General features: G+C 43.5%; 2 long non-coding RNA genes and 3 pseudogenes across 5 annotated transcripts; 3 read left to right on the top strand and 2 right to left on the bottom strand.

The window, feature by feature from the left end:
- The first annotated feature begins 8,631 nt into the window (after positions 1-8,631).
- On the top strand, positions 8,632-14,061 carry LOC136452658 (auxin response factor 2-like; annotated as a pseudogene).
- Positions 14,062-20,865: 6,804 nt separating this feature from the next.
- Positions 20,866-22,467, bottom strand: LOC136452657 (uncharacterized). Of its 4 annotated transcripts, none has more exons than XR_010758877.1 (5): positions 21,971-22,467; positions 21,794-21,907; positions 21,468-21,705; positions 21,117-21,200; positions 20,880-21,010 (listed from the first exon to the last, which is right to left on the bottom strand). It is a non-coding gene; the product is annotated as an uncharacterized lncRNA (long non-coding RNA). The 4 variants fall into 4 exon arrangements; XR_010758876.1 differs by having other exon boundaries at positions 20,884-21,010; positions 21,524-21,705; XR_010758875.1 differs by having other exon boundaries at positions 20,866-21,200.
- Positions 22,468-29,988: 7,521 nt separating this feature from the next.
- Positions 29,989-32,632, top strand: LOC136452656 (putative receptor protein kinase ZmPK1; annotated as a pseudogene).
- A 23,045-nt stretch (positions 32,633-55,677) lies between these two features.
- LOC136452654 (uncharacterized) lies at positions 55,678-62,741 on the top strand. The gene is made up of 3 exons (XR_010758873.1): positions 55,678-55,740; positions 59,983-60,038; positions 62,551-62,741. It is a non-coding gene; the product is annotated as an uncharacterized lncRNA (long non-coding RNA).
- On the bottom strand, positions 60,615-62,140 carry LOC136451191 (phosphoinositide phospholipase C 2-like; annotated as a pseudogene).
- Positions 62,742-65,722: the final 2,981 nt, after the last annotated feature.

Genomic DNA, 65,722 nt, shown 5'->3' with positions numbered 1-65,722 from the left:
CAATACATTAGGTGTTCTTGGACCGACGTTAGGAGTTATCTATTGTAGTTATTGCAACCTTCGAGCTGTATAACCCTTGTAATAAGTTACATTCTTGTACAAAAGAAAATAAAACTAAATGATATCTGTTTAGAAGTCTTATTATTGAAAACATTGTTGCAGGGCAATACACTAAGAAGCTCAGTTGAAGAGATCGAGCGCGTTCGGCCTAGAGTCAATGATGACTACATACTTGGCTTCCTAGATGTAAGATTAAAAATATTCTTTCAAACAAATCATTAATATGTTATATTCTTTTAGTTAACATAGTTTTGTATAACAGAGGCTGTCACGTCGTCTACGCCGTGCGGCTGGTCATTGTGGTTGCAGGACAAACACGACGCATGACGTGTACGATCCTTCTGTAGGAAGAGGAGCCTTGGGTTCCTCTAGTCAAGCAGCTACAGGGGACGAGGAGGAGGACGAGGAGGCCGACGACGACGATGACATGGACAAGAGGCACGATGAGCTTGGGCCCTCTCAGCTCCATGACACTCCATCGACTCATCCTACACCGCCTCTAGGCACTAGGCGATGCCGTCCGCATGACCCTTACACTCCAGGCACCAGCGCTCTGGGTCACAAGGGTAGGGGCAAGAGTAGGAGACAGTGAGGGACGTGGTAGATGTTACTATGAACTATTGTGAATTTTGTATTTACTTTTCTTTAACTATTCGGGACTGTATGGACATTGTGGACTATTTGGACTTTGCATGACATATTATGTTGGTTGTGATATTCGTTGTGGTTGCATTATGCTTGTTGGATGATTAAATGTTTAGAATATATATTGATGTCTCTGTTTGTAACTGTGGATGCTTCTAATACAAGACCGTATCTTGTGAATATTTTGCGTGAACCTTTAATCATACTATACTTGTACAAAGGCACAAATGTAGTACACAGATTTACTACAAATTTATTACGTTTATAATCCAGGAATATTTGTACATACGCTGTGTACAAGAATCTAGGATTACCAAGCAACAGTGAACGAATCTATGCTTTTCAGACAATAAACATAGACTTTTCAGATACATGGACAGCATCGAATTATCGCATCACTGATATAGACCTTTCAGATGCAAGGACAACATGCAAGGAAGCATAACTAAACTCTATCTCCACCATCCATCTTATGACTGTTTGATCCAAGGGCTGAGGTGAAGAGGCACATGGATCGCTGACATGGCACATTGACAGGCCTCCATTCCTCCTCTCAACCTATAAATAACCACTCACTCCCTCTCATTCACACAAACAATAAGGAAGAAGAACACTCCTCAGCATTTGCTTTTGTTGTAGTACCAATGTTTGAAGGGTCGTCCAGAGAGAGAGAAAAGGGGAAGAAAACTACCTGGGGGTGGGAGGGTCCTCTTGGTCCCGATTTTTTTGAGGAAGCTCTTTATGAGAGGTTCCCAGTTGAGAGCAAAAGTGATTTCACCAAAGAGGCACCACTGACAGGATACGATGAAAGGAAAGAAGAGTGGCCAAAATGCATGCATGGTGAGGACTACCTAGTGCAGATGTTCACCGAGGGAATAGATGGAGGTTGTCGTTTCTTCAAATGCCCGCGAGCATAGGTAATTGCTATTACTATTTATTTCTTCAATATGTTTGTCTTGTATATCACTTACACGACATACTTTTTGTAGTCTTCCTTGGCCAAAGAAAACTATGGGTTCAGTAGGTGGGTCGATCCTCGACCTATTTATCCGCATGTAGAGTACATCTACTACCTACAAGACCGGATCTTTGATCTAGAAAGAGAAGTTAGCAGCGGTTACAAGGACGACGAATAGGATGACAACAATAATGGTGCCGATTCATAGGAGGCACTCTGCAATGATCCATATTGCACCTGCCCTAATCACAAGAAAAAGGGGTCTCCCCCATCACCCCCGCCGCCACCACCACCACCAACAACGGGAGGCTACTATGGAGAAGGTGCAACACAATTTGCTATGTGGCCACACTACTAGGATGACTTTATGTTTTTCTTGTGGAGAACCCCAGGTTGAATTACCTAAGGCATGTTAGGTTTAATTACCGAAGGCATGGTTTAATTACCTAAGGCATGTTAGGTTTAGTCAAAGAAAACTATGTACCCAGGTTCAGTACCTGTAGTCACATGCCATTTAATGTGTTTCGTGTGTTGATTTCTATAATGTCGTATGTCGTTAATTGTTTTTTGCAGCACATATTCAAATGGAAATAAGTCTGTATCATTAAGCAGAATATTAAGACCATTGATAATAAAAACAACCGCATAACGAATAAGTTCGATACTATGTCACATTACACAACATATTAATAGTATAACTAAGTGCCGATAGTAGACAAAGGGGCAAATGCACTTCCAAATCCTCAATCTAAAACGTACTGAGTAAGCAACTCATCATCTGAGTACCAGTCTTCTACTACAACCCTGTTGCTGCGGCTAGGCTCAACTGCGTTGATCTGACCTGCCTATCGCTTGTAGTAAGCGGCCTCCACTTTGTCTACGGCCGCTGTGGCCTGAGTGAATAACGCGTCGTCATCCTCCTCTGCCTGTAAGCCCGCCTCTGCTAGGGTGATGAGCTCGCTCAGTCTGCCAGTGTCGTCATCAGCCTCCTACGCCTGAATGCCCGCCTCTACTAGAGAGATGAGCTTGCTCAGTCTGCCTGTGTCGTCCTCAGCCTCCTGCGCTTGTATGCCCGCCTCTGCTAGAGCAATGAGCTCACTCAGTCTGCCAGTGTCGTCGTCATCCTCATCTTCATCATCACACAACACAATCGGTGAATGAACGGTGCGACCAGCTCGTGATCTATGGGCATCTAACTTCTTCTCCTCATACCTTGCACGAGCCACCTCTGCAGCATGTTCCCCGCTGCAACCAATCCCTTGATGTATAAAATGCAATCAGTTAGCAACTTGATAATATTACATTTAAAACCAGGCAACAAAAAAAGGTTTTCAAGCACTCACTGGCACATAATGTAGCAACATGCTCGTTCAAGACCTGCATCTATACTCTTGTCTCCTCCCTTGCCTCATTCCTTGCCCTCTCCTCCTCTAACGTCGTCCGCCTCTCCAATCCCCATTTGTTAAGCCCAACATCGATCGGGTTACAAATACCGCGCTGTCTAGCAAACTCACACATCTTTTCTTTGTGATGTTTAACGAATAGGTTGACGTAGTCAGGTCCATATCCCCTCTTTCGTGCAATTACTTGCCTCTTCTTCAATTCATTCAAGAACTTAGCTTGACCATCATAACATTCCCAACTGCATTTCCTAGTGCTCTATTCAAAATAAATATTATATCATATATGTATTAGGAAAACAAACAAAATACGATTTTATGTTTACCAGAAATATAACGAACCTCATCATACTCAATCATATGGCCGCAATAATGACCTATTCCAAGCTCCGAAGGGACTAGGCCATAGTTGGATTTTACACCACATTCGCACATGACAGGAGGTGCTTTGTAGATTACCTGTTCTTTCTTCTTTTCCTTAACCCTCCGTGGTTCTTCCAGCCATTGGTTCTTAGGACCATACAACCACTCCTTGAAACGACACTTCGCCATTGAATACACCTAAATAATGAGACATTAGTACATAAACACATATAGCTCAAGATTTTAACACATACACTTTGCACTTACTTCATGCTTGTTTGGACACATAAACTCTAACGTATTCTTAGGGTTTATCACAGCTCGATCTCCGCAATCGCACAGAGGAGGTTCCTTGAGTCGTCTAACTGCGGCTAGGTGCTTCTCCTTAGCCGTCATTGCCGGAGGGTTAGGGGGGGTGGAACCCACTACTTGAAGTGCTCACGTGGATGTCTCCCTCTAAACCAATCGTCGAAAAAGAGGTACCTAGGATTAAACTTTTCTACACCATCGATCCACTGAAAGAAAAAGCACCTCTCATGATCCTACACAACGAGATTCCAATAATATATTAGTACCATACTTAAACAAATAAAGAAAAAGGATAGTACAAATAATTTCTTACATTAAACCGACTACATGTGTAGAAGCAACGCGCGGCTGTGTCTGGATGTTTCGATTGAAAAACATGGGCCGGGAAACCACAATCACAGTTAGGGACAGGAAGGTCAGGGGGAATGGGGGCATCTTTGCTAGACGCGTCGGGGTATAATTCTCGAGAACGACCCTGTTTTTGCCAAAACTCCTCCCGAAACATTTCTTGCATCTAACAAATAGGATGTAATTTAACAAACATAAATAAAAACATCACAACAAAATATCAATGAGAACCATAACTACAATCCAATCAATTTCGTTATAAGAACCAAAAGCAGTTAACATTATACCCTAAACCTAGGGTTTCTCATTTCATCCACAACAATAAACCCATAACATAACTACATGCGGCTTGGTTTGCTAGCATTTTTCATGCCTTGAAATAAACCTACGGTTGTATAATACATATATTGAGGGATACAATGAAACCCTAAGTGATGACGATTCTTAGGTTCAAAAATCCGACTAATATGTACCGAATCTATGCGAGAAAAACAAGGAGGTGAGCGAGTATACCTTGCTCTCGAAGATCTACGGATCAAATCAAGGTTTTCAAGGTCTAATATGTCGATTCGTGAGGTAGGATGAAGTGGCGAGAAAAAAAAAACCCGAGGAGAAAGAAGAGGAAGAACGCTCGGGGAAGAAGGTTGGGCTGGGGTTAAATGCAGGTAGCTCGGCGCCATTCACTCTGGCGCCGAGCTCGACGCCAAGATCTACGGCGCCGAGCTCGGCGCCGAGCCCCTGACAGGCCGTTTGCCCGTGCTCAGGACCTCGGCGCCAGTCATTGTGACGCCGAGCTCGGCGCCACTCACTCTGACGCCGAGTCAAGGGTCCATTTCTAGAATTGTTTCCGTCAGGGGTCTATTTGAGAGAAACTTAAAAAAAAAGGATTAAATAGTAAAAAATTCGCTCCAGTCGAGGGAACGGGAACAGGGGTGGCGGGCAGCCGGGGGCCAAAGGCCAAAGCGCCTAGGGCCAACGGCTTCTTACCCCAAACAGCATCTCTGAGCCACGCCCGATAAAAGCGAGGGGAAAAGTGAGGTGGACGTAACATTGCTCCTGCGGCCTGCGGGCGCCGAGCCTGCCGCTGCCGGCCTGGGACGTTATAGTAGCTGCAGTGCCGTCGGAGGGGTGGGGGAGGGGGGCCCCTTTCCCTTTTCCTCCTAACTCTCCATGTATAACGACGGCACGACGCCGCCCGCTCGTGTGGTCTCGTGCATTTTGATCGCTCTCGCCCCCTGTCCCACGGTCATGTCCCGGACCATCACGGTCGCGACCGTGCGAGGCCCAGCAGCCTGGCGTACTGCATGCGTACGTACGTACGCGTGCACAGTGGCGGTGGCGCGGCATGGCGTGGCCGGTGGCCTTGCCTGCGCGGCTGTGTGCCTGCCTGCGTTTGCTGCCTTGGTCGACCGGCCTCACCACGCCGGCCTCTAGTACGAGTACGTTCGAAGCCTCGGGCCGCGGCAGCGAGCCAGCGACGGACGACAGGGCCATCAAATTTGGCAGCGGCAGCGTGCGGATGCATGCAGCAGCTGCTGCGTCGACAGTCTTATACTACGAGGCGTGCCGAGCCATCAATGTCCACTCGACCTTACACTCGTCTTGTTTAGTTGGACCCCAAAGTCTAAAAAGTTGCTACAGTAGGAAGTCTAAAAAGTTGCTACAGTACCTGTCACATCGAATGTTTACGGCTTGTGTATGGAGCATTAAATGTAGACGAAAAGAAAAACTAATTGCACAGTTTGGTGGAAAATTGCGAGACGAACGTTTTAAGCCTAATTAGTCAATGTTTGAACACTATTTGCCAAATAAAAACGAAAGTGCTACAGTAGCCCCAAATTCCAAATTTCGTAAACTAAACCAGGGCTTACACTTGCGAGCAGTACTGTGCTGGACAAAGAGCCTGGCTCGCATTGCCAGCCCAGCCTTCTTGTTTGGTCGTTCTCCGAAGTGTGCGTCCTTGGGGAATCTTGAGCTCATGGTACCTAATCATGGTGTCATGATGAGATGAATGCCCATTCTGGAAGACGCTGGCACAATGATAACCCATCGAGTGTACGAACAGTTGGAGATCGATGTGGCCTGTGGGCCTGGTCGATCAACAGCGATCGTGCACAGGAGCGTTAGTACTTCGAGCTGTTGATTTCATGATTTCCCCCAAGAAATCCAAATAGTAAATTCTAGCTTTAAGTTGTGACAAGGCCTTCATGGCCTCATCATGGCCAGGGACAAGCACAAGGAGCCATCTTCAGGAGTGCACCCTGCACTGCATGCGCAATGCCCGGGTCAACTCACACAGTCAGCCTGTTCGGCCAGGACTTACTAGTCAGTTAACTATATTTTTCTCTGACCACGAATTAACACCAATTAAATTTATCGACTTAAAAACCAACCAACAAATAGATCGGCATTTGCCTCACATCATTATAGCGTACACCACACCTGCAATGGATCATGGACCGGGCCAACTAATGGATCGGATCGGATCGGCGTGGCTAGGCTAGGGTAACATGGCGCCGAGCCGAGGGCCGTTAACCGGAGCAGGGTCCCTTTCGGAACAGCTCAACCAACTGCAAGTGTCCTGCAACAGAAAAGCGGCCCCTCGCCCTAGCGCACACATCTAGCCATCTAGGGTGGGGGAGCCGAGGGCACCCAGCAGGCAGCAGCGTACTCAGATGGCTACAGGCAGTTCCATGGCGGCTCAAGTCAGCTTATTGTGGTGCAATATTTTATAACAGAGCCACTAGCATTCGGCGTGTTCGCTGGTTGGTTTCTGAGCTGGTTTGAACTGACTGGTGCTGGTTTGTTGTGAGAGAAAAATACTGTTGGCTGGTTGAATAAGCCTGACTGAAACCAACAAACGAACAGAATGAATATCAATGTGGGCGCATATTTTTTTCTCTCAACCGTATAAATGAGCGCAAACAGCTGGTAACAGAGCCGCCGTGCTGGTACCGCAGCATCGGCCCCGTTCGGCGATCCAGGGCGTACTGTGCCGGTGCCCGGTGTGCCCCCATCGAGTTTGTCACCATCGGTGAGGGCCAAGCGAGAATTATGCTGCTTGGCAACGCTGAACGGCGGTGGGCGTCAACTGTATTCATCGGTATCGGTATCAAAACGTACAAACGCATCTGTGCCCCCCTTACTCTACATGGCCCTTGTTTAGATCCCATCAAAATTTCAAGTTTTTTTACTCTCTCTTCATAACATTATTTTTTGGACACATGCATAGAGCATTAAATGTAGGTAAAAAAAATAACTAATTGCATAGTTTGGTTGTAAATCACGAGACGAATCTTTTGAGCCTAGTTAGTCCATGATCGGATAAAATTTGTCAAATACAAACGAAACGTGCTACAGTGTCCGGATTACAAAAATTTGCAATCTAAACAAGGCCATGATCCGCCGTATGATATTTTTATTTACCATGTGAAAAAACTGAAATACCATGAACTTTTGTAATTAGTACTGTAGCTCACTGCTGAGTGAAAACTAGCGACCTCTTCGGTTGGCTGGTTCATATCGTTGCTAGTTCGTGAAGAAGTACGACTGACTGGTTTGTGTGAGAGAAAAATACTATTTTGACTAAAAATTTACGATCAGCCAAACGAACAGGCCGTAGATATGTAATCCTAACCATCCAAAATCAGAGTGACAGAAAAGTTTCCCCATTGAACTGTACCACGCTAGTACGCTCTTATAGTTGAATACTACTGGTACCTTTGGCCTTGTTTAGATTCCAAATTTTTTCACTTTCTTTTCATCACATCAAATCTTTGGACACATATATAGAGTATTAAATGTAGATAAAAAAAATAACTAATTACACAGTTTGATTGTAAATTACGAGACGAATCTTTTAAACCTACTTAGGTCATGATTAGATAATAATTATCAAATACAAATAAAAATACTACAATACCAAATACTGATTCCTAACTGCTATCTAATCAAGGCCTTTGAATCCAAAAACAAGAGGCAGTGAGTGACGGACTGAAAGTGATGAGTAAGGAGCAATGGTGGCAGCCAGAGCCAGGCACAGGAGCGTCGGCCCGTCCTTGGCTCTCCTCGTCACTCCCCCACCTCTGCGGCTCTGCCGCTGCACTGCACAGCGGCTCCCGGCACTCGCGCCTGCCTGTCCACCACCACTGCCTTGTGCCTTCCCCCCGCCTCGCCGGCCACTTCCCTTCGCTACAGTATTTACGGCCTGATTGGCACAGCTCCCAACAGCTTCATAACGTGAACTGTTTTTTTTTTTTCAAACACTCATTTGTAAAATAACTTCATGGTTGAATCTATTTTTCTCCTTCTCGCACAAAGATATAAGTTGAGATAAAATAAAAAAAATAATTTATTCTAACTTTATCTCTTATATTATAATCATTCTATTTACGGTTTCATCGTGAGAAGCTGTTTTATCAACACTTGCTCTAAAATAACTCAGCCTCGGAAAAAAAAAAGTTACTCATAAAGCTATTTAAAAAAAAAACAGTTTATATGGTGAGGTGAAGCTGAGCTGTGACAGATGGGGCCTTATGCCTCTCGTCTGCGTCCTACTCGGCTACTCCCCACCACACCACTTCCCCTTCCCCGCCTACAAGCAAGCCACCCCAGCCATTCATGGCCATCGCCACCATGTCTCGCCCGCCCTCCACCTCCCACCCACTCCTCTCCCCGCGCCATTAAACCCCCTCGCTCCTCACTCGCTTCCTCAGTTCCATCCCTCGCCGCACTGGCGCTTTGCTGCCGTCGTCTGCTCCTTCCGTGGAGCCAGCTGCTGCGGCCGACCGGGGCCATGGCGGGCATTGACCTCAACACCGTGGAGGAGGAGGACGAGGCGGAGGCGGAGGCGGAGGCGCCGCCTGTGGCCGCCAGGGCCGGTGGCGCCGTGTGCCTGGAGCTGTGGCACGCGTGCGTGGGCCCCGTCGCGCCGCTGCCGCGCAAGGGCAGCGCCGTCGTGTACCTGCCGCAGGGCTACCTCGAGCACATCGGCAGCGACGCGGGCGCGGCGGTAGCAGCCGCTGCGGCGGCGGTGCCGCCACACGTGCTCTGCCACGTCGTCGACGTCAGCCCTCCACGTGAGTTCGTGCGCGCGCGGGGTCTGGGCGCTTGTACCGTGCCTGCGAGGGCAATGTGCTCGAGCTATTGACTGACAGTGACAGGATAACTGGTCTTGTTCCGTGCAGGCGGACGGCGCGACAGACGAGGTGTACGCGCGGGTGTCGCTGCTGCCCGAGGACGAGGACGCGGAGAGGCGGGCGCGGGCGCGGGTTCGGGAGGACGAGGACGCGGGTCGCGACGGCGAGGACGGGGCCGCCATGAAGCCGCTCGCACGGACGCCGCACATGTTCTGCAAGACGCTCACGGCCTCCGACACCAGCACGCACGGCGGCTTCTCCGTGCCGCGCCGCGCTGCCGAGGACTGCTTCCCGCCGCTGGTACGGCCAGTAGCCCTGAAAGAGGTCCCCCTTCTCATGGTGGTTTCGAGGTTGCTTGGGTTACTGACTCTGTTTGGGACCCCTCTGTTTGGTGTGGCGTGCAGGACTACAGCCAGCTGAGGCCATCTCAGGAGCTCGTGGCCAAGGATCTACATGACACGGAGTGGAAGTTCCGACATATCTACCGAGGTACACCAATAGAGTTTATTGACTGGGTTAGCTTGGCTTGGGGATTCACTGTGGGCTATACGGTTCTGTACAATATGCTTCGTTATTAGGATTCTCTTTGCAAACATGGATTCCGTTTTCTTAGCATGTTATTCAGGCTTAAGTACCGAATGAGACTCAGTTTAGAATGAGGGCTTTAGTTGTGTTCATTTGAGAGTCTGCATTTTCAGTAATAATAATTGACCAAATGTTGGCTTTAGTTTCCAAGTAATAGAGGTTATCGTATTTGCATTTAGTCTGTAAATTTGAGCAAATTTCTGAAAATGAATCTCGAAGCTAATCTAAGCGGTCAGGAAAATCAACTGATACTTCAACAGTTGTGTTCATTTGAGAGTCTGCATTTTCAGTAATAATAATTGACCAAATGTTGGCTTTAGTTTCCAAGTAATAGAGGTTATCATATTTGCATTCAGTCTGTAAATTTGAGCAAATTTCTGAAAATGAATGTCTCGAAGCTAATCTAAGTGGTCAGGAAAATCAACTGATACTTCAATAAAAAATCAGGCAGCTTGCGAACAGCGAAACAGATGTTAGTGATTGTATGAAACATAAAATAGGATGGATGCTATTGGATTTTGAATAACTATAGTTTCTGATAGGCCTGCTTGTTACAGGCCAGCCACGAAGGCATCTCTTAACCACTGGATGGAGTGCATTTGTTAACAAGAAGAAGCTTGTTTCTGGAGATGCAGTTCTGTTCCTTCGGTAGGCGTTTAACTCATTTTGTCATTATAAAATTGAACATATTGTGCCTTCTCTTCTGTATAGACTTTCATCCTTTTCCAGAGGTGAAGATGGAGTGCTTCGACTGGGAGTGCGCCGAGCAGCGCAGCTAAAAATTGTAACTCCTATTCCTGCGCTGCGTAACCAGTTCTCAAGTCATAGCACTCTGGGAAACGTTGCACAAGCTGTGGCCACGAAGACTGTTTTCCACATTTACTACAATCCCAGGTAATAAAAGTACTTTTCTGGTTGTTTTGTCAATTATCTAGATGTCTGTACTGGTATATATTTGACAAGCTCAGATTCACATGATGCAACTATAGCTGTGATAGAGCATCTGCTATGCATGCAATCTGTGGATCCTTAAATAGTAGGAAAGTACTAAATCCTACTGTTGTTCCTTAGTGGCTTGCTCAAAAGCCATTTACTAGAGACCAAAATATTGTCTTACTTATACTCGGTTCAATACTTACTGACGAGCAAATCCAGTGCTGCCTCTTTTCGAGTACAACAATCCAATTTTATGGTGTCACAATAGTGGCTGCTGTTGTGCTATGGTTGATTAACAAAATAAAAAAAAACTGATCCCTTTTGTTTCACCTCCTTGGCCTGTCGCATTATCTTGTGTCTGCATACATGCAAATTATGCTATCGCATGTGATCTTTGGGAATGATGACACGGTGCACATTTAAGGTTGCCATTTAGATTTCAAGTTTTTTTTTTTGAATTTAACGTTTCAAACCTATTGATGCCAAATTATATTTACAAGTATCTATCCCGTTCTTCTGTGCTACTTCTTTTTTAGTACCATGATTAAATTTGTGACTAGTTAGAAGTGCAAACAGAATTTTAGATATGCATTTTCCTTCTAATGTCTCCCCTTGTTGGAGTCTGATGCCTTCCTGTGTATAACAAATTACTTGAATTCACAGGTTAAGTCAATCTGAATTCATTGTACCCTATTGGAAGTTCACGAGAAGCTTCAATCAACCAATTTCTGTTGGAATGAGATGCAGAATGCGATATGAAAGTGACGATGCTTCTGAAAGGTTACAGTGGTGCAATGATCATATATGTTTTTTGCTGATGGATTTCCCATGCACTTCTATTTCACTCATTCTGGTGTGTTCATTTTTTTTTTCAGGTGTACTGGGATAATAATTGGAAGCAGAGAAGCTGAGCCTATTTGGTATGGTTCAAAATGGAAATGCTTGGTGGTATGTTCTCTTCTCCTGATTTGTACATATGACGGATGCCAATATTAGTATCGATTGTACATGTATTTTTAAGAACATGATTGCCAGAAGAATCAATGTCTGTATCTAGTAGTTCGTTATTGGCATCCTTCCTGGCCTGACCTTTCTTAAGAACATGATCCCAAGTAGACCGAATTTATGTGTGTATACTACTCCCTCCGTTCCAAAAAATAAGTCACTTTAGTTTTGTAATAAGTCAAATTTCTCTATCTTTGACCAACTATAAAGAAAAAAGTACCAAAAAACATCAAATCAGTTTTGTTAAATTCTTCATGGAATGTCTTGATAGTGCATTTATTTGAACTATGTTAATATATTTTCCTAAAAGCTTGATCAAAGTTAGAGAAGTTTGACTTAAAAAGCTGAAGTGGTTTTCGAGAAAAAAAGCTAAAGTGACCTATAATTTGAAATGGAGGGAGTAGTAATTTTGAAGAAACAAATCTATTGTTGTACCCTAGGAGGCTACTACTAATGCTTGACATGATCAATGCAATTTCTGTTTTTTTGTTTGGTTATTGTGCTACTAATCAAGTTATATTCATTTAGTGCATCTGAAACTAAACTTCAATTATTTCTTTGCGCTTGCGGAACTTCATGCCTGCTTGTAGTCGCAATTCATGATTCTAATAGTTCGAGTCAGTTAGTGATTAGTCACTATAAGTATAGAGTGGGAGTTATAGCATCTAAAAGCTAAGCTAATGTCCTTAGCCAAAGTTTTAGTATGTGATTTTTTAATACTGCAGTCTTACTTTCATACTTTGTTACTTACTTTTTTTTTTTTTTTTTTGAGGAAGCTACTTTGTTACTTACCTTCCAGGATATTTGTCTGATGTAAATTTAAAGCTGCATTTTACATGCCATTGTGGGTCAGACTTCGGTTTGAGCCTTGATAGGAAATTCTTATCCTTCTGTTCCCTTCCTGAAATCTTGTTCCAGGCTGCCATATGTTATTGACTGATGGTCATCTTGACAGGTTAGATGGGATGATGGTATAGAGTGCCATTGGCCCAATAGGGTATCTCCTTGGGAGATTGAGGTCACAGGATCAGTTTCAGGATCTCATATGTGCGCTCCCAATTCAAAACGTCTGAAACCATGCCTCCCTCAAGTTAATCCGGAGATTGTGCTTCCAAGTAGGTAGTTTTACAAGTGAAAGGAGAACCATTAGTCAAGGTTTATATGTACCCTGCTGAATTTGTCCTCTTTTGCTATTTTGGCAGATGGAAGCATTTCTTCAGATTTTGCTGGGATCTGCAGATTCCACAAGGTCTTGCAAGGTCAAGAATTGTTGGGTTTGAAAACCCATGACGGTACTGCTATTTCTGCTTTTCAGGCAACTGAAGCGAGAAATTTGCAGTACAGTGATGAACGTAGTAACACTGAGTAACAATATCTTAGGGATCCCAAGACTTGGTGTTAGATCTCCAAATGGAATCCCTGGTTTTCCCTACCTATTGCTCAGGCTTTGGGGAATCTCAAAGATTCCAAAAGGTCTTGCAAGGTCAAGAAGTGTTTCGTCCTTTCCGAGGAGGATGTTTGGCTGATGGCCATATAAGAACTGCTGGCATGTATCAACCTGATGGTAGCCATGTATCTGGTGCAGCGTATAAATGGCCTGCACCACGAGGGTGTGATTTTCCACAGCCAGCAAAACCGGTTCTTCTGTTGCAAGCATCCTCCCCAGTCATCTGTGCTTATGTTTCCACAAACTAGTTCTAAGATAACTCAGCTTGGAATATGAGTACAGCTGCCTGGATAAGGATGAGGATGGTAGATTTGATAGGACTGTTCCTACTCAAGATATGGGAAGAAGCAATCAAGCATTATCTCTTTGGCCTCATCTTGTTTCCGGCGAAGCAATAGAAGAATGTACTGGAACTGAGAATATGCACTCCCCTGTCAGTGGTGCATGAGCATGAATCAAACAATGAGAGTACAGTTGAAAATGGCTGCAAAATCTTTGGTATCTCATTGGCTGAAAAGATCCGATCATGCGATGAAGCAGACTCTTGTAGTGCAAAATTTAATTCTCGGCTCCAGCCTTCAAAGTCACAAATGCCAAAATCGCTAGGCAGCTGTTGGGCCACTGTAAGTGCTTTCGTAGTTTCTTCTTTTGACATTGTCTTGGTGTGTTTGCTCATTAACTGATGAAAGTTTTGCAGGTTCATGAGCAAAGACCTGTTGTTGGCAGGGTGGTTGATGTCTCGGCGACAGATATGATGATCTGATCCACATGCCATATCCTTGTAGAAGATGCAGAAAGGACTACCGAGTGCAACTTTCATGTTAGTGACACTCATGGACGTTAGAAGTTTGTAAAACCTGCTTTCTGCAATTTTCCACCGACCTTACGCTCTGAGGCTTCTTAACCATAACTTTTCGCAGGGCCTGAACCACATCCTGGATTGCTAAAAGGTGACCTTATGATTCTTGGAACAAGGATGTTTGGCAAATTTGTAATGTACTTTTGGGCTTTGAATATCTTATTATCTTAAGCTACCTAGTAATCAGCACTTGTATCTTAAGGTGTGCGTTATGGCAAGTTCTTTTAGAGAGCTTGTTTGGACTAGCACCATTTCCCAAGTACTTGTCGCATTATTTCTTTGCCCCCGGGAAACAAGTCCGTTTTTTTTTTCCTGTGATGTTTCATTGGCAGATTGGCTCCAGTCTTTTTGGTACCATTTGTTGCATCGTGTGTGCTTGAACAATTGCACATCTCGAGCGGTAAATTGAGGTTTCAGGAGCATGATTTGACCAGCTAGTTGCTGCCTTCATTGGGACGTTCAGTCAAGGAATAAAGGCGTTGCAGTATTCCTTGGCGGAACTGCCAGCAGTAGCCAGTAGCTAACTGCTAGTGTTGACAAGCTGGCGTGGAGAACGTACGTCCATGAGAAAGACTTTCGCCATTTCGTCCAAGTTAAAACTCATTAATGAACGAAATAAGAATAAGCGAGGATGAATACAATCGACAAAGAGTTTTGCCGTCTCTCACTCAGTTCCCTGTCTTTGATGCCAAAAATCTTACTATTACTAATTAGAGGCTTCAATGGAGACACCACGTTAACTCTTACCAGACGTGCTAAGAAAAAAGATAAATCCTATAAATTCTTATAATAATCAGAACATCTGACCTTTAATTTGGTAGATTCTAATCATCATCTCCGATAATAGCCATTGGATTTATTGTAATTTATAAAAAAAATTACCCACCTCTGCCATTATGAAAAATACTTAAAGTAACCCCTACTTATGCATATAAATTACCCACCTCTGCCATTACGAAAGATAATTCAAAATAGCCCTCTAAATTTGTATATAAATTACCCACACTTATCATTATAAAAAATAATTCAAAATAACACCCTAAATTTGTATCTAAATTACTCATTTTATCATTATGAAACATAATTCATAATAACCCTCTCACATTACATCTAAATTACCCACCTCTCTCAAATCTATATGTAAATACGAATATATGCTATTACAAAAAATCTATATTCATAAAGTATGAGACATATATATTTCTAAATTACAAACTTCTAGAAATATGAAATTAAGTAATCACAATGCTATGTTTGACCATGCATATACGGGACATATATATATTTCTAAATTACAAACTTCTATAACTGTGAAATTAAATAACCATAATGCTATGTGTGACCATGTATACCAAGTAGACATATATACATTAGTATAAATATTTATATTAATAGCTTATAAGCATGGAAAATGTTTAATTAACAAACTATTGCAATAACATAAAACCGGCAATTCCCTTTGAATTATATTAATACTCCCTAATCATGAATTTCATAAGTTGTTTTAAATAACTTTATACATTTTAACTAAAACATTATTATGTCATATCAATATTGATAATTTAATTTTTACAACTCTGTGATATATAAAATAATACGACACACATATAATTCTTTGATATAACAATTCAATAAGTTCGGTGCTAGGGTGCAATCTGAGTTTCAACTTAATTAACATGCGGAAAACAATATTACTAAGACCTAAACTCTTTTTAATAAAAATAAATTTCGAATAAAAAAATAAAAAACACTAGAGTTTCTACTTACATGTGGAAAAAATTGTACAACTTGGTTAAAAGTCGAAAGCTAAACTATAATTCATGAAATGGAAGCAATAAGAGTTTATATATCTTATGATTAGGTTTAAACTAAATGCATGTCATGCTGTAAAAAAGATAAATACTAGAAACGCTAACTAGAGGTTCTTAATGGAGCCTCAACTTTAATCCCCACGAGACACAATAGGAAAATAAAAGATAGATCCTAGAAATTTCTCACAAAAATCTAAAACATATAACCATCAATTTGGTATAACCTAATCACCATTGATAATAATAGCTATTAGATCTATTCTATTTTCTAAATAATTACCCACATCTGCTATTACATAAAACAACAAAAAAATAACTTATGGCTCTATATTTAAATTACCCACATACTCCCTCCGTCCCATATTATCTGTCGTTTTCGGTTTTCGTGCCACAAGTTTGACTCGATTTGTAGAAAATACATACAATATTTGTATCTCCAAATAAATTTATTAAAAAACTAGATTCAAAGATCTTTCCAATGATACTAATTATGTACCATAAATATTAATATTTTTTAATATATATTTTATCAAAGTTGTTTCTCGGGAAGCGAAAGCGACAAATATTTTGGGACAGAGGGAGTATGCCATTAAGAAACATGATCTAAAGAAGACCTAAATTTGCATCTAATTACCCACGTATGCTCCTATTACAATAAATAATTTATGTAACCCAATTCTCATCTCATTACTAAAAAAATTAAATATGCTATCAAATTTACATCTAAAAATAATCAATATCTTCAATGAAAAATTGTGTAAATAACCATAGAGCATGTAGATGTTTTTACATTGTCCACTTCTATCAATATTAATATATTAAGATTTGATTAATATAAGCATACAAATTGTGTTAGCATACATGAGTGATAAATATACATGTTATGTTTCATCAACAACATATTTCCTTAACAACTCATATACTAATGATGCTATTTTTTTTCTAAAACCATATTTAGTAGCCATGACATAATTTATATAGGTTGTTACTTTATCTATATTTATATATTTTAACTAAATGTTTGACACGCCTATATTGATAGTATAACCATAATTGCACGTATAATTCCTTGATAGGAAAATTCATTCATCCTAAGAATCGTGGGAGACTACTGATGGCTATATTTTTGTGGCCCTTTAAGATTACTATAGAGTAATTTGATCATTATAAGGCTTAATAAGACTTAAAGTTCTCTTGAGGTTAGCACTGCTACCCCTCATTTCAAGCTCTATCACTTATCTTAGGTGACATGGTGCATGTTTCAAATGATTGCATATACTATTGTAGTATTTAGGAATGTACTATATGACCTAAAATGTTGATTTTAAAGCCGTCCAAAATGAGAGTTAGTAAAATATACAATAAGCACAAGAGTTTTAACTTAAGGAAAAAAATCTGTAGCAGTCAATAAAAATAAAGTTAAAAAAAATTAAAATTAAAATTCATGGCTTAATATATTTGATGCAACAAGGGTCACCATAGTTAATCGCAAGGAAACAAACTAATTGCATATTAAAATATACAAGGTGCCATGCAAAGTAAAAGAATTAATATGGATGAAAAATATACAAGTTAGTCCCTTGCAAAAAAAAGCAATTAATAAGTTTATGATCATTAGATATAGACTACAAAGTATCTATTATGTCAATTTTATAGAAAATAAACAAAGAAAAGCATACAATTTAATATAAGTATTTTTTTATTAATCAAATCAAATATATTAATAGTACATCTTTTAAAATTCTAGCCCATGCGAGAGCACAGGTTGATGGACTAGTGGTTTATAATTGGCCGGATAGTTAATTCCTCGATCAAACCAATTAATGTGATTTTTTTGATACATTGTTTGGTTATTTGGAGTTGTTGTATATCCAGACATGTTCAGCCTTTTGTTTGTCTTCTCAGCAAAGATGTATTCACATTATTCCAACAACTATCAGGATCTTTGCTAGAGGTTTTTCGAGTTTCATCTACCATTTCTAGAGACTAAGCGGATTTTTGTCTGTCCGGTGCAGAGACTACGCTCTTGTTTGCCCTTTCCAAAGAAGCTGCAGAGTTTTGACTGCAGGAATTCTGTTTGCCCTCATCACTGCATATGAAGAAGCGTTCAATATAGAGTCCAAATTGGTTTGGACTTTGTCTACCATACGAAAGACCATTCATTCTATAAATATGTACCAGGTACGTTTGATTGACATCAAATAATTGAACAAATCAATCTACTATATCATTTCATATTACTATTTCATCTCTGCACTAGTTTGTTTCTTGTTCTTTATTGACATCTACTTTGTTACAACAACGAACACAAGGTTCTAAGGATGGTTAGGCCGCCCTAGGGCAGCCCATCACCACAGCTTGCCTTGACTAGGTTCCCCTCGGGCATATGGGGTGTTAGGTTTCAAAAGCTTCAGTTGCTGTGTCCCTTATGACGTGTATTGTGCAGTGCCGGCCCTAGGGGTAGGCCAGGAGGTGCGACGGCCGAGGGCCTCAGCAGAGAAGGGGCCTAAGCCCAGGTATACAAACCCACAGGTCATATAGTCCATTAGGCATTAGCAAACTAATGAGAAGAGTGACATAGAACTGGTCAGGCGGTCCAAAAAGACAACATCAACATTTATTTTCTAGTTTTCTTTCCCCACGACCCTCAGGTAGAGGAGGCGAGGAGTCACGCTGCACACAGCACACTTTGATCGTGAGTTCACGACATGCGCCTTACACACGTGGTGCTGGCGAGCCGCGCCGCCGCGAAGAGCTGTACTACCAGAGACACGGACATGGCGCACGAGGACGGCGACCGTGCAGGGCTCCACGACGACGACATCTTGATTCTTGGCTTCTTACAAATTACGATCACCGATCAATTGTTTAGGCCCAAGGTATTTTTTTTTCTTTTTAATCCAAATTAATTATTTGTATAGTATTTCAGACTTCTAGTACTTTATACCCATATAGTCATATTTTTCTTCTAATTTAGGTGTTAGAATTTTAGAATGTTACCTAAGAAACATTTGTCATGGGTGAGAAAAGAAAATAAATATATTGTTTTTTAATCTACATTGTTCCTCGATAATTATCATACATCTACAAATATAGTGCTTAATCTACATTGTTCCTCGATAATTATCAGACATGTTAAATTAAAAATATGTTATTGAATTTGCTTTCGTTTTGTAAATAAAATTAGTGCCTATATATTATAAGATTTTATATATGGTCAAGAAGGGCCGTTGCGACAAGATTGCCAGAGGGCCCTTAAAATCCTAGTACCGGCACCGGTATTGTGCATCGTTTTCATTGTCGGGGGCACATGTGATACATATAGTCGACAAAGTACTCAAACAAGATCAGAGTTCAGTTGATAGAAACCATCGGATTCAAGGAATAGTAAATGTGGCTTTAAACTTTTCATTTGTGAAGCAAATTACATGCACTCAGCCTCAGTATCTTCTCTTTTTCAGTTGTATCAACAATCAATTAGGTAAACATGGCATTGAAGCAAGTTAACTCGAAACATTTGTTAAATATAAATAGCAGGTGCTTGCTTTTTGTTCAAATCCAAACATACGAAGTTTCCGTTTGCCAGAACTTGAAACAGAACCTGTAAAATAATCACTCTTCAAGGTCACGGTCATTCGTTGGAGGCTTGGCTTGAAGTCATTGACAGACGTTTAGCTGTCATTTCTCATTTTCTCCACCCTCAGCTGCAGGGCATCCTATGAACAGTCCAAAGACCTTGACTTCAGTCTTCACCCTTGAGAGAGAGAGAGAGAGAAGTTGCAATATTTGACACCTAATACGTGTGCATTACTTCAATTAACACTCGTCGGAGCCTGACAGATGTCACCATCGTGCAAGGGCCTTGGCCCTGATCACAAACACCGCCACCTTGCCGGCTTACAAGTTCATCCAAACAAGATTTGTTTGGATACCTCCTATCCACTCAATCCACACATGTTGCAGTGAATTAGGATAAAAAATAGTTTAATTTCTATCTCAATTCATGCCAACAAATGTATATTGAGGTTGATAAGAGAGGAGCCAAACAATCCCCAGGTAGTTTTGCGTCTTCTTGTATGCTTTCAGCCAAAATTGGATGTATTTCCATTTAAAAAAGATCTTCCACTCCCATAGTCCCATGGCCCAAGTAAAAACACCAAGAAAAGGACGAATGAGGTCGATCTTCAGGACTTGGGCACATCTTTTTTGTCACGAGACCAGTTTTAGCGGAGGTTTTATAAAAATTTTATAGACATTAAATAATTTGATAGGACATAATATAAATGAAAAGAGACAACAAAATAATTCTATGGGATGAAATGAGTCTTATAAAGATGAAATTTGTTCACACTACTTTCATCATTACATTGAAGTCTCAGAAACTGAGATGTGAAATCTCCATTAAGATTGGCATTATACACAGTTCAAACGAAGTGCATGGACCTATCAATGAATCAAGTGGGCTATGAAATCACGGGTAGGGTGCCCTTTTCGATCGGAGTATCGGACCAGACAATTAATAAATGGCCCGGTATAGCTATTTTTTGACTAGAAATAATGCATTGTACTGCAACGCATTTTCTGAAAGCATATAAGATCGATTCAATAATCTGGAATGGTTGTTCGAAACTTCGAATCCCATGTGCATACCGTACACGCATTCGCCTCGCAACCAGTGGCGGATTTGATAAGCGCACGTATAAAGTAGTATTAGTTTTTTTTTGCGAGACCCAGTAACAGACGGGGACACTTACGTACATGAGCGTACATTTATCCCTATGAACGTACGCACGTACACCCTACACATACTAGTATAGTGCCCGTGCTAACGCCACGGCGTTTTTTTTAGGGATGCACATATAAACAACCAAATACGATGCAGGCAGAGGTACTATCAATGTTGAACAAAGCCCGCTTAATCATGCATGCGATCGACCATGACCATGGCCTGCTGCCCCCCCCCCCCCACCCACCCACACACACACACACATTGTTCTTTGTTTCTAACAAACAATGTCCAGCGGCGACCATGGTAGCTGAAAGCCTGTAGTACCACAATCATCATGGTACACACAGAATCTAGTTTCCCAGGATACAATACTGATGTTGTGGCCCATATCATGGAAATACTCAGCAACTGTAATTCCTGATGGAAAAAGATACAATATGACTGTTAATAGAAACCCTGTGCTGAACAGCAACAATTTTCTAGAATATGCGGTCACCGAAATCTTGTGTTAATTAAGTAGTACATGTTTGTGCTGTTTGTCATTGCCTCGAGAGCTCGCCTGTTACTGAGAGTCCAGCCTACAAGTTATTATTATTGCTGATGCAAGCTTCAGAAGACAAGAGAAAGATGTAGTAAATCTTCACGTATAACTGATAGAGAAGCCATAAACCGTAAAAGTATTTAAAATGTTGTGGTGATCTATGGCTTTGACGTGTTCTATATTTGGACAGAGGAGATTTGCACAGAGTGTTCTATATTTGGACAGAGGAGATTTGCAGAATGTTCTATACGTTAGCATGTTGTGGTGATCTATGGCTTTGACGTGAAGCACACCTCCCTGATTATGACAAGGACAAGGAACTTTTGCATTTACCTGCGTTGCAATGGGAGCCAAAAATTTGAGGGGAAGGAAGGAACTTTTGCATTTACCAGCAAGGCAAAATGTCATTGATATCCTGGATTCAGAGATCCATGGGCCAGGCAGGAGGTCTCGGATGTGACTTCCACTGGTGACCTCCTCTTGTCACCACTGACTTCCGCTGGTGGCCTCCTCTTGTCACCACTGCTGCATCAGACTGGAACCTCCATTTACCAATATGCAATTCACAAAGCTACAAACATGAGAAACAAAAAATTCATAACCAACCACAAATTTTTGAATTGACTGATGGATTGAAGTAACAAATTTTTGAATCATACATTTCCTGAACTCCTTCCAGCAAAATCACCACATGAATCGATCATTTCATCCATGTTACTACAAGTGCCTACGACGATCATTAGTTAGCCACAACGAAACAGGGCTCGTTAATCCTAGACAGATTCAGAAGAAAATACATCATCAATCCCAGACCAGACTGGGAAGAAAATAGATACCTAAACAATAGGACTCAACATTGAACTCTTGTACTGTAGTGCCATTAGGATTGCATGAGAAGCTGAAAAAAACATGTGGCGAGTTCACACAAGCCGGTAGTTCCTCGATGTGGCAATGGCAACAAGCACGCGGAGTGGACGACGAAGGAGGCCGCCACCGTCACGGCCTCATCCTCCCGAGCCACCACCGTCCATGAAGTATCACCAAGAATTGGGAATGTTGAACAGGCATTGATCTGGAAAATTCAATGTCTACTACATGGTTGTTGAACCCAATTTTATTTATTCAGACATGATTATTTAACCTTGAATTGTGATGCCTCCTGCATACATTTTTAATCTGGGATCAATCCTTCAGTCAGAAGTGGATCACAAAGACAAGCAATATTGTACTAAGCAACAAAATTCGAGACATAAGAAATCGGCAGTGCCCCAAATAGCTAGATAGTTTGGACCTCACGACGACATGCGCTGCAATACGAGGCATGCGCTGCGTAGGCTTGGATCATTGGGCGTCGTTTAAACCTTTCCAAAATTTATTTAATATGGCACTTTAATCAATTCACCTCGAAGCATTTTTTGTATGATGGGTATGTGCAGTAGTGGCTTGCGTCGAGAAAACAACAGAAGAGATCATGGAGTGCAGTTTAGAATGGAGCAAGGCACAAGATATCATCTATTACCTGCGTTACTCTTCTTTAGAGAAAATCATGGAAACAGGATGAAATTCAGGGAGTGCAGTTTAGAATGGCCGCGGCGGTACCCTAGCAACACAGGCAGCCCGAGCGCCGCTGCCACGCCCCTCGGACCCGCTCTTCCTGGTCTTGGACTGCGCGGCCTTGGCCGACCCACGTGCTCCCACGCCTGCCATGTCGTGGACTCCCGGCACAGCCGGATGCTCCGCGCGGATCTCCTCCCCGCGCGCACTGGCGCGCTACCCGTCCGCCTCCTACCTCGACCTCTTTCTCTCTGCGCGAGGCGGCCCTCGATTCTACGCGTCTCAGGCGCAGGCACGCAGCGCAGCGCAGCCACCCACCGCCCGGACTTGTGCTGCCCACGATCGAGATCGCCCAGCCTGCACGTCGATGATGGAGCCGGCCTGCACGTCCACGACGGAGGCGGCGGGGAATCACGTAGGAAGGATGAGCACCGGAATGGAGGAGGGATGAGCAACGTATGCGGAGGCAACGTACGTGCTGCGGCGAGGCTTCGTAGGTGCGGAGGCAGGAGATCGAACGGAGGCAGACTCCGCGTGGAAAGAGCCGCGGATTTCTCGTGCGTCAATTTTTCTCGCGTCAATATTCCTTTTTCCACGACACATGGAGGGGGAGGAGGAATAGCATACAAAATATGCTGATCGTTGGATCGTGCGTGAGTAATGAGAGAGAATATTGAGGACAGATTTGGGCGGTTGATTCGGATGTGGTTGGTTTTGTGTGTATAATTTTTGGGGTGCATTTAGGATGGCCATCTCAGCGGGGGACGCTTTTCTGGGTGGACCAAACGAAGAAAACTTGGTGCATTAGTAGGGTAGATGAGCACCTTCGAATAATCGAGTTAGACCAGCAAATCTCGAGGATGAGCACGTCGCCTACTACTGAAAGAGTAGGACGTACCCAGTGCAGAGAGCTCTCGCTCTGTGCGGGGTCTGGGGAAGGATGTCAGTGGCAAGCCTTACCCTCGCCTGTGCAACGCGAGGAGACCACGACTCGAACCCGGGACCTTCCGATCACAGGCGGTAAGACTCTACCACTTGCACCAGGTCCGCCCTTCCTACCACTGAAAGAGTAACGCCGTTAAATCCTAGAATAAATTTAAAAAAATATGAGCATCAATATTAAGTCGAGGACTTAAACCCGAGTACGCAGCATTATAAGAAACTCAACCAGGTCAGTTCGCTGTATTAGTTAGGAAAGCTAACGCACTACCCCTACTACTACTTGAAGTTTTTTTTGCGAGGTGCCACTTGCAGTACTTTTATGACCAGCCACGTACCATTCTGATCTGTGTCTGTGTGCGTGATCCATGGTTTGGAGGCGGCCTAATAACCTGCCTAATCGAATATTTCGGTCTTGTTTCTTCCAAGTTTGAACACGAGTCTTTCCATTCGGGTCAAGGTTAGCTCGCCTTTTGGTCAGGTCGTGAGCAATCTGCAATGGGATCCACGTAAGCACGGGTCCTGTTCGCTTATCTTATAATCCGTACTTTTCAGCTGGTTTTTTTTAGTCGGAACAGTATTTTTCTCTCACAACAAATCAGCCGGAACAATGTTTCGGCTTGTTTTTTCAGCGAAACGAACGGGGCCATAAGATCGACGCGGCATAGATTAGTTATTCAGGGGATATCAGCAATGTTGAAAATAAGGGTTTCGGCTTGTTTTTTCAGAGAAGTGGAACTGTAAGTCTCCTTTCATTTCATACAACCCGATGGATTCGATGCTTCTTTTTGACTACCTTTTATATGGCTCTAACTATTGTTGTTAATAGATACATGTTTACGGGCAACCTTTATAAGATCTCGGTGAAATAGCCATATTCGTCCTCAAATTTTCATCCAAAGTTCAAATTGGTCCCTCAACTATCAAAACAACCACTTTAGTCCTTGAATTTGCAATTTCCGTTCAATCTCGTCCCCTGTCCGACGTCGTTAGCTCACACCGTTAAAATCTGAGATGATATTTCCATTAGGTCGACCAGAGAGAAGCACAACTCGACTTATCCTCTTCCATGGCGGCTGCATGTGGAGGCTAGGGTTTGAAGCGTGGAGACGACGTCGAGGAGGGTGCGAACGGAGCCGCGCTGCTGGTTGGGTGCTGCTCGTGGACTCGCTATGAAGGAGAGCAGAGACGGAGTTGGAAGTACAGGTGAGTCCATATTTGCCCACATGAATCTTTGTCTCCTGTTGGTGGATTTGGTTTTGCTTTGAGGTGGAACCTGACCATGTAGTGGATCTGTAGGGCTGCAGTAAAATGTCAGATTCTGAGGTATTGAAAGTTAGATTTCATTTCAATCGAGATTTTGTTATTGATGGGTCAAAGGTGAAGTATTGCAATGGGGATTGGGGACTGTCACACATTGATAAGGACAAGCTATCTATCCCTGAGCTTGAAGGCCATCTTTTAGATCATACAACTTTCCAAAGATGTATTAGGATGTACTGGTTGCCATTTGGTGCAGAAGTGAGTAGTGGAATGAAGCTATTGCTAGATGATAAGTCATGCCTGGACATGGTTAATGAGCTAGGTGCTGCAAGGGCTATGGACATATATACTGAGCCCATTGAAATTGATGCCAATGAAGAAATCGAGATACAGTATGAAGATGAAGATGTTTTTGCCTTATTTAGGGATGATAACATCATGGATTTGGATGCCCCAACCCATCTTGTGGCGAAACCTAATGAACAGATAGGTGAAATTTTTTTGGAAGATACTAAAATCATGTATTTGGAGGCTCCAACTATTGTTGAGGTTGTTTAGAATTAACAAGAGGGAGAGACACATGAAGAATCAGATAGCGCTTGTGATGTGACAGGATTTACATCTGATGAAGATGATGAAATTAGAGAGATAAGAGCCAAGTACGAAGACATTATGTCAAAAATGAAGAAGAGTGTAGAGATTCCAGTGGACACCCTAGCCGAACTTGATGTTCTCCAAAGAACAGAACCCAAGGTGGATATGACCTTGATTCAGATCAGGATGTGTCATATGATGAGGAGAGTGATGGTGTTTCAACTAGAAGAAAATGCAGATATCAAATATTTGATAACTGTGCTAAGACTCCTCAATTTGTTGTGGACATGTGTTTTAGAGGAAAGGATCAATTAAAGGATGCCATAGAAAGGTACGCACTAAAGATGAAGGTAAATCTCAGATATGTCAAGAATGACAAATAAAGGATTAGGGTTGTATGTAGGTGGAAAGGTTGTCCTTGGCTTATGTATGCTTCGTACAACTCAAGGTCTGATTGGTTTCATATTGTCACATATAATCCCAACCATGCTTGCTACACAGAATTGAAAAATAAAAGATTATTAGCAAGCAGAATCTGTGACAAGTATGAGAATACTATCAAGGCTAATCCATCCTGAAAGGCTAGAGCAATGAAGGAGACAGTACAAGAAGATATGGGTGTAGATGTATCAATCACAATGATTAAAAGAGCGAAGCCAAAGGTAATGAAGAAGTTAATGGATTCTCAGAGTGGTGAATACTCAAAATTATTTGACTATGCTCTTGAGTTGAAGAGAAGTAATCCTGGAACTAGTGTACACATTGCTCTTGATCCAGAAGAAGAGGACCATGTTTTCTAGAGAATTTACATATGTTTCGATGCATGTCGAAGGGGTTTCTTAGATGGATGTAGGAGAGTCCTTAGGCTAGATGGTTGCTTTCTTAAGGGACCTATGAAAGGTGAGTTACTATCAACAGTTGGAAGGGACGCGGATAATCAGATTTACCTAATAGCATGGGCTGTTGTGGAATATGAGAATAAAGATTCGTGGGATTGATTTCTTGGACATCTTCAAGAAGATATCAATATACCTATTGATGCTGCGGGATGGGTGTTCATTATAGACCAACAAAAAGTAAGGGAACAAATTTATTTATGTAGCTTTTAACATGCATGCATCAGTTAGCTTATAAATTGTGGACTGACATCCACTTCATTTATTTATGTAGGGCCTACTAAGTATTATTCAGCAACTATTTCCATTTGCTGAGCACAGAATATGTGCTCGTCATATCTATGCTAATTGGAGGAAAAAGCATAGGCTACAGGAGTATCAAAGAAGGTTTTGGAAGATTGCAAAGGCACCAAATGAGATATTATTTAATCATTATAGGAACAAGCTTGCTATGAAAAATCCTACAGGATGGGTAGATTTGGAGAGAACAGACCCTATACATTGGTGTAGAGCTTGGTTCAGGCTTGGATCAAACTGTGAATCAGTTGATAACAACATGAGTGAATCATTCAATAGTTGAATTATTGAAGCAAGATTTAAACCTATCATAACTATGTTCGAGGACATAAGGGTCCTAGTAACTAGAAGAATTCAAGAGAATAGGAGCAATAGTGAGAGGTGTATTACAACAATATGTCCCAATATATTAAGAAAGTTCAGAAAGATCAGACATTGGACCCAATTTTGTCATTTCTTATGGAATGGTGAAGCTGGATTTAAAGTGAGAGACAAGAAATGGAGGTTCACTGTGGATCTGAAAAACAAGACATGTTCTTGTAGATTTTGTCAAGTCTCTGGGATTCCATGTCAACATGCTTGTGCTGCTCTATTCAAAATGGGTGAAGAGCCTAACAATTACATACATTTGTGTTTCTGGATTGAGCAATATAAGAGGACATATCAGCATATCCTGCAACCCGTGGAGCATGAGTCAGCCTGGCCTGTATCTCCAAATCCAAAGCCATTGCCTCCTAGAGTGAAGAAAATGCTAGGGCGCCCACCAAAAAATAGAAAGAAAGATCCTTCACCAAGTCATCGAAAGTCGGTACTAAAATTAGATGCAGTCGATGCAAAAATACGGGTCACAACTCCATGACATGCTCTGTGAAAATGGTGTTTATGTATTTCTGAATTTTTTCTTATTATTGTAACGTATTGTTTCACATGAGATGAATCTAACTTCTACTATATAACAGCAGGAGGACACGGGGGTGCATAATCTATCACAACAAGCTGGCACTGAACCTGAATAATCCAAGCAATAAAAAAGAAAGTGTCCCGCCACATCTTCAACTCAAAGCAAGAGGTCGGATGGATTATACTATAATGAAAGGACTGATTCTTCCTTTACCCATGTTACTAAGCTGTACCAATCATTTCATATTAGTTGCATATACTATTACAACAAAGTAAATTGAAATATCTTTTTTCTATTGTAGTCTGGCTAAAACAAAAGGCTAGCTTCTTTTTCAAGATGCAAGTCAACTGCTGAAGCATCAGTAAAGGCATCTGTTGGTGGGAGTGCCTCTGTTGTCATTGAGACAAATGCTAGAAAAGATGCCGCAAAGGCAACCATATTAGTGTAACAAGCGGCCGTGCATCTGCAAACATTTAGTCCACTTCACTTGGACGTGGATCAGCAGCAGGACAACACAGCTCCTCTCTGAAAAAAAAACAGGAAAACAACTCGAGGCCTTAAAAAAGAGCATCATGTAATTTCAGTAGGCATTGACTGTCAGAGTTAATCCTTTGTGAACAACATTTTCTATGTCAGCTGATATTGAGACATGAGACATTTTATTTTCTCGCAAATCATTTGATTTCAAAAATCCTTACAAGATTATCTATGGTTCTACAGCCACTTACAACAACTGTGTGCTGGTAGAGTACATGGGCTGTGCTGACGGAGTAAGCTGCTGTAGCAGATGACGTCGGACAGAGGACGAGATTGAACGAAAATTACAAATTCAAGGACTTAAGTGGCTGTTTTGATAATTGAAGGACCAATTTAAGTTTTGGATGAAAATTTGAGGACAAATATGGCTATTTCGCCTGAGATCTCCAAGGAGGGCATCACTCGTCCTTCACGGACAAATAGTAGTACACTCAAATTTCCATGGCATTAAGAGCGCGTTTAGTTGGCGAAAATTTTTGGTTTTGGCTACTGTAATATTTTCGTTTGTATTTGGTAATTAGTATATAATTATGGACTAATTATGTTTGAAAGTTTCGTCTCGCGATTTCTCACCCAACCGTGCAATTATTTTTTTTCGTCTATATTTAGTACTTCATACATATGCCGCAAGATTCGATGTGACATTTTGGAGTGAAAATTTTTAGGAACTAACCAGGGCCGAATCTACTACAATCACGTACGGTGTATGCACCTACGAACGATGTGATATCTGATGGAAGACCAATACTGACATCGCGACATGTCAAACGGTACACATGCGTCCATACCAGTGCCGGTACTAAGATTTTAAGGGCCCTCTGGCAATCTTGTCGTAACGCCCCTCTTGATCATATATAAAATCTTATAATATATAGGCACTAATTTTATTTACAAAACGAAAGCAAATTCAATAACATATTTTTAATTTAACATGTCTGATAATTATCGAGGAACAATGTAGATTAAGCACTATATTTGTAGATGTATGATAATTATCGAGAAACAATGTAGATTAAAAAACAATATATTCATTTTCTTTTCTCACCCATGACAAATGTTTCTTAGGTAACATTCTAAAATTCTAACACCTAAATTAGAAGAAAAATATGACTATATGGGTATAAAGTACTAGAAGTCTGAAATACTATACAAATAATTAATTTAGATTAAAAAGAAAAAAAAATATCTTAGACCTAAACAATTGATCGATGATCGTAATTCGTAAGAAACCAAGAATCAAGATGTCGTCGTCGTGGAGCCCTGCATGGTCGCCGTCCTCGTGCGCCATGTCCGTGTCTCCGGTAGTATAGCTCTTCGCGGCGGCGCGGCTCGCCAGCACCACGTGTGTAAGGCGCATGTCGTGAACTCACGATCAAAGTGTGCTGTGTGCAGCGTGACTCCTCGCCTCCTCTACCTGAGGGTCGTGGGGAAAAAAAACTAGAAAATAAATGTTGATGTTGTCTTTTTGGACCGCCTGACCAGTTCTATGTCACTCTTCTCATTAGTTTGCTAATACCTAATAGACTATATAACCTGTAGGTTTGTATACTTGGGCTTAGGCCCCTTCTCTACTGGGGCCCTCGGCCGTCGTACCTCCTGACCTACCCCTAGGACCGGCACTGGTCCATACAATACAAATATACAATGCAAGAATGTACGACTGGACGACCAAGAGCTAGACGCCTAGACCTCCATGACCATCTCACCTAAATAAATCTCTTAAACTACACTCCCGCGCGCGTCACTTGTCTGTCTGTCCAGATTATTATATATAGAGAGAGTTAAGTTAGGGACAAAGAATACTTCTAAATCAATGGCTCTTCATCTAGCTTACATACTATCATTTGTTTCCATCCCAGCAAAACAGCGTAGAATGCTGCGAAAATCCCCCCGTCTAGCCTTCTTGATTTCTCTGCTCTCTCTTCTGCTGCGCTCGTCGGCGTCGGCGCCGGCGCAGCACATGCTGGGCGCCGGCTCCTCCCTGTCCGTGGAAGACCACGCGCGGGCCTTCCTGGTGTCCCCCGACGCCACCTTCTCCTGCGGCTTCCTGGAGGCCGGCAACAACGCCTTCTCCTTCTCCATCTGGTACACCGACGCAACGAACAAGACCGCCGTCTGGACGGCGAACCCCGACGCGGCCGTGAACGGCAGGGGATCCAGGATCTCGTTCCGTCACGACGGGGGCCTGGCCCTCTCCGGCGCCAACGGGACGACGGTGTGGGAGAGCAAGACGAGCGGCGTGGGTCTCTCCGTCTCCCTCCTCGACTCTGGAAACCTCGTCATCTCGGATCCGTCGAGCAGCGGCGGCGGCCCGCACCATGTGGCAAAGCTTCGACTGGCCGACGGACACGCTGGTCCCGTCGCAGCGGCTTACCAAGAACACCACGCTGGTGTCCAGGTACTTCTACCTCTACTACGACAACGACAACGTGCTGCGGCTCCGCTACGACGGCCCCGACATGTCGAGCATCTACTGGCCGGACCCGGATTACGGCGTGTTCCCCAACGGCCGGACAACCTACAACAGCTCCAGGATCGCTGTCCTCGACGACACCGGCGTCTTCCTGTCCAGCGACAACCTGCGAGTCGTCGCCTCCGACCTGGGTCACCCCGGAGTCAAGAGACGGCTGACCATCGATCCGGACGGCAACCTGAGAATCTACAGTCTGGACCCGTCGACCGGGGGCTGGACGGTGACATGGGCGGCGATGGCGCAGGCGTGCTCCGCGCACGGGCTGTGCGGCCGGAACGCGATCTGCGTGTACCAGCCGAGCCTCAGATGCTTGTGCGATGCCCGGTCACGAGATGGTCGACCGGCACGACTGGCGACAAGGTTGCAGACCCATGTACAGCGTCCCCAACTGCAGCCAAGCGGCGCCGCCGGAGCAGCGGTTCAAGTTTGTCGAGGTGCCGCACACCGACTTCTACGGCTACGACGTGGGGTACAACGCCTCCTCTGATACGTTCGAGCACTGCAAGAAGCTATGCTTGGAGATGTGCTCGTGCGCCGCTTTCTCCTACCGGCCGTTCGAAGGGCGAGGCGTCTGCTACCTGAAAGGCTTCCTCTACAACGGCTACACGTCTCCAAACTTCAACGGCAACATCTACCTCAAAGTGCCAATCGGTTTCGATGCCTCGGCTCAGTCAGTCTCTGCACGTAGCTCCGAAGGCCTTGCTTGCAATCCTGACGGTCCCGAGATCGTTCAAGGAACTCCAGACACGTTCCGGGCATCCAGAAACAACGCCAAATGGTCGTACCTGTTTGCGTTCGCCGGAGTGCTGGGAGTTCTTGATATTATCTTCATTGCAACAAGCTGGTGGTTTCTCTCCAGCAAGCAGAGCATACCCAGCTCGCTAGAGGCAGGGTACAGGATGGTCACGGGCCAATTCAGGAGGTTCACGTACCGGGAGCTCAAGGACGCGACGGGGAACTTCAAGGAAGAGCTCGGCCGGGGCGGCTCCGGCGTCGTGTACCGCGGCGTGCTCGACAAAGGGAAGGTGGTGGCCGTGAAGAAGCTGACGAACGTGGCGGGGGGCGACGAGGAATTCTGGGCGGAAATGACGTTGATCGGACGGATCAACCACATCAACCTCGTCAGGATCTGGGGCTTCTGCTCCCAGGGCAAGCACAAGCTGCTGGTGTACGAGTACGTGGAGAACGAGTCGCTGGACAGGCACCTGTTCGACACGGACAGGACGCTACCGTGGCGCGAACGGTACAGGATCGCGCTGGGCACGGCCAGGGGCCTCGCCTACCTTCACCACGAGTGCCTCGAGTGGGTCGTCCACTGCGACGTGAAGCCGGAGAACATCCTGCTGACGCGCGAGTTCGACGCCAAGATCGCCGACTTCGGGCTGGCCAAGCTCTCCAAGAGGGACAGCGCCGCCGCCGACAGCATGCCGCTCTCTCACATGAGAGGGACGACGGGGTACATGGCGCCGGAGTGGGCGCTCAACGTTCCCATCAACGCCAAGGTGGACGTGTACAGCTACGGGATTGTGCTGCTAGAGATGGTTATGGGGTGCAGGGTGTGTGACCAGACGACGGCGGGCGGGGAGCGCCTGGAGATGTCGCAGATCGCTCAGGCGTTGAGGCAGGTGGTGGCTACCGGCAACGTCGTGCCCTTGGTGGACGGTAGGTTGCAGGGACAGTTTAATCCTCGGCAGGCCCTGGAAATGGTGCGGATTTCCTTATCGTGTATGGAGGATAGGACCAACCGGCCGACAATGGACGACGTTGCCAAGGCTCTCACAGCCTGCGACGACGAGGACGAGCATCCCGCATACAGGTAGAGTCATACCGTTAGGATCAGGAGATAGAAACATTTTTGTTTTTTTGTCTCATAGGATAGAATTGGAGGGTTAGTATCCTGTCAAATTTTATACAAATTATAGAATTGGAGGGTTAATATCCTGCGATGACGAGGACGAGCATCCCGCGTACAGGTAGATTTATACACTCATACTGTTAGGATCAGAAGTGTCAACACTACTACTGTCGGGCAATAAGCATCGCAGAAGAAGCAACATGGGGAGGTGGCTGCGGAACAAGCCTAAGAACGCGCGTCTAGGCCCGTTCGCGAACACAGGCCCAACACATTGGACACTGGCCCAGAGTGTAGTACTTAAGGAAGGGAAGAGAGAGTGAGCTTGATGCTTATGAAAATTGTAAACGAATTCTCGAAACAACTTAATTCCTCCCAATCTTCTTTTTCCCCAAGTTTGTTGCTAACAATCTTCCCCAAGTTTGTTGCTAACAATCTCATATCAGACTTCTCGATCTTCCCACCTTTCTTCGCACTCTGTCTCTCACCCTGGACCTGCTGCCGTTGTCGTCCACGACCACTACACCCGCCGTCAACGGAAGCTCGATGCTATGGATCCTAGTTTGAAGTTTCTCCTCGACAAATTTAACCGTCGCTTCGACGATCACGACACCAAGTGGGAGCAACGCTTCGCTGATCTGAATTGTGATCGCAGTGCCCATGATGTCATTGTTGATTGCGGCTTCGCCGAGCTCGCCCAACCCTCTGCAGTCATCGACCAGCGCCTCGCTAATTTGGAATCGGTGTGGGTGAACCAAGAAGCAGACGTCACCATGCGCCTCTACGACCTCGAAGTTGTTCGCGTCCAGTAGATCTCGGACGAGCGTGATGAGTGGGTAGCAGAGCTCGAAGTGGTGGCTGCGGACATCAATGCTTGGAGTCCCGAGTTGGATGGCGTCGTCGATGACCTCAAGCTCGAAGTCCAGAAGATTGCGAAGCATTGGGAGCACATGGTGCTCTACACATTGTCTCCATGTTAGGGGAATTAATTCGGATAAGAAGTGGAACTTGATCCGTGATCGCATTTTGGAAAGTAACCGTGAAATTGCTTGCTTTCAGGAAACAAAGCGGTTGCTTTTTTATTTATCTTTCATTCATCACTTTTGTCCTCCTTTTGACAGTTTCGAATTTCTTCCTTCCGTGGATGCATCTGGCAATTCTCTCATAATCTGGAAAAGCTCTTCCTTTAATGACAATCTTGTTTTCCAGAATAATTATGCTACTACTATTGTGTTCACTCTCTTTTTAATAATGCGACCTGGCTCCTCACCAAGATCTACGCTCCTTGCACACATGTGGATAAAAGGAAGTTTATTCCGTGGTTTCGGAATGTTCAAATGCCTGATTTGGTAGACTGGCTTGTCGTTGGTGACTTCAATCTATATAGACATCTTGATGATACAAACAGACCAGGTGCTGACCATGCAGAGATGTTTATGTTTAATGAATCCATTAGCAAGCTTGGTTTAGTTGAGTTGCCTTTGAGAGGAAAGAGGTTCATCTGGACCAACAAGCAGCATCCCCCTTTACTTGAGCACTTGGATTGGTTTTTCACTTGGACTACCTGAACTTTGGCCTATCCTAACACTGTCTCTTTCTATGGAGACTTCAGATCACGTGCCTTGTTTGATTAACATTTCAACTAATATTCCTCGGTTTCATATTTAGATTTGAGAATTTTTGGTTAATGCATGAGGACTTCTTAAACCAAGTTCAGCAGGGTTGGTTTTCCCCTTTCTAGCATTCGGACACAACTAAATTTCTTACTGCTAAATTTAAGAATTTGTGGAAAATTTTAACGGAATGGAAAAAGAGCCTGTCAAGTCTCAAAGAAAACATTGCAAATGTCAAGATGGTCTTAGTTTTCTGAGCTTTTTGGAAGAATGCAGGGACTGATCTCTTATTGAGTGGAATTTCAAAGCATTACTTGAAGATAAATTGATTTTGCTCCTCAAACAACATAAGGCTTACCGGAAACAGAGAGGTATAGTCAAATGGGTCACTCTAGGTGATGCTAGTACAAAGTTTTTTCATTCCTATGCCACATCAAGGTACAGAAGAAATCTTATTACACAATTATATGGTAAATCTGGTCAAGTTTTTTTATCAGCATCAGGAAAAGGCACATCTGATTTGGCAGGCTTTTAAAGACAGACTTGGCACAAGTAGCTTCACTGGTGTCTCCTTTGATCTGGCTTCCTTGCTTTCAAATGCAGTAGACTTAACCTTTTTGGCTGACACTTTTAGCAGGATGGAGATTGACTCAGTGGTTAAAGTTTTACCCTTAGACAAGTCTCCAAGACCTGATGGGTTTAACACAGATTTTATTAATAAGTGTTGGTCCATAATATGTAAAGATTTCTATACTCTCTTCTCTGCTTTTTACTTTGGGGACATCTGTTTCCAAAATATTAATGGCTCCTACATGACTCTAGTCCCTAAGAAAGATGATGCTTCTAAGGTTGCAGACTAGACTCATTTCCTTACTTCATTGCTCTATTAAGATCATCACAAAGATTTTGGCTAATAGACTACAATTTCTCCTGCCTTCTTTGATTCATTAATCAGAACCAATATGGTTTCATCAGAAATAGAACCATTGAAGAATGCATTGTTTGGGCTCTAGAGTATGTTCATATGTGTCATCAATCTAGGAAAGAGATTTGTCGGGGACCTAATACCGGGGTACCCAATGAGGTGGAACTAATAACCATCGAACATTGACAATTCCGGTCAGACAAGAACGCTACTGCGCTTCTTGCCTGAACGACGGAAGATTAGTTCCACCTCGCTCGACCATCGAGGGCTAGACTTCGCCTCGCCCGACGTCCAAAGGGCAGGCTCCGTCTCGCCCGACGTCCAAGGGCGGGCTCCACCTCGCCCGACGTCCAAGGGTGGGCTCCGCCTCGCCCAACGGCTAAGGGCTGGATTCTGCCTCGCCCAACCCCCGAGGGCTAGACTCCGCCTCGCCCAACCCCCGAGGGCTAGACTCCGCCTCACTCGACCCCTGAGGGCTAGGCTCCGCCTCGCCCGATGGCTAATGGTGGGCTCTGCCTTGCCCGACGGCTAAGGGCTAGACTCCGCCTCGCTCGACGCCTGAGGGCAGGCTCCGCCTTGCCCGACGACTGAGGGCTAGCTCCGCCTCGCCCGACGACTACACCCTGATCCTTCATAAAGACGAGCACATGGTACGATAGGACATTCGAGTCAACCGCAGTATCGAGGGCCATGCCCTGTACGCCTGTGGAAGGCACTGCCAGGATACGATGGGATGGGCGCTTTAAGCCCTTTCTGACCTAACAGTGCCCGAACAATGTTGTAGGCGCCGACTTTTGTCCCACAGTGTTGTGGGCGCCACCATCAGTCCGCGAACGTGGATACTAACACAAGCATGCGACAACCACTACGATCCAAGGCAGAATTCACATCACCTACAGTGACGGACGTAGGGCCACTTCCCTGCCTACTCCCTGAAGGGTCGCAGCTTGGTCCTCTGACACGCCGCACCATCCACCGGCGAAGGATGGGACGCACCCACTTGCTGACAGAAGCCAGGGCACGACCCTATAAGGATCAGCGAACACGCCATATCTGACACGGTCTGCCATGTTAGCAAGGTAGTCACACAGGAAAAGGAAGACCCGGCTCCCCCGAAGGACCTTCTCTACCTTTGGTTTTTCCTTTTTCTCCCATCTGTAACCCCTGCTCCCCCCTTGGTCTATAAAAGAAAGGGCAGGGCACCCCACTAAAGGGACCGACCTTTTGAGAGATCAGTTCAACACACAACACATCACTCATACAGCCAAGCAGCAACCGAGCTCTTAGCGTCCTTTCGACCATTCCATCAGAGACTTGGGACCTGTCTCTCTCTTGACCGTTTGTACCCCCTACTACGAACCTTTTTTGGTACTATTAACACGAGCAGCAGCAGACTGGACGTAGGGACATTTAGCCCGAACCAGTATAAACCTTGTGTCATTTAGTGCTCCATCCGGGTCTAACACGCAATAATTATAAATTTACTAGCAGGTGTTTGTTCGAAACACCGACAGTTGGCGCGTCAGGTAGGGGCCTTTGTGCATTCCAAATCAAGCCTCGGATGGCTAGCCATGCAATCAGCTGGGTCTCGAGCGTACACGTGCGTTTCGGTGACCTGGACTTCATCGTCACGGTGGGAGGAGAGTTGGCGTTGGCCCACGCCAGCATCCAGTCTCTCCCCTCCATTAGCTTCAACTACAAGAGGCTTGAGTGCTAGCCCGGCGTCTCCCCTGGACCCCAGCCGTCCAAGGAGGACCCGTGCCGCCTCACCCCCTCTCCAGAACACTCCGCACGGAGCGCCTCGACGGTGCTTCCATTCGGTCTCTAGAACGCTGCAGCGATCGTTAGCCACCTTGTGGCACAACGCACGATCCCACCCCCCGCGAACAATGAGTTTGTGGGGATGATCGAAAGCATCATGGAATCCCTCCATGGCCTCCTCGTGAAGGGACCAGGGTTAGACTCTGGCTCTGACTCCAGCAGGGGGAGCCATCACCCCTCTTGGAAATGTTTCATGGTGGGTACCCCCGAGGGCCACGTCGAGAGCGTCTCTGCGGATGATGCTACCCCGGCAGGCAACCTTGATGATGGAACCAAAGGGGGGACAGCGACCCCACCTCATGTAGGGGTGGAGCAGCTGAGAGCCCGAAAGCGGGAGATAGACGAAGCCGGACAACAGCTTGTTCGGGAGTACGCGGAGGTCGATCGAGAGATCGAGCACCGTGGAGACGGTGGGCGCGCACGTGCCATGACCCACGACGTGAACCAAAGGATCATCGCTGATGATGAAACCCTTCCTCACTTCGCTCGAGCAAGCCAGAACATCGCCACCGCAATGGCTTTGCTCCATGGCCATCCAGAGGCTGCAACGCCCGAGGATCGTCGGGCCCATCGCAAAATTCCCACGCTACTTGAGCGTGCGGCAGCGCAGCAGGTGGAAAGCTCGTTGTCTCGGCGACATGAGCTCGACACTAGCCAGCGTACACCCTCGATGTGTCCCGCCAGGGACGCATCAGTCCACCAAGCACCACAAGGCGGTGGGAAGCGCGCTGCGATCCCGATACATCAACGTCTTGGCCACAACCGCGATGCATGTAGCACCATCGATGCCCGTAGACGCGCCTACAGTGACCCAAGGGAAGGTGTCATAGAACCGACCAATTTATAAGAGCACAAGTACAAAAACAATCGCCGAAGCGATCAAATTCTCGAACTTGAGCCCATATAAACCCGGTAGTCAACCAAAATCTCGAAGGATTTCAGACCAACTTGCATACAACCAAGATCACAGTAATTCAACATAACATATCGTACGTTACAACATTTCGTAGACGTTCACAAATAGATTACATCATCACAGAGTCATCGTTATTACAAAACAAGTCTTGTAAAATATGCGGAAGCAATTAGTTTAACTTACACACCTGAGTTTAAATACAAATACTGGTTCGCTGATCACAACCCGCAAAAGCATTCAGATAAGAGAACAGAGATCATGCCCATGATCTAGTCTTCATCACCCACCGGGTGGAGATAATACTTACAGAATCCCTGATATAGAAGGTCATCTGCAACAAGAGGGAATAAACCCTAAGTACGAGAATGTACTCAGCTAGACTTACTCGTCGAAAACCAAACAAATGACACCAAGGATTATGCATAGCTTAATGTAGTGGATCTGGCTGACACTTTCTTTTTGCGAAAAAGCATAAGTAATAAGATCAACTCTTAACCTGAACTAGCATTGACTTTTAGCCATTAACCTGTCAACTATATTAGCACCTGTACTAAGCAATCATTTTATTAGGGTGCAAACATTAATAACTATATCAGGTATTCATTGTGGCAACCTTATCATCATCTTCCATTTAACCATATCGTTAAATTAATCGAATCTATGTTGCCGCTGCTCAGTCAAGTTCTCACTATTTGGGAGAGACGGTGATTCGAATCGATTCCTATCCAGCTGGAGGGGTATTCCTAACACAAACCCTGCTTCTCCCATCAGGGTCACAAACAAGTCACTGTTGGTACAATTCAAAAGTCGCAAGTCTGAATAGTGCTGCAAAATCATAGAACCACTCTGCCATAAGTGCTCGGTGACTTAACCCGCCCTTGGGCTTATGCCAATGGTTCCCTACACATCCTTACTTCCATCCAGATTGCGGACCCCTGCTCGCGTCTTCGGCCTGAACTGAGCTACTAGGCTTCGTGGTCGGAACGACTTATCCGGCCAGCTAAGTGTTAGGCTGCGTTCAACATGACATAAGGACGTACAGCGTATCGGTCCTTAAACGACTCAGACGGAGTCACTATGTCCAAACCTACATAAGACTCCGCCCAGTCTTAATTCATTATTAACATGATTCTTTTCCACGATAGCAAATATAGCCAACCGTGATCCACCTCATCCTAAAGCTCGTAGGTGACAGGAAATCACCTGACTTCTACCGCACTAAGCATGGCTAGCAATTAACCCATTCCTGAACTTAAATAGGATTCCAGTGCGATATCTAGACAAGGAGGGATATATAATGCAGCAATTGGTTTCAACCAATTCCTATACTTAATGCATCATCAATGAATAAAAGATACTCAATGTACTTGTAAAAACATGGGAGGCTTAATATACTCCGGGGCTTGCCTTTTAGGAAAGAGGAAGGCTGGTGGTCAGGGCACTCGGGCAACTCCTCTGCGGCGGCTGATTCGTCGACTTCCTGCACCTCGGGCTCCTCCTCCTGGTTGGCCCCCTTGAACTCCAGCAACATCACTCCCTCCAGCACACCTATTGCATGAATGCGCAAGATAAATATCTTGGATGCACATGAACGAATGTCAGGGATGCTCGGGGAATGCACATGTTCGCTGTAGTCTGCATATTCCAACTTAAGCCCTATTCAAATCACTTTACTTACCAAGTTTATACAACCTAATGTATAATTGCTCATCTTTAGTTAATGACCTAGCACCTGCACCTAAGCATATTCTCAAGTTAGGCTAACCCCTAAACAATCAACGAGAACATTGCATCAAGCATACACTCAAGCATTTGTCTTTCAGCAAAACGAAGACTATGTAGCAGTATAGTAAACTAGCCATAACTGGAGATTTATAAATCCAAATGACATGCAACAAGACAATTTGGAAAGCTTATGAAATTGTCTACAATTCATTTTCAGACCTCAAAGCATGATTCAAACCTTTACCAGGTCGAATTCATCAATCAACAGAAATCTATCCACTCAAGACAGAGAGTAGGTAAAACTAGAACCTAACTTTAAACAGCTGTAGTTTCTAAACTACTAGGCCAAATGCCCTCAAATTTTGACAGGAGCTAGATACATAATTTATCCACAACTTTTGTATTCATCACATTCACAGCAAACCAAAATATCATGGGGAACTTTCTAAAGTCCCCAGATCTGTCCAGAGGGACATAATGCAAACGGAATAATTATTAAATTATGATGTAAACACATAATTGGACAAAACTAACTCTACTCACTTACTACTCATATCACAAGAACACCATAAAGTAGGGTGTTCATCTCCAAAACATTTCTTTTAATACCTTTCTTAATTTATTTAATTAATTAGAGGAAATGGTAAACATATATGAAAACTACACCATTAAATCTACAAAAATTACAGTAGATACTACATGCTCTAAGTAGACTACCATAAAAATTTCACACCATTTGAGTAAGTTTAATAGCCTATACAAAAATGATAAGGCATAATGGCTTAAAATGGCATAATTAGGAAACCTTAGTGAAAAGTGTCAAGCAACAGATTTCATATTTTTCCTAGCATCCTTAAGGTACTAAGATACTACCCACAAAGTTTCATGGTCATAGGATTCCTAGATAATTTACAAAAATTCACACAAGTATCCATCAGTGATAAAAGGAAAATCTATAACTCAAAAACCCTACATGCAATGACTCTCAAATTTTAACCAGAGCTTCTACTAAGCAAGACTAGCTTACCCACAAAATTTCATAATTTTTGGATCACAGAAACTCAAGATATAATTCAAACAAGTTTGCATGCATTTGAAAACACATTTCAAGTTCCTATTTAATTCATCAAACATTTCTACATCATATGCTCATACAATATTTTTCTTAAATACTAGACCTCACTGTGAGTCTAACAAAATTTGAATCACACCATTTGGATCTACACATTTGGAGTTACAAAATTTATAAAACAGCATTCAAAACTAGAAATTTGAACTATCCTTATGAACACACAGTCACTGACGCGTGGGACCCGGGTGTCAGCCGGACCCGCTTGTCAGTGACACAGAACAGGGGTGGCGACGTCTGATGACGCGACGGTGGTCTTGCTCACCGATGGCGGCTTCTCAGGCGAAACCGACGGCACCGGCTTGCTCCCCACAACGATGCGCACCCATCCATGCCCTCACTTCAACCTTTACCGAACCCTAGCAAGGACGACGGCGTGCATGGCGGACGGCGGCGTGGTCTGGCGGTGCTCTGGCAAGGTCTGGCCCTGTAGGGCATGGCTAAGCTCGGCATGAGCTCCTAGGGTATGCGGGGAAACTACTGGAAGGAAGAAGGGAGGACGAGATGGCTCCTAGCTACCCCGACCACGGCGGCCTCAACTTCGGCGAGGTCACGCTCATGGCGGTGATGGCGGAAGTGGCCAATGCGCCCTTACCAAGACTCAAATGGCTCAGCTAAGAGGTGGAGGACGTAGAGGAGGACACGACAGAGCTTTGGGCGGGAGTTGGCTGGCGGTGGTGCCACAGCGAGTAGGCGCGAGCACGGCGGAGCCAATGGTGACAGTGGCGGATTGTACTTTTCTGTGCTCCGGTCGCGTGCGAGAGGAAAGAAATGGCTGGGAGTGAGCGGAGAGGCAACAGGCACCCTCCTCTTCACGCCGGCCAGCGCGTAGCGTGGTCAGGGCCAGCTGAGTATGTGGCGGCCATGCGGCGGCAACGGCCTGCGGCCGGTCGGCCACTGTGCCAGCGTGAACTTCATGATTCAGAGCCCAAAGTGCCGACTAACAGCGCTAATTCTATGATCTATAACTTCCAAACCGTGATGATCTAGCTTATGACGTAGTTAGCAAAGTTGGAGATCTACATGTGGGCTACAACTTTTACAATTGGAGCTCGAGCTGGTTCGGCTTGGTTTGGGAGATACACAGCAGTAAACATCAGTACAAGGAACTGAAACTTGCTATGTGACTTAGAAAATTTTCAGAGTTACAAAATAGATCTCAAAACTGACTTGTGGGTCATTTTTGAACATGTTGTGCACATTTTCCTGACTTGGCTCCTAAACAAAGTTTGTTCCTTATAAAATTTGCTACAACTTTGCTTTAGGTTGCTCAGACATGCAAACATCCTAAGCTACACTTTTTAAACAGTCAAACAAAAGGGTTTAGGGGTCAAAACAAGTCAAACCACTTTTTGAAATCCTATTTAGGCAACATGATCAATATGAACAATGTTCCAAATGACATTCTAGGTGTCACTAAGTTGTTTAAAAGAATTATTAGCCACACCACACCTTGGTCACACAAGAATCAAGCATCGTATGTACCAAAACAATGAAAAACACATGAAATGTTATAATGTTTCATAGTCATGTTTCACACGTTTCATGATCTTGTTGCATAGTATTAACTAACCATATTTCCCTAAAGTGAGTTGCACATGTTGCACTTAAGTGTTGCACACTTTTCATTTCATACAAGAAACAACACACATGACATATGCAACATGTTGCCATGTTTCAAAATCATGTTTCATGTGATATAAGCTTATGAATGAATGAATGATGCTCATTTTCATGAAATGCAAGTGCAAATGTGGAAGCCAAACACCTAGGGTATTACAGCCCTCCCCCTTATAAAAATCTCATCCCGAGATTTGAAAAGCATACCATTGTTGATAGAATTCCTTATAACCATCCCTCAAATAATCTTCCCTTTCCCACGTTGCATCGCATTCACTACCCTGATTACTCCACATGACTTTGTAAAACTCAACCACCCAACTTTGAGTCACTCGCTCACGAGTGTCAATCACTCGGACCGGCTTTTCTTCAAAGGTCAAATCCGATTTTAACTCGATATCCCCTAATGGAACTCTCTCTTCAGGGACGCGAAGACACTTCTTCAATTGGGATACATGAAAGACATTGAAGATAGCACTCATCTCAGGAGGTAATTGAATCTTGTATGCCACCTTACCACTTTGTCCAATGATTTCAAACGGACCAACATATCTCAGTGCAAGCTTTCGCTTCACACCAAAGCATTGGACACTCTTCATAGGTGAGACTTTCAGGTAAACGAAGTCTCCAACTTTGAACTCAATAGGTTTTCTACATCGATCAGCATAACTTTTCTGCCTAGCTTGAGCTACGGCCATGTGGGTTTGGATAGTATGGACTTGTTCTTTGGCTTCTTGAACAAAATCAATTCCATAATATCTCCTTTCACCGGCTTCTACCCAATTTAACGGGGTTCTACACTTTCAGCCATACAAAGCTTCAAACGGTGCCATCTTGATGCTCTCTTGATAACTATTATTGTACAAGAATTCAGCTAGGGGCAACCATTTTTCCCATGAGCCCTTAGCCGAGATGACACATGCTCTCAACATATCTTCTAGAATTTGATTCACTCATTCAGTTTACCCATTGGTTTGCAGATGACAGGCAGAACTTCTTACTAGCTTAGTTCCTGATAATCCGTATAAGTGCTCCCAAAAGCGAGCAGTGAACTGTGGTCCTCTATCTGAGACAATAGTACAAGGGATCCCATGAAGTCAGACTATCTGATTGAAGTACAACTCCGCATAGTCAGTTGGACAAAAGTCTATGCGGACAGGAATAAAGTGTGTAGACTTGGTCAGACGGTCTACAATCACCCAAATGGAGTTAAAATTCCTTTGCGTAGTAGGGAGTCCAACAATAAAATCCATACTGATCTCCTCCCATTTCCAACATGGAATAGACAGTGGTTGAAGTAATCTAGCTTTCATGTGCACAGCCTTGACCTGACAACAAGTGTCACACCTAGCCACATAAGCGGCTATCTCTTTCTTCATTTTGGTCCACCAAAATCGAGGCTTCAAATCGTGATACATTTTGCTACTACTAGGATGAATAGATAATTTAGAAGAATGGGCTTCGGATATGATTTGATTTCTAAGTTCTCTATCCTTCGGAACTACCAACCTATCCTTGAACCATAACACACCTTCCTCATCTACTCGAAAATGTTTGGTTTCTTGCTCTTTCATCTTGCGCTTGATGTGAAACACACTGGCATCTGTCTTCTACAGCTCGATAATTCGACTCTATAGAGTACAACTGACAGTGATGTTGTGAAGGACTGTAGGATGAAGGAGCTTTGACAAATGGACGTCACTTTCAATCAAAGAGTGGCAATGAGATTTCCTGCTTAAGGCATCCGCTATGACATTTGCCTTGCCAGGGTGATAGTGCACTTGGAGGTTATAATCCTTGATCAACTTGAGCCATCTTCTCTGACGCATATTCAACTCTGGTTGAGTGAAGATGTACTTGAGACTTTTATGATCAGTGTAGATGTTGCACACATTGCCAAGTAAATAATGCCTCTAGGCCTTCAAAGCATGAACAACTGTAGCGAGTTCCAAGTCATGCGTTGGATAATTCACTTCATGCTTCTGAAGTTGGCGAGAGGTATAAGTAAGGCTGGATGAAAAACTCGAAGCTCGTTAGCTCGCTCGGCTCGTGGCTGGCTCGACTCGGCTCGGCTCGGCTCGTTATGATAACGAGCCGAGCCGAGCCAAGATTTTAGCTCGTTAGCTATAACGAGCCAACTCGAGCCAGCTCGCGAGCCGCTCGCGAGCTAAACGAGCCAAGCTTCCAGGAAAAAAAGTATCAAAACTTGTATTAGTTTTTGTATTACATCATGTCTTGCACTTTACAATTGACTGGTAACTGGTCTAGACCCTATAAATTGACTGGTAACTGGTCTAGATGCATTTCTTTTGTATTATTATTATTCTCAAACTTTAGATAAATACAAATATTATATTTTGTGTATTTTTTATACCTGGCTCGCGAGCTTAACGAGCCAGCTCGAGCTTTTAACGAGCCGAGCCGAGCTGGCTTTCTGGCTCGTTAGGATAACGAGCCGAGCCGAGCTAGCTCGTTATCTTAACGAGCCAGAATGAGCCGAGCCCAAACGAGCCGAGCCGGCTCGTTATCCAGGGCTAGGTATAAGCAATGATTCTACCCTCTTGCATAAGAACACCTCCTAACCCAATACCTGATGCATCGCAGAACACATCAAAATGTTTCTCGATATCCAGTTGTGCTAAAACTGGAGCCGATGTTAGAAGAGTTCGCAGGGTATGGAAAGCTACAACACATTCTGGAGTCCAGACAAACTTCATGTCTTTTTGCAGCAATCGAGTCATATGCTTGGCTATTTTAGAGAAATTCGGGATGAAGCAACGATAATAGCCAGCCAACCCTAGAAAACTCCGAACCTCGTGCACCGAGATTGGAGCCTTCTAGTTCAACACTTCTTGCACCTTGGTGGGATCGACCATAATTCCACCATCAGACAACACGTGTCCAAGAAAAGGTACCTCACAAAGCCAAAATTCACATTTGCTGAACTTTGCATACAGCTGGTGTTCCCGCAATCTAGTGAGAACCACCCGCAAATGTTCAACATGATCTTCTTCATTCTCAGAATAGACCAGGATATCATCTATAAATACCACCACAAATTTGTCCAACTCGGGCATAAACACCGAATTCATCAGATACATAAAATGTGCGGGGGCATTGGTCAATCCAAAAGACATAACAAGGTACTCATATAGACCATATCTTGTAGAGAATACGGTTTTTGGGACATCCTCAGGCCAAATTTTGATTTGATGATACCCAGATCTCAAATCAATCTTGGAAAAGACTTTTGCTTTAGACAACTGATCAAATAAGATATCTATGCGTGGCAGAGGGTACTTATTCTTGATTATAACTGCATTCAAGGGTCTATAATCTACACACATGTATAGGGATTGATCCTTCTTCTTCACAAAGATAGTTGGGCACCCCCATGGAGATGAACTAGGACGGATAATGCCTTTCTTTAGAAGTTCATTCAACTGGGTCTTAAGTTCGGCTAGTTCATTGGGAGGCATTCTATATGGCCTTCTAGAGATGGGAGCTGTGCCAGGAAGCAACTCTATCTTGAACTCCACTTCTCGATCCAGGGCAATCCAGGCAAATCATCGGGAAAAACATCCAGAAAGTCACACATGACAGGGATATCTGCCAGAGATTTTGCTTGCACCGCATTGGTCGTGCAAGAAAGATTGATGTCATGGGGTAACTATACTAGAAAACCCTCCTGATTACCAGGATCTCTGAGCATGACTACCCTAGTTGATGTATCAATAAGCACTCCATGACGGCTCATCCAGTTCATTCCCAATATCACATCGATACCCAGCCCCGGTAAAACTACCAGATCAACTTGATAACTTCACCCCTCTATCTCAAATTGTACGTCCCCAACTACCAGCTTGGTTGGGATAATACCACTAGTAGCCCTAATACAATAACCCTCACCCTCAACAGTATATGTTTTCTACATAAACTTGGATGCAAATGCTGGACTAATAAAGGAATGCGAAGCACCTGAATCAAATAGTACAACTATGGGGTGTTGATCAATCAGAAACTTACCAGCATTCACTACCTCTCCTGAAGGAATCTTAGTAATATTAGTGTGGTTCACTTGCCCTTGACGGCCACCTTAGTAGTTGTTCTTCTTAGGGTAAGGACACTTCCTTGACCAGTGGCCTGGCTTGTTGCAATTCCAGCATGGCATGTTGCTTGGTGGCACATTGGAACTGCCCTGACTGGTAGTGCCCTTGGGAAGAGCAACTATAAACGCCTTGCGAAACCCAGTCTTGGCAGGGTTCTTCTTTAGTGGTGGGCGGAACTTAGCAGCTGACACTGGAGGATGGAATGGAGCCCTCTATGTGACAGGAGCCTTGGATTGTGAGGTGCCCGCCTCATAGGCCTGCTTATGACTTTTCGAAGCAGCATACACAGCATTGTTGTTCTCTTGCGATAAGGCATCACTCACAAACTCATTAAAAAGAGCACACTTGCAATTTCCCATGGTCTTCATCAATTTGGGGCTAAGTCCTCGCTTGAAGCTAGCAATCTTTTTGGCATCTGTGTCCACAAACTAGGTAGCATACCTTGTAAGGTTGTTGAAAGCCTATAGGTATTCATTCAAGCTCTTGTTCCCCTGGGTTAGCTTCATGAACTCTGTATGCTTGATTGCCATGAGACCAGGAGGAAGGTAATTTCCCCTAAAAGCAGACTTAAACTGATCCCAAGTGATTTAGGCATTAGCGGGCATAGTGGACCGATGATGACTCCACCAAATGCCAGCTGGCCCATGCAGTTGGTGAGATGCATACTCAGTCTTTAGCACCTCAGTCAAGCGGAGCAGATGAAACTTCTGCTTGAGAGTATTCAACCACTCATCAGCTTGTAGAGGCTCCTCAGCCTCCTTGAAGATCAGGGGTTTCATGTCAAGGAAATCCTTGAAATCACTATATTGATTTGGTTCTAGTCCTTGGCGTGGACCACGGCCATCCCGATTCACAATTGTATGGAGGGCCTCGGCCATAGTGCGCTATCCTTCCACAAGCATTGCTAGTAATTTCGTTGGTGTGGGTGGTGGTGGTGGTGGAAGATCATCATCATCACCCGCACCGATGGAACAAGTACGAGGCATCTACACAATGCGCAATCAGTAATTATTGATGATGTTAGCACCTTGGAGAGGAACAATATAATTGTGCCAAACTGAATTTACTGACAAGAATGAAAACTTCATACAATAAACAGAGGCAATAATTCATTCTCTAATCATCACACCATCAAGTAGATTACTAGCGTCATACGCAGTGCATTCCAACATGACAAGTTTTAAACTTAACCATTACGATACGCATCCCGAAGGGAGCGAATTAAAGTACATTACATGCCGAGTTCGAATTTAAAAAGGTACATCCAACATCAGTCTTTGTACTTAAGTTCATTACATCAATGACTGCAAAAGCTTAACTAGTGAGACTTGCTAATGAACTACTCGTCAAAGTGATCACTGTCCACATTAGAGACACCTTGGACTTCTTCTGGGTCTTCCTCTTCTTCTTCATCTGCAGGCTCAGCTGCATTGTCATCCATCTGCACGTCCTCTTCTTCCTCATCGGCCTCAATCACTTGAGGTCCACCCACATTTGGATACCTTGGTATGGGGTGAGGAATAGGAAACAGACAGTTGTGCAGCTGATGGTGCTCAACCTGAAGCTCTTCAAGCTGTTCTTGTAGTGCTTGCTCCCTTTGAAAGGCATTGTGGTTAGCCAAAATCCAACCCTGACATCTTTCTTCTGCTAACTCTAAAGCTGCATCCCTGTGACGGGTCACACGATCCAATTCTTGTGTAGCCTCATCTCTCTCAATAGTGAGGTTCATCAGCTGGTTATGAAGCTCGTCTCTCTCACGTGCTATTTGACCCCACTATTGCAGATGATAATTTGCAATACCGTGAATCTCCTCAACTTCTTGCTGAGCTCTCCCACATGCATCCGCCCTATGGCGATACTTGTGGGCATGCAACCTGAACTTGTGCTAGGCTTTCATTGCCTTGCTAGCTTCATCTAGCGCACTTGAAAGGGTGTTTTGCCTGACTCGACAAAGCTTCAAGACTGCCATCATAGCACTCATTCCAGCGTTGTTGCTCTGCACATGTTCACCATGGCCTCAAACCAAGGCCTGACCAACGTCCTAAGTCCACTCAGCCTTAGTAGGAGACACTTAGGGAATGGATGAAGCAGGTCCACCCACTAACTCATCCCCAAAGCTCTGTGCTATATCCATCAGCACATCAAGGGCAGCAACCTGAGTGGCTTCCCATGGGCTTCGTCCATCAGTCTCAATGCTCCACCCATGCCACAACGGTCTTGTGGGGTTTTACGGCACTACAAAGGTCATGACGTACCATGGTACATCTCCCAATGGTACCACCTACCTCCACATGTAGCTGGGTGCCTCCGGGTACCCAACTGAACTGAGCACCCTCCAGAGCAAGGTGGGAGTACCGATCTGGTCCAAAAAGGTGCTGCTACCAGTAGGAAACATGGGCGCGGCCATCTGTATCAAAAAGGGATGCAATTCACGTGAGAGGATTATTTTGATGAGAGATTGCACTTTACACTTGGGATACGCAATTATAAGGGAGGGAGTAATGCAATATGAATGACATGAGTGAATATGATGCATGCGCATTCCGTACGTCCTCACAAACCTATGAAAATTTAAGCTTAAGCGGAATATACGGTGGCATACATACGCTCTCTCAATTAGCAGTAACTAGTCGATCTACACGGTGCATTGTTAGCGTACCTGTAGAAAACTTCATTGCAGCCCAACCCAACAAGATATAATGCTCATTACCCAAGTAGTAACTAAGATACTCTCCATATATACATCGCCAGATATATACACTTTGGTATCCAAACTACCCAACAAATATACCCACAATTAAGTATCTTCATATATACATGTATGCAACATGTAAATACTCCAGTAACCACAACTAGCTCTCCCCTAGACCGACGGTTGGATGGTCATGCTCTCGCAACTCACACTTACCTTAGCGTAGAGGCAATTGATCCATACATTACCATTCAAGCGAATGGCATCCATGCAATATCACGCCGCATGGACGACGAAATAGAAACAATCAATTCCCCCAAGTTAGTAATTATATATAAGCCACCTAGAAGTCCTTAAGTGGGCTATAAAGGATGTGATCACCAGTATACCATAAAAATTTTGATTTTTGAACACTTATATATAACTATAAGTTGGAAAACCATTTTTACAACAAAAGCTTTTGTTTTAAATAGCCATAAGACATGTTTAATGTTGAATCTAGCTCTGATGCCAGCTGTCATAGAACCGACCAATTTATAAGAGCACAAGTACAAAAACAATCACCGAAGCGATCAAATTCTTGAACTTGAGCCCATATAAACCTGGTAGTCAATCGAAATCTCGAAGGATTTCAAACCAACTTGCATACAACCAAGATAACAGTAATTCAACATAACATATCGTACGTTACAACATTTCATAGACGTTCGCAAATAGATTACATCATCACAGAGTCATTGTTATTACAAAACAAGTCTTGTAAAACATGCGGAAACAATTAGTTTAACTTACACACCCGAGTTCAAATACAAATACTGGTTCACTGATCACAACCCGCAAAAGCATTCAGATAAGAGAACAGAGATCATGCCCATGATCTAATCTTCATCACCCGCCGGGTGGAGACAATACTTACAGAATCCCTGATATAGAAGGTCATCTGCAACAAGAGGGAATAAACCCTAAGTACGAGAATGTACTCAGCTAGACTTATCCGTTGAAAACCAAACAAATAACACCAAGGATTATGCATAGCTTAATGTAGTGGATCTGGCTGACACTTTCTTTTTGCGGAAAAGCATAAGTAATAAGATCAACTCTTAACCTGAACTAGCAGTGACTTTTAGCCATTAACCTGTCAACTATATTAGCACCTATACTAAGCAATCATTTTATTAGGGTGCAAACATTAATAACCATATCAGGTATTCATTGTGGCAACCTTATCATCATCTTCCATTTAACCATATCGTTAAATTAATTGAATCTACGTTGCCGCTGCTCAGTCAAGTTCTCACTATTCGGGAGATACAACGATTCAAATCGATTCCTATCCAGCTGGAGGGGTATTCCTAACACAAACCCTGCTTCCCCCATTAGGGTCACAGACAAGTCACCGTTGGTACAATTTAGAAGTCGCGAGTCCGAACAGTGCCACAAAATCAGAGAACCACTCTGCCATGAGTGCTCGGTAACTTAACCCACCCTTGGGCTTACGCCAATGGTTCCCTACACATCCTTACTTCCATCTAGATTGCGGACCCCTGCTCACGTCCTCGGCCTAAACCGAGCTACTAGGCTTCATGGTCGGAATGACTTATCCGGCCAGCTAAGTGTTAGGCTGCGTTCAACATGACATAAGGACGTACATCGTATCGGTCCTTAAACGACTCAGACGGAGTCACTATGTCCAAACCTACACAAGACTCCGCCCGGTCTTAATTCATTATTAACATGGTTCTTTTCCACGATAGCAAATATAGCCAACCGTGATCCACCTTATCCTAAAGCTCGCAGGTGACAGGAAATCACCTGACTTCTACTGCACTAAGCATGGCTAGCATTTAACCCGTTTCTGAACTTAAATAGGATTCCAGTGCGATATCTGGACAAGGAGGGATATATAATGCAACAATTGGTTCCAACCAATTCCTATACTTAATGCATCATCAATGAATAAAAGATACTCAATGTACTTGTAAAAACATGGGAGGCTTAATATGCTTCGGGGCTTGCCTTTTAGGAAAGAGGAATGCTGGTGGTTAGGGCACTCGGGCAACTCCTCCGCGGCGGCTGCTTCATCGACTTCCTGCACCTCGGGCTCCTCCTCCTAGTTGGCTCTCTCAAACTCCAGCAACGTCACTCCCTCCGGAACACCTTTTGCATGAATGCGCAAGATAAATATCTTAGATGCACATGAACGAATGTCAGGGATGCTCGGGGAATGCACATGTTCGCTGTAGTCTGCATATTCCAACTTAAGCCCTATTCAAATCACTTTACTTACCAAGTTTATACAACCTAATGTATAATTGCTCATCTTCAGTTAATGACCTAGCACCTACACCTAAGCATATTCTCAAGTTAGGCTAACCCCTAAACAATCAATGAGAACATTGCATCAAGCATACACTCAAGCATTTGTCTTTCAGCAAAATGAAGACTATGTAGCGGTACAGTAAACTAGCCATAACTGGAGATTTATAAATCCAAATGACATGCAACAAGACAATTTGGAAAGCTTATGAAATTGTCTACAATTCATTTTCAGACCTCAAAGCATGATTCAAACCTTTACCAGGTCGAATTCATCAATCAACAGAAATCTGTCCACTCAAGACAGAGAGTAGGTAAAACTGGAACCTAACTTTAAACAGCTGTAGTTCCCAAACTACTAGGCCAAATGCCCTCAAATTTTGACAGGAGCTAGATACATAATTTATCCATAACATTTGTATTCATCACATTCACAGCAAACCAAAATATCATGAGGAACTTTCTAAAGTCCCCAGATCTATCCAGAGGGACATAATACAAATGGAATAATTATTAAATTATGATGTAAACACATAATTGTACAAAACTAACTCTACTCACTTACTACTCATATCACAAGAACACCATAAAGTAGGGTGTTCATCTCCAAAACATTTCTTTTAATACCTTTCTTAATTTATTTAATTAATTAGAGGAAATGGTAAACATATATGAAAACTACACCATTAAATCTATAAAAATTACAGTAGATACTACATGCTCTAAGTAGACTACCATAACAATTTCACACCATTTGAGTAAGTATAACAGCCTATACAAAAATGATAAGGCATAATGGCTTAAAATGGCATAGTTAGGAAACCTTAGTGAAAAGTGTCAAGCAATAGATTTCATATTTTTCCTAGTATCTTTAAGGTACTAAGATACTACCCACAAAGTTTCATGGTCATAGGATTCCTAGATAATTTACAAAAATTCACACAAGTATCTATCAATGATAAAAGGAAAATCTATAACTCAAAAACCCTACATGCAATGACTCTCAAATTTTAACCAGAGCTTCTACTAAGCAAGCCTAGCTTACCCACAAAATTTCATAATTTTTGGATTACAGAAACTCAAGATATAATTCAAACAAGTTTGCATGCATTTGAAAACACATTTCAAGTTCCTATTTAATTCATCAAAAATTTCTACATCATATGCTCATACCATATTTTTCTTAAATACTAGACCTCACTGTGAGTCTAACGAAATTTGAATCACACCATTTGGATCTACACATTTGGAGTTACAAAATTTACAAAACAGCATTCAAAACTAGAAATTTAAACTATCCTTATGAACACACAGTCAATGACGCGTGGGACCTAGGTGTTAGCCGGACCCACTTGTCAGTGACACAGAACAGGGGAGGCGGCGTTTGATGGCACGACGGTGGTCTTGCTCGCCGACGGCGGCTCCTCCGGCGAAACCGACGGCTCCGGCGTGCTCCCCACAATGATGCGCACCCATCCATGCCCTCACTTCAACCTCTACCAAACCCTAGCAAGGACGACGACATGCATGGCAGACGGTGGCGTGGTCCGACGGTGCTCCAGCGAGGTCCGGCCCTATAGGGCGTGGCTAAGCTCGGTACGAGCTCCTAGGGTATGCGGGGAAACTACTGGAAGGAAGAAGGGAGGACGAGATGGCTCCTAGCTACCCTGACCACGGCGGCCTCAACTCCGGCGAGGTCACGCTCATGGCAGTGACGGCAGAAGTGGCCAATGTGCCCTTACCAAGACTCAAATGGCTCGGCTAAGAGGTGGAGGACGTAGAGGAGGACATGGTGGAGCTTTAGGCAGGAGTTGGCTGGCGGTGGTGCCACGACGAGTAGGCACGAGCATGGCGGAGCCAATGGTGACAGCGGCGGCTTGTACTTTTCTGTGCTCTGGTCGTGCACAAGAGGAAAGAAATGGCTGGGAGTGAGCGGAGAGGCAACAGGCGCCCTCCTCTTCATGCCGGCCAGCGCGCAGCGCAGTCAGGGCCAGCCGAGCGCGTGGCGGCCATGCGGTGGCAACAGCCTGCGGCCGATCGGCCACTGTGCTAGCCTGAACTTCATGATTTAGAGCCCAAAGTGCCGACTGACAGCGCTAATTCTATGATCTATAACTTCCAAACCATGGTGATCTAGCTTATGACGTAGTTAGCAAAGTTGGAGATCTACATGCGGGCTACAACTTTTACAATTGGAGCTCAAGCTGGTTTGGCTTGGTTTGGGAGATACACAGCGGTAAACATCAGTACAAGGAACTGAAACTTGCTATGTGACTTAGAAAATTTTTAGAGTTACAAAATAGATCTCAAAACTGACTTGTGGGCCATTTTTGAACATGTTGTGCACATTTTCATGACTTGGCTCCTAAACAAAGTTTGTTCCTTATAAAATTTGCTACAACTTTGCTTTAGGTTGCTTAGACATGCAAACATCCTAAGCTACACTTTTTAAATAGTCAAACAAAAGGGTTTAGGGGTCAAAACAAGTCAAACCACTTTTTGAAATCCTATTTAGGCAACATGATCAATATGAACAATGTTCCAAATGACATTCTAGGTGTCACTAAGTTGTTTAAAAGAATTATTAGCCACACCACACCTTGGTCACACAAGAATCAAGCATCATATGTACTGAAACAATGAAAAACACATGAAATGTTACAATGTTTCATAGTCATGTTTCACACGTTTCATGATCTTGTTGCATAGTATTAACTAACCATATTTCCCTAAAGTGAGTTGCACATGTTGCACTTAAGTGTTGCACACTTTTCATTTCATACAAGAAACAACACACATGACATATGCAACATGTTGCCATGTTTCAAAATCATGTTTCATGTGATATAAGCTTATGAATGAATGAATGGTGCTCATTTTCATGAAATGCAAGTGCAAATGTGGAAGCCAAACACCTAGGGTGTTACAGAAGGAGCCCGCCGTGGCTATCATCTTCGATGCGGCGGATGCACTACACCATGATCCACTTTTCCCTACAATCATGTGTTGGTAAATCAAGGGTTTTCACAACAAGTAATGTGTTGACAATTCTTTACCTTTTTAGCGTCACTTAAAGTGTCGGCAATAGTAATATAAGGCTACAACTTATATGTCGGCGTTTCTCCTTCCAACACATAAAGTGCCGGCGAAAGTTTTTAGACAAAAAAGTGTCGTCATAGCCTACATAAACCACTGTCCAAGTGTCGGTGAAGGGGTACGCACCGAAGCAAAATAGAGATGCCTGTGTGGGCGGGAGACCGCGTGCCAAAATAGAACTGTGCGCGGGAGCTAAAAGGCTAATTTTTTTTGATTGAGAAAATACTAAGTTGAGGCCACTAAAATAGGCTACCAACCCTTCGTCTCTTGCTCACTTCCCCTTTCCACTCACGCAGGCACCGCCACCACAGCTCTGACGCCGGGCACCGCCACCACAGCTCTGCCACTGGGCACCTCTAGCTGGGCTCCACTGCTGGGCGCCGCTAGGCGCCGCTGCTAGAGGCTAGTACCCAGCACCCCTGATGCCCAAATCACCGCTTCCCAATCCCGCCGGTGTCGAAGTCGTCCCTGGCCGGAGCCCCACAGCCTACAGCGGTAGGCCCCCATCGCCCTAGCCCGCCGTCACCCTAGCCCATCGCTGGCCAGCAAGAGCGGTGCCGCCGTTGCATCCCCATTCCCCTCCACATCCAAGTGCGTCATCTCCGCATCCCCTTCCTCTCATCCCCATTCCCCTGCGTGCTAGGGTTTCGGCACAACTTACTTTTTTTGTATTTTTTTCTTGGTTGCAGAATGGAGTAGACAAAGGTGAGAAAGGCTACAAAGATTCAAGGTTTGGGTTACTTCTCTTGCTCGCCATCTCTTCCCCTCTTTGGAGAATCAATTTAGATGTGATGTTTATTGCCTTAGTTGATTTTGCAGAGGAACCAGTAGGATTCAAGATCTTGTACACAACACAATCAATCAGGTTGCATGTAAGTTTTTTTATGCTAGATCTACAACTTATTTGTAGTATATGAAGGCAAAGTTGACATTGATGGGAGTTCATAGTCTTTGTAGTTTGGTCCTTTATGTGAAAAAAATATTGTGACTGTTCTATATAAAAAGAGAGAAGGGAATCAACTGAACTTTAAGCTGCAAGTGGAATTATAAGTTAGTCTTGGAACTACTGAAATGCATACATGTCTTCTCGTTGCAAAAAGATCAGATCTGAGTATTTGTTTCTTTCTTGTGCATGTTGCAAAATATCCAATAAGAAAGCACTAAAGGATCCAACTCGTCACCAACTGTAGCTTGGAAGTAAGTTTGCTTGTGCTCAGGTTTTTGACTTATTTGTATTGCCTTGTGTGATTAATTAGCGTTGGTAATATTATCTATAGGGAGCATGAGCAAGTTGGCCTTCTAGTCTTCATCTGTTCTTCTACTGTCATTGCTTGATTGGTATGCTTTCCTTTTCTTATGAACTATGTCTCTGCATTTGGCTTAGAATTGCAGGTTGTGTGTGATCTGTGATGTGATGATTTGGTTTCTTAAAACTAGACTAAATTTCCCCTATAGTTCTTATTGATGGCTTGTGGTGAGATAATTTTTTAGCATCAAGTGTGGTGAAATTGATTTAATTTGGACAATTGTTTGGCATGATCTTTATTTTTTGTTGAACAACCCAATCTGAACTGAATGATTTTTTATTTTGGGAGTAATATTTCACTATTTTGACACTGCATTTTGTAAAAGGTGCGTCATGGATAAAACATGGATGGATCAGCCTAGGTACATAATAAACCTATGACCATATACTAGAATATGCATGCATAGGGTGTTTGGTCTGATATATTGATCATCATTTGTAGGCAAACCCTTGTGTATAGAGAAGGAGTGGATATGTTTTTAGAGTTTGCCTTTAGTAATTCAGCAAAAGGAAATCAGATTTTGTGTCCCTGCAAGGCATGCAAGAACTCTTGTTGGAGGGTTCGTAGTATTGTACTTGAGCACTTGATATGTGAGGGATTTACAGATGGGTATATAACATGGGTGAATCATGGTGAACCTGGTTCCAGTTTTTTCACAAATAGCAGCCAACATGAAAGGGTAGAAGTAGTGGACCCAAATGAAGAGGATGACATTTCTGGTTTACTTCAAGACATAACTGGGGGTTTAGATGTCGAGGGGGACTTAGAAGTAGACAACACAAAGCAGCACGATGAGGATATGGAAGCTTTTTACAAAATGGTAGAAGATGCTGGCAAGGAGCTATATCTAGGTTGCAAGTACTCGAAGCTACATTTCATTGTAAGATTACTGCATATCAAATTGATTGGGCGATGGAGTAACAAAAGCTTCGACATGCTATTAGAGTTACTTAAGGATGTCTTACCTGAAGAGTCATCACTTCCTAAAAACTTTAATGTTGCTAAAAAAATGGCAAAAGGTGTAGGACTTGGTTACATGAAAATTCATGCATGTGAGAATGATTGCATACTGTTTTGGAAGGAGCATGCGAAGAAAGATGTATGTCCAAAATGTGATACTTCAAGATGGAAATCAGAAAATAGTAGTCCTAGTGGAAAACATGTGCATAGGGTTCCTAGGAAAGTTCTGCGTTACTTCCCTATAAAGAAAAGGCTGCAATGGTATTTTATGTGCTCAAAAACAGCAAGTGACACAAGGTGGCATGATGAAGGACGCACACAAGATGGTTTGTTGAGGCATCCTGCTGATGCTCCTTTCTAGAAAGATTTTGACTCTAAGCATCTAGTATTTTCATCAGGGAGTCAAAATCTTAGACTAGCTGTAGCTAGCGATGACTTTAATCCTTTTAGGACCATGAAATCAACTTATAGCATTTGGCCTGTTATTTTGGTCCCATACAACCTTCCACCTTGGAAGTGTATGAAGCAATCAAATTTCATCCTATCCTTGTTGATCCCTGGACCTAAGGCACCTTGTGGTGATATGGATGTCTTTCTTGAGCCACTAGTGGATGATATGGTAGAAATGTTTGTTCATGGTGTAAGAACATATGATGATTCTAAGCGTGAACCCTTCCAACTGCGTGCTGCCATAGTTTGCACCATATCTGATTTTCCAGGTCTAGGTTATTTGGTGGCATGTGTCACTTCTGGCAAAGTTGCATGTCCTGAATGCCACTTAGATACATGTTCTTTCCAACTAAAAAAGGGAGGCAAGTGTGTCTACATGGGCCATCATAGATTCTTAGATGTCGAACACAAGTTTTGGTTTGATGCAGATTCATTTGATGGTACCACAGAACTTAGGCCAGCACCTAGACCTCTTAGTGGAGAGGAAATATTGGAGCTGACAACCAACATATGCACAACCTTCAAAAAGGACCCAGTAACCAAGAAGCCAGCCAAGCGTCAGTGCAATCTAACTACAGAGGAGCCATCCAAGCGAAAACACAAGAAAGTTAATGAGCCACCAACTGTTTGGAAAAGAAAATCCATTTGGTTTAAGTTGCCATATTGGAAAGACCTACTTCTATGTCATAATTTTGATGTTATGCACATAGAAAAGAACGTGTGTCAGAATATTATTGACACACTTTTGACACCGATGGAAAATCCAAGGATAACTTAAATGCTCGCTTGGACATCCAGAAACTTGGCATTAGAAGTGATCTTCATCCTGTTAGTGTAGAAGATAACTTTTATTTACCTCCAGCACAGTTTACAATGAGTCCTGATGATAGGGAAGCATTTTGCCAAGTACTAAAGGATGTGAAGTTCCCAGATGGTTATGCATCTGATATGCGTCATAATGTGCAAGTTAAGGAGAAGAAGATAATTGGATTAAAGAGCTCATATCTATGCAAGGCAAAATAATCCTAAACTCCAATTGGATGTCAATGCGTGTGGTCAACCTTGCGGACCATCAGGCACTAAATTTGCTAACTTCATTAGAACACTTGTGAGAACAAAGGGTTTCCCAATTGCACATGATGATTGGAGGAAGGTCTATCCACGCAAAAAGTATAAGCTTTGGACAGATGCACAGGTAGTGAAATTGGTTGCAAATCTACATATTTTGGTCATGTGATTGAGTCCTAACTTATTATTTGTGTGTTGTACAGCTATATTGGCAAGTAGACAACTATGTCTTCAATTGGTTTACGAAGACAGTAGCTATGAAGTGGAAGGAGTTTAAAGCAGAATTAAAAAAGGTGTATGATGATGACATGGAAGATGATGAACTGTTTGCTCTGTGCGATGACAGAGTTCATATGGATGACTGGAAGTGGCTAGTTAATCATTGGAGGTCTCCGGAGGCAGCTGTAAGTTACAAATTACTTGCTCATTTTCATATGTATGTGGCACATAATTATAAACATGAAATGATTTGGTAGGCCCGTTCTTTGAGGGGAAAGCAAACCGTTCAAAGCTGACCCAAAACCATACAACTAGGAGTAAGAGTCATGCATGTGTTGGTACTAAAATGGTATGCAACGTCTATTTTTAGTTTGTTTTCCCTTTCTTCATATCCTGTAACTACAATAACATATATATGGTTTAGGGTGAGGAGCTAGGGCGTCCCCGTCGTAGAGATGAATTGTTATCAAAACTCACACACACAAGAATGGAGTACCTCATAAAGGAGCTACAACAACAATTGTAAGTGTGATAAACACAACAATTTCTTATGCCATCATATTTTACTAATTTTTTTGCTTGCTGCAAAATGCACTTCAAGATGCAATTAGAGATAATCCTGTACTGAGAGACAAGAGTATCCAGGAAGGTGATGCTTATTCCTATGTTTGTGGGGCAGAGAAGAATGGATATGTTCGTGTTTTGGGTTTGGGGCCAAGTCCAGTAGATTTGGAAATGCCTGGAGCTAGAAAATACACATCAACAAGGCTTCAAATGGAGATAGAAGCTCATCGGCAATCTGATAAGAGAGTGGAAGATCTAACAAATCATCTAGACATAATTCAAGAAACTCTAGATAGATTGCTGCAGCAATAGAATGCCAATAGCACTCCCCACGGATCTAATAATGCACCACTGGTGGTAACTGTTAACCTTTATCTCTTACATTTTTCTCTTTGTCAGTGCAATAATTGTTCAATGGCTTTTACTTTGATTTAGAGCTTGAGGGCTACACCAACCTATCATGATGAAGAAGTACATGAAGAAGAACAAGAAAAAGATGCTAGATCATATGCCGGGGATGATATGGCTGATATGCACTTATATGATGATGATGACTTTTTGAGTAGACGAGTGGTCCTTCGAGAGGAGCAACATAATGAGGTAATTTCCTTTGTGTTCTTGCTACGCCTTTAAGCTGAATCAGACCATATTGCATTGGTATTAGTATTTTTACCCTACTAAAATCTATTTTATGCTTCAGGGTGGCAGAGATGTGATACTATATAATGTAGTAAGGCTCTATGAAGTTGCTGTGGCAAAGGCTACCGTTCAAACAAAGAACCCAAGGGCTATTGTTGGGGGTATTGCTCTTGGCGTGCAGTTCTGTGAAGTGGTTGTTAACCATGTGTTTATGAGGAATGCTGTACTGCCCCGTCCATATGAAGGGGTCACCACCATTCTAGAGGCTCATGGGAGATGCATTGCTTGGCCACATGACAGAGTAATGGTCTAACCTCTTTATATTCTTGAAAAAACGATCATTATATTTTGCTGATTAGTAATATATTTGCAGATGAAGGATGACAAGAAGTCATTGCAGCAGTCAAAAGGTGGTGGCATAGCTTGAAGGTATTTTACTTGAACATTTTGATGTATATATTTAGCTAGCAGAGGAAGCCATAACTATTTGTTAATTGCATTGGTTAATTGCAACTGTTCTTGGAAGTTAAACATGGTTCTAGTAATTTGTTTTGTGTTGTATGAACATGGAACTTTACAAGCTCGTAAAATTAGAGTGCAAGGTTGTGACACTTTCTATAATACTATAGTCATCTGTTAGTTGCGTATCTCTCCCATTATTTTGAATTTTCATTTGACATGCCATGGCCTGAAATTGGGGACAGATACCTTTGTAATAATGCAACACAATTATCTTTGTTCTAATAGTTTGTGAGGCTGCAATGTTGCATCACTGGAGTTTTGGCTTCTAAGCTGGCATCCCCAACACAAGGTTTAAAATCACTGTAGTCTGTTTCATAGTAGTCTCATGCCCTGGACACCTTGAGAAATGGCAACTCGTAGTCTCACTATTGTCTATTTCATAGTGTCTTCCTTCACTCTAGTGATCCCTACCTGTACGTTTTCAGAGAGCATGTCGATTGCGAACCACCAGTTACAACTTCATCCCAGCATATGATTTTCATGTCACAACTGCCTTACCCTGGTATAGAAATCTAGAGGTGAAAACACATCGAAATGAGTCTTGCTGAAATCCATGCGCCACCCATCTCCCATATATACTTATACCTGCTTGGACATCACAATAGATTTGATTTAGGTATATGCAGGACTAGCTCGATTGGGACATTTTTGAGAAAATTCAGTTGTCAAAGTCTGGGAAACATACACCTACCTTAAGAGTTTTCTTCACTAGAAAATTACCTTTGGGGTCAAATACTTCCCCGTTTGGACCTGTCATTAGCAAGAAGTCAGGTTTATTAACATACCCACAACCCCCATTGGCTCTGAAAAATCCTTGCATCAACCGGAGCGCTTTATCATGCCCCTGAAAAATGAAAGCCCAACGTATTATGCTTTACTGCTCTTAGCAGTCACACATATTAATACTATGCGAGTATAAAAACATGAAGAAAGTGGAAATTACTGGCTCACATGGCAGTTAAGAATTGAAATCTCACCTGCATGTTGAATGCAACCATCTGAGCACCATGTGTCCAGGCATTCATTGGATCATAGTTTGAAGAATTAACCCTCATGCCCTTTGGATACACATGGATTATATTATTCTGGGTGAACCTGAACATAATTTAAATTTTCCTCAGCAAGTGTGTGACTATGGTAACCACCTTGAAGAGATGCAATCTTATGATTGGTTAATGTTGATAGTGTTAGGGATAAATGATTTTGTATTTTCAACTAACAGATAGCATGTGTTGCCTATCTTTTGTACGAAGCTATGGAATTCAGCCTTTTATTGAATTATCATGTGTGTCTTGTAACCTTGGCAACACTGGTAGTTCCGTTTTCCCCTATTTTTCACATTAGATACTATAAGACTACAATATAAACTTGCTGGATCACTATGGACTAAAAGAGAGGAATAGGATTCAATGGCTAACTGTGTACTGGAATGAATCATACAAACTACCTTATGACTTCAGCACCATGAGAAGTTGTCACTTTAGCTAACTGTGTCTCGCTCAAAGAAAGCCGCCTGACTTTTTCTAGATCCACCTTTAGCGCATCCTGCAAAGGGCCTTTTGGTTTGCCAGCTTAGATGGTGATCAGTTTCCTATACTCACAGGCAGTGTCCTGCTAAAATTTGGGATCATCCTTGTCGGAATCTTCCTCATCCAGTTCATCCTGTTTATGGAAATAAGTTTATCTCATTTGTGTTAAATCATGGGTGCATGTCTAGACAAGACAGTGATATTGCAGACCTTTCCATCAGATTCATCAGCATTTGAATCTATTCTTCTTAGGCTTCCTGTGTCTATAGCTAGATTTCCACTGCCATTTTGGTTATGAGCATTTGAATCTATTCTTCTTAGGCTTCCTATGTCTAGCAAATCAGCTATATTTCCACTGCCATTTTGTTTATCCTTAACTTTGAGGAACTCCTTGTACTCTTGTGGGGGTTTAGTTGAGATGATTATCCTTAACCTTTGAGGAACAAAAGTTGATATTGTATTTTTGTAACTCCTTGTCATTTTTCTTAGATTATATACCATATTGCTTTGATGCTTCTGTTTGTGAGTACATGTTTTAACTAAATCTGCTGTCAACTAGCTTTTTTTCCCAATGGCTTGTTTGATCATGCAATCCATAGCTGATAATACAATGCATATATCATGCCCTCCATGTGGTTATATGGCTCAATGCCAATTCAGCTTCCTTCGTACTGGCATCATTAATCTGGAGTGTTTGCACGATTATTTTATTTTTAAATCATAATGCCATTATTTGGGAATTGGGACAAGGAAACTATATGACAGACTCCAAAAAAAATTAAGTTTTTCTGTGCACATATAATTTTGGAATTTTGCATGCTGTGCATTTCATATTAGGAGTTAATGTACAGAGCACATTGCACTGATATTTCATATTTTTTTCATGTTAGGTACTATGTGGTGTTGCAAGTATTTTGGATTGGCAAGCTTTTGAGGTTCGATCAAAGAGCTGTTACATGTTCTGTAGAGTGGCAGCAACCATATGTGCACAAAGTTGGTGTTCAAGTATTTTGGAGTGGCAGCAACCATATATGCACAAAGCTGGTGTTCAAGTATTTTGGAGTGGCAACAAGTGTCTGAGAATTGCTGCAGGATGACATGAATTACAGTCCTGATCTATTGATCACTTAGCTTTAGTTATAACCAATTAATACAAGACTTGTACTAGTCTATACATGTCTGTAACTGACTAATCTATATCTTGGACCTATATGACCCTATGTACTATGATCATCACTTGACCTGCTATATATATATATATCAAGTTGGTGTATGTACGGAAGATCTAATATATTATTTATACAAAAATCAAGTGAATTTGTTCAATGTGATGCCTTCTATATGAGCAAAAGTAGATTTGTCAAATTATTTTAATTGTAATTATATCTATGCAGTTTTGCCGATAGTTTTTTTGGGCAGGGTATGGTTTGTAAAATACCTTGGAAATGGTTTGGCCAACATACAAACTGTCGGCAAAGGTCTTAACTATCGGCGTAGGTCTTAACTGTCGGCAAAGGGTTAACTATCGGCAAAGGTTTTAACTGTCGGCGTAGGTAGACCATTTGCCTACACATAAAGTGTTGGGGATTCTGTTAACTGTCGGTAAAAGTTTCGCCGATGGCTTTCTAGCGTGACTGTTTCTAAACTATCGGCAAAACTTTTCACGGATGTTATCTGTTGGTAATGGTGCCCTTTGCCTATAATAGAAAGTGTCGGCAAAAGTATGTTGTGTTATAGTGACGCTATGATAGCGGTGAAGACTGGAGCCCGAGCCCTGGTCTCCTAGGGCCTCAGGCCTTCAGCCGGCACATCCTGAACGTTGCATTCCCGCCAAGGTATCGACCACCTATCAATATCCCTAAATACTCTGGGAGACAAACCCTGAACTTTGGCTTAAAGACTATCGGCTTGCCTATCAAGCCAGTGGTGTGGATAATAACAACTTCATTATTTGCAACCTTCCACTGTTCTTGGCCGATTCGGCCCGGGCATGGTTGGAACACCTGCCGTCCAACACAATCCAGATTGGGCGGATCTGAAAGAGATCTTTGTGGGAAACTTCCAGGGCATGTACAAATGCCCTAGAAACCTATGGGACCTCAAGAACTACCGTCAGAAGGCTGATGAGACCCTCCATAGGTACATCTAGTGCTTCTCTCGGCAGTGCAACGAGCTCCCTAACGTCGCCGACGCCGATGTGATAGGAGCCTTCCTGTCTAGGACGACCTATGAGTCCTTGGTTCATAAGTTGGGACGCAAAAGCCCACGAACTACCAAGGAGCTCCTGGACATTGCCACCAGCCATGCCTCAGGAGAAGAGGCGGTCAGAGCGATCTTCTATCACCTTGAGGGTAAGGCAAGGTGGGATGAGGGTGCTGGCAAAGGCACCTCCAATCGTTCTACCAAAAGAAAGAATAAGAAGCAACGACACGAGGACTCGCTCGTGGCTGCTGCTGACCGCAAGGGTGGTTGGAAGCTCGCGAAGGGCACTCCAAACCACTTCAAAAAAATGCTCGAGGGTCTGTACCTGAACCATGCCTTTCCTGTAAAGCATCCGCTCAAGGACTATAGCCTCATGCAGAAGTTCTTGTCTAGAAGCTCCAACAAAAGGAAGCAGGGGAAGGAACCTACCCCCACTACGGATGACACCGAGGAGAAGGACGATGGCTTTCCAATGCCAGACGGCTACCTCATGATCTTTGGAGGATCAACGGCCTATGACTCCAAACGTTGTTAGAAGGTCACACGCCGCCAAGTCTACACGATCCAACCGACCACACCTCCCTTCCTCTAGTGGTTGGAGTCCGCCATAACCTTTGATCGGACCGACCATCCGGATGCTGTCCTGCACCCAAGAATATATCCACTTGTGGTCGACCCGATCATCGGCCCAAAGCACCTCACCAAAGTACTGATGGATGGAGGCAGCGGCCTCAACATCATGTACACAAAGACGCTCGACGTGATGGGCATCGATCGGATGCACCTCCGCCCAATCTGAGCGCCTTTCCACAATGTCTTGCCTAGGAAGTAGGCCATACCACTTGGGTAGATCGATCTTCTCATTACCTTTGGGGACCAGTTCAATTATAGGACTAAGACCCTCACCTTCGAGGTGGCTGGGTTCCCCAGAACCTTCCACGCGATCCTAGGACGACCATGCTACGCAAAGTTCATGGCCATCCCCAACTATACATACCTTAAGCTAAAGATGTCAGGGCCCCATGGGGTCATCACTGTCAGCACCTCCTTCCAGCTTGCCTACGAGTGCGAGGTCGAGTGCTGTGGCCATACCACAGCAATCATCGCCTCCGAGGAACTCATCGCCCTCAGGAAGGAGGTCGTCGAAGAAGCACCCGATGCGAAGAAGTTGACTAGGTCATTTGAATCGATAGAGGGTTCCAAGGAGGTCCTCATAGATCCTAGCAACTCTAAGGGTAAAACGGTACGCATTGGTACCACGCTCTCCTTCGAATAGGAAAGCGCGTTCATCAACTTCCTCTGTGGCAACAAAGACATGTTTGCGTGGAAACTCTCGGATATGCTAGGCATTCTGAGGGAGGTCGCTGAGCATACCTTGAAAATCCATCCAGGCTCCAAGCCGGTGAAGCAATGCCTGCATAGCTTCGACAAGGAAAAGCATAGGGCCATCGGTGAAGAGATAGCAAAACTGTCGGCCGCCAGATTCATCAGGGAAGTACACCACCCAGAGTGGTTAGCTAATCCCATTCTTGTATGAAAGAAGAGTGGGAAATAGAGGATGTGTGTTGACTATACGGGTCTCAACAAAGCATACCCAAAGGATTCATTTCCTTTAATGTGCATAGACCAAATAGTCGACTCTACCTCGGGGTGAGAAACCCTCTGCTTCCTTGATGCATACTCCGGCTACCATCAAATTACAATGAAAGAGTTCGAACAGCTCGCAACATCTTTCATCACCCCCTTTGGATCATACTGCTATGTCTCAATGCCATTTGGTCTGAAGAACACTAGGGCTATGTACCAGCACTGTAGGATCAGATGCTTCGGGGACCTCATCGGGTGGACCATTGAGGCCTA

The sequence above is a fragment of the Miscanthus floridulus genome, chromosome 5 (assembly GCF_019320115.1).
Source record: "Miscanthus floridulus cultivar M001 chromosome 5, ASM1932011v1, whole genome shotgun sequence".
Taxonomy (NCBI): Eukaryota; Viridiplantae; Streptophyta; class Magnoliopsida; order Poales; family Poaceae; genus Miscanthus; species Miscanthus floridulus.
The sequence above is the reverse complement of the archived record's forward strand: the minus strand, read 5'-3'. Positions and strand labels throughout refer to the sequence as shown.